The 60948-nt window shown below is 40.0% G+C and overlaps 15 protein-coding genes across 15 annotated transcripts; 8 read left to right on the top strand and 7 right to left on the bottom strand.

Moving 5' to 3' along the window:
• Window positions 1-2070: 2070 nt before the first annotated feature.
• Window positions 2071-2804, top strand: J4E79_006397 (uncharacterized protein; the record flags this gene model as incomplete). The annotated part of the gene is made up of 2 exons (XM_049355268.1): window positions 2071-2625; window positions 2676-2804. The coding sequence occupies 2 exons, from the start codon at window positions 2071-2073 to the stop codon at window positions 2802-2804; spliced, it is 684 nt and encodes a 227-aa protein (XP_049209941.1).
• Window positions 2805-3412: 608 nt separating this feature from the next.
• On the bottom strand, window positions 3413-5894 carry J4E79_006396 (uncharacterized protein; the record flags this gene model as incomplete). Its single annotated transcript, XM_049355267.1, has 3 exons — window positions 3413-4649; window positions 5521-5605; window positions 5660-5894. 3 exons carry the CDS (start codon window positions 5892-5894, stop codon window positions 3413-3415), a joined length of 1557 nt encoding a protein of 518 aa, XP_049209940.1.
• A 1068-nt stretch (window positions 5895-6962) lies between these two features.
• On the bottom strand, window positions 6963-7446 carry J4E79_006395 (uncharacterized protein; the record flags this gene model as incomplete). Its single annotated transcript, XM_049355266.1, has 3 exons — window positions 6963-7030; window positions 7112-7216; window positions 7305-7446. The coding sequence occupies 3 exons, from the start codon at window positions 7444-7446 to the stop codon at window positions 6963-6965; spliced, it is 315 nt and encodes a 104-aa protein (XP_049209939.1).
• Window positions 7447-7989: 543 nt separating this feature from the next.
• J4E79_006394 (uncharacterized protein) lies at window positions 7990-10995 on the bottom strand (the record flags this gene model as incomplete). Its single annotated transcript, XM_049355265.1, has 7 exons — window positions 7990-8373; window positions 8419-9397; window positions 9446-9621; window positions 9668-10164; window positions 10208-10593; window positions 10642-10769; window positions 10819-10995. The coding sequence occupies 7 exons, from the start codon at window positions 10993-10995 to the stop codon at window positions 7990-7992; spliced, it is 2727 nt and encodes a 908-aa protein (XP_049209938.1).
• Window positions 10996-11913: 918 nt separating this feature from the next.
• On the top strand, window positions 11914-13616 carry J4E79_006393 (uncharacterized protein; the record flags this gene model as incomplete). Its single annotated transcript, XM_049355264.1, has 4 exons — window positions 11914-12069; window positions 12361-12618; window positions 12916-12987; window positions 13035-13616. 4 exons carry the CDS (start codon window positions 11914-11916, stop codon window positions 13614-13616), a joined length of 1068 nt encoding a protein of 355 aa, XP_049209937.1.
• A 618-nt stretch (window positions 13617-14234) lies between these two features.
• J4E79_006392 (uncharacterized protein) lies at window positions 14235-15312 on the top strand (the record flags this gene model as incomplete). The annotated part of the gene is made up of 2 exons (XM_049355263.1): window positions 14235-14468; window positions 14569-15312. 2 exons carry the CDS (start codon window positions 14235-14237, stop codon window positions 15310-15312), a joined length of 978 nt encoding a protein of 325 aa, XP_049209936.1.
• A 3559-nt stretch (window positions 15313-18871) lies between these two features.
• J4E79_006391 (uncharacterized protein) lies at window positions 18872-19452 on the bottom strand (the record flags this gene model as incomplete). Its single annotated transcript, XM_049355262.1, has 2 exons — window positions 18872-18877; window positions 18922-19452. The coding sequence occupies 2 exons, from the start codon at window positions 19450-19452 to the stop codon at window positions 18872-18874; spliced, it is 537 nt and encodes a 178-aa protein (XP_049209935.1).
• A 1045-nt stretch (window positions 19453-20497) lies between these two features.
• Window positions 20498-21172, bottom strand: RLP24 (ATPase-activating ribosome biosynthesis protein; the record flags this gene model as incomplete). Its single annotated transcript, XM_049355261.1, has 2 exons — window positions 20498-21060; window positions 21109-21172. 2 exons carry the CDS (start codon window positions 21170-21172, stop codon window positions 20498-20500), a joined length of 627 nt encoding a protein of 208 aa, XP_049209934.1.
• Window positions 21173-21597: 425 nt separating this feature from the next.
• On the top strand, window positions 21598-22078 carry PAM18 (mitochondrial import inner membrane translocase subunit TIM14; the record flags this gene model as incomplete). The annotated part of the gene is made up of 3 exons (XM_049355260.1): window positions 21598-21645; window positions 21748-21875; window positions 21934-22078. 3 exons carry the CDS (start codon window positions 21598-21600, stop codon window positions 22076-22078), a joined length of 321 nt encoding a protein of 106 aa, XP_049209933.1.
• Window positions 22079-22723: 645 nt separating this feature from the next.
• Window positions 22724-23240, top strand: J4E79_006388 (uncharacterized protein; the record flags this gene model as incomplete). The annotated part of the gene is made up of 2 exons (XM_049355259.1): window positions 22724-22860; window positions 22985-23240. 2 exons carry the CDS (start codon window positions 22724-22726, stop codon window positions 23238-23240), a joined length of 393 nt encoding a protein of 130 aa, XP_049209932.1.
• Window positions 23241-23600: 360 nt separating this feature from the next.
• On the bottom strand, window positions 23601-25804 carry J4E79_006387 (uncharacterized protein; the record flags this gene model as incomplete). The annotated part of the gene is made up of 2 exons (XM_049355258.1): window positions 23601-24389; window positions 24449-25804. 2 exons carry the CDS (start codon window positions 25802-25804, stop codon window positions 23601-23603), a joined length of 2145 nt encoding a protein of 714 aa, XP_049209931.1.
• A 987-nt stretch (window positions 25805-26791) lies between these two features.
• J4E79_006386 (uncharacterized protein) lies at window positions 26792-28637 on the top strand (the record flags this gene model as incomplete). The annotated part of the gene is made up of 5 exons (XM_049355257.1): window positions 26792-27030; window positions 27087-27707; window positions 27759-27879; window positions 27940-28439; window positions 28505-28637. 5 exons carry the CDS (start codon window positions 26792-26794, stop codon window positions 28635-28637), a joined length of 1614 nt encoding a protein of 537 aa, XP_049209930.1.
• A 335-nt stretch (window positions 28638-28972) lies between these two features.
• J4E79_006385 (uncharacterized protein) lies at window positions 28973-30160 on the bottom strand (the record flags this gene model as incomplete). The annotated part of the gene is made up of 1 exon (XM_049355256.1): window positions 28973-30160. One exon carries the CDS (start codon window positions 30158-30160, stop codon window positions 28973-28975), a length of 1188 nt encoding a protein of 395 aa, XP_049209929.1.
• Window positions 30161-31110: 950 nt separating this feature from the next.
• Window positions 31111-32740, top strand: J4E79_006384 (uncharacterized protein; the record flags this gene model as incomplete). The annotated part of the gene is made up of 2 exons (XM_049355255.1): window positions 31111-32558; window positions 32650-32740. 2 exons carry the CDS (start codon window positions 31111-31113, stop codon window positions 32738-32740), a joined length of 1539 nt encoding a protein of 512 aa, XP_049209928.1.
• Window positions 32741-35364: 2624 nt separating this feature from the next.
• Window positions 35365-39045, top strand: J4E79_006383 (uncharacterized protein; the record flags this gene model as incomplete). Its single annotated transcript, XM_049355254.1, has 2 exons — window positions 35365-36045; window positions 36217-39045. 2 exons carry the CDS (start codon window positions 35365-35367, stop codon window positions 39043-39045), a joined length of 3510 nt encoding a protein of 1169 aa, XP_049209927.1.
• Window positions 39046-60948: the final 21903 nt, after the last annotated feature.

The following is a 60948-nucleotide window of genomic DNA, read 5'->3' as shown; positions in this document are numbered from 1 at the left end:
TTCGAGCTTTGGCATTTGGGCCGGGAGGCGTATATAAACTGACGTTGCGCGAGCATATCTCCTTCTCTCTCTATATCAGCGCGACCTGGCCAATGTAATCAAAAGTTCTACGAAAAGTTTGATGAGGGAGTAGAGTGGATTTGAGGAGTCTTGTGCTTCTGACTTGTTGCTTAACCGGAATCACCGGGTGATTACGCGATACATCGCGGACTGTCCAAGTGGGGATGTGTGGAGATATGTAGCTGCCAGACTTCTGCAAGAAATCCTGCTCTTCTATTTTACATCTACAAGATACTGATGTTGGGGAAAAAAGCCGTTGAGACTGAAGTGATGAAAGAAGATTGGAACGTATGAAGGCGGCGCGATGTGCCGAAGGACCTCGCAATATCCAGTTACCATTGGATATTCCGCGGAAAATAAGTGCTCGAGACGAGTCGTTGCGATGCAAACAAGTCGGGAATACCTGGAGAGTGAAATGACGGGGAAGAGAAGTGGAACTAGCGTCACACGTGGCGACGTTTTGAGGCAACCTTTTGACACATGGTCTAGCGCAAAGACGTCACTTAGAGTTTCCATGTCACCGTTCGGTCGCTCCCTTCCAAGGTTTGAAATCGCCGTTCCGGCAGTTCCTGTGAAGACCACATTCGATCAGCTGATGCGCTTACGTTGCTGCTCGCTCCCGCGGGGTCACCCCAGATATGATCTGGCGGGGTAAGGCTCAACGACCAGGTACACATCGCATTCCGCTTCCCGATCGTACTCACCTACTACCACCTCGGTCAACATCCAGCCGACATCTCGGTCAAGATGCCATCCTGAAGTCGAAGCTTTCGGAGCTTGGCCAGCCACATCCGGCATAGCACAGCGCTAGAGCCGTTCCTCGGATCAGCGGGACCCGCTAACGATCACCCGTACCATACTGCGAGTAGGAAGATCGGCCCAGGTTTCGGCACACCAATGCAGGACGACTACACCTCTTCTGTCAGTGTCCGCTACTTGCATTGCAGCTCTCTCGACGAACTGTTCGTGCCGCTGTCGCACTTGATTAGCCCGCGCTGCGCTGATTACTCACTTGCTTTTTCGATAATTTCCGACCTCACCTCCACATCCTCACCATCCGTTTGTGGTACTTCCACCGACGCTGCACCTCCCCTTGTTCAATTGCCGTGCCGAGGCTCGATGCCGATCGACGGCAAGGAGTAATAATTGGGGGCTCTCCTTGCGGCAGGCTCCATACCACAAACAGCAGGCAAGTATACCGATCGTGGTAAGGCCAACTATCCGCGGACCCGCATGAGCGACTCAGGACCTGCGCCTAGAGACTGTGAGGCGCACCGGGTGGTCCAGTGTCCACCATGGTGCAGTCGCTACCCCGAGGCACGAGGAATGCGCTTTGCCATGTCATTGGAGGTTTTGAGACTCTACCCCCACTTCCTGGCTGTTTCGAGTAGACGGCATGGGATGGAATGTTCCATGCCGCTTCAGCCACTATCAAGGCTGAGGAGTTTCGAAAGACCTCGCCGCGCCACCTTTCATCATCGGTATCCTGGAATCGAAGATACCTATGACATACATGTTTTACACAACGACGTCAATGCATGAACAGAGACACCGAATACCCGTCACGACACCTCACCCGCAATCCCCGTTCCTGGTCATGAAGTCATCCGAATCGAGAAGGTAGAGAAGATCTCTACCCACTCCAGACGGTGACAGCCGTTAGGCCATGTGTCGATCGAGGCGCCTACGGGATAGACGGCCACGATTATGACTTAGTGCTCCGAAGCAGATGCAGGTTCCGTCCTATTCGGTGTAGAGGTGCAGACTGGGGATCGGCGAGTGAAACGCGCTAAGAATGTCTGCCGAGGTGAGGTGGGATCTATGGATAGCAGAGGGTGCTTTTTCCTATTACACACGGGTTATCTATGGGGGGAAGGTGGATATATAAGGCAGAGAAGATCCGCTGTAATATCGACACCACCCTGACGATAAGATCATCAGCTCTACTTCTCTCACTCTCATACTCCATACATTCATTCAGATACCCATACCCATCTTCACACATCAACCATGCGTTTCTCTACCATCCTCCCCGCAGCCTCGCTGCTCGCTCTCTCCACCGCTGCCCCCGTCGACAACCTCTCGACCCGCGCCGCATGCTCTTCCTACACCATCATCAACACCCGCGGCACCGGCGAGATCCAAGGCGAATCCTCCGGCTTCCGCACCATGAACCGAAACATCCAGTCCGCAGTCTCAGGCGGCAAGATCTACAACACTGTCTACGCCGCCGGCTTCAGCCAGAACAGCGCCGCTGGTACCGCTGATATCGTGAACAAAGTCCAGTCTACACTTCGCACAAACCCGTCTGAGTGCTTCATCCTCGAGGGATACAGTCAGGGTGCTCAGGCGACGGTGAATGCCATGTCTCAGCTCACTGGCGCAAACTTCGATGCTGTCAAGGGTGTTTTCCTCATTGGTAACCCGGCGCATAAGAGTGGACTGAGCTGCAATGTGGATAACAACGGTGGTACTACGACGAAGAACGTGAATGGTCTGTCTGCGGCACTGAGCAGGGGCATTCCGGATAACTGGCAGGGCAAGACGTTGGATGTGTGCATCTTCGTAAGTCTATCCCCTATCTCATTATCAAGGCGTTTACTAACAGTGAATAGGGCGATGGTGTATGCGATACTACACACGGTCAGGGTATCAACGCTCAGCATCTTCAGTACCCCAGGGATACTCCCACCCAGAACTTGGGTACCCAGTATGTCACTAAGCAGCTTGGTGGTAGTGCTTAGATGACGTGTAGCTTATGGCTATGTGCGCATTACATTTCGGCTTTGTTTTCCCGCTTTGTGAGTGGGTGGTACGGCTATGACTTCCATGTATATATATCTATGAGAATGAATTGGTAACAGAAGCGAATCACAACATCTTAGCGTGAGTGTGACTCTGCCTGATATCTGTCTGCCATGGGAGTAGCAGTGTTGCTCATACCAATCATTAATGTACATTCTCAATGTACAGTACAAACAAGCACTCTTACCGGGTAAACTTCGCCTGACAGCAGTAAGCACTAGTCAATTACCGTACACTACATCCACGTTGACCCCCGGCCCACCTACTCTCACGACCGCGAGCAATAGAGTTTTATTTTCTCGGCCGAACCAAGGGTCTACATGGTAAAGTTAGTGTCAGGCAACCCAGACCAGCATCACAACTCTCAATTTGGTTGGACGTTGCTAGAAGAACACTAGAAGCATGAAACCGGGCGCTAGCAACGTTGATGAGAGAAATGTAGGGCTGAAGGCGGGGTTATGCATGTTTGTTTGGATGGGGAAGTCGTACAATATCGGCAGATGGCTTGTTCGTAAGCTACTCTTCTAGACGTTTCTGTACCGGCAGTCTACAACACCCTGAAAACCGGATACTCATCCCCGACCTCCAGCGGAATCTTGTTATAATACACCTGACTTGCCTCTCCCTCTGGTTCCAACAGCGTAAAAGCATATCCAGCGTTCTTTTGCTTGGTATCAACGTAGAAGCCGCCAGCCGATATCGTAACAGCACGCTGCGTCGTATTCGTCGTGACAGTTGTACCTGCGATGCCTTCGAATTTTGTCCCAGCTAGCTCAGCCTTTGTTACTACAAGCGCTTCGACATTTCCGACAAAGTCTTTCTCCAGAACGTCGACGGTGACACCGAGGATGCGGAGACGCTCGGCTACATCGGCCCAGGCGCGTGAGAAGACGTAGGCTTTTGGTCGGGGACGCGAGAGCGTGACGATGGAGGGATCGCTGTTTCGAGAGCGGACGGGTACGGAGACGAGTGAGCCGGTTGATGCGTCGATGAAGGGAACTGTCTTGTTTGTGATGCGCTGTTCGTAGGTCACGACGATCTCGTCTTTGCTGTCGATGAATGCTTTACGTCCGGCTTCGATGGTGCTGTATACATCGTCGAACTCATCGACTGCTTTATTAAGGATAGTCTCCAGAACGATAACATGCGAAGCTACACGTCGCTGGAAGTGCTGATCCGCGATAGCAATACCACGCGTCTCAACGAGGAAGGTAAGGGCCTGGTAGTTACCAGCACCCTTGTGATTTGCCGCAGCAAGCGCATCCGGCTCTTCAATCGTTATCGTGCCGTTTGCAACACTCGTGGTGAAGTATGGGAAGATGCGCAAGTCCTTACTCTCAGCAACTGAAAAGATGTCGTCGACGAATTCCTGGTTCAACGCTCGGATGCTGGGATTGACGTTCTGGTTCTTGTTCGCGGACACTAAGAGATCCTGCGCGCGGATGTACTTTTCCGCTACCAAGTTGCCGCCTGTATACTCGTGGTCGTCGATGAAGATGTGAGGGTCGAATTTAGACTGCAGCTTTCTAATCGCTCGTGTCTGCTGTCGCTCGAGTACTGCATGGTCGCGGTTTGGATCGTAGTTGGAAGCCAGTTGTCGCTGGAGGTATTTGACGCCATCGACGTTGTAACGCGGGATGATCGTAAGGTCGATCTTCTCAAGGACCTTGGCACTCCACTGGGAGTCTTGCGCAAATTTTCCGAGCAGTGCAAGCACGCCCTCGTCGCCCGCGGGCTCATTCCCATGTTGGCCTTCTTGAATCCAGACACGTAATTTCTTACTACTTTTCTTGCCATTAGTTAGTGTAACGTAATACACGTTACACACGCTCTAAACGCTTTATCTACAATATAAATATTTATATGTTCTATTATTTAGCGTCTATCTAATATTTTATATCTTCTTTAGTATTATTATTTAAGCTTATATATCTATTTATAGTAGCACTTTTATATTATATAAAGTAAGTATAGTATTTATTTTATTAAAGTATTTTTTATTACTACTAAAGTAGTTTTAATATATAAGTAGCTACTTCTTATAAGTAAGCTAGTATACTAAGTATTTTATTTAAGTTAATAGTTTATATACTATTACTTACTTATTTTAAATAAAAGTTTAAGCTATTAGTATAAAGTCTAAAATATTAGTATAACTTATAAAAAATATAGTAGTATTACTTACTTAATAAAGTATTTAAGTAGTAGCTATATATTTTTAAGCTATATAACTTTTTAGTATATATACTTATATAAAAGAAATACTAAAGAGCTTATAAAATTACTAAAAGCTTAAAAGCTTATTTTTTAGTTAAAAAAGCTATAGTAATAATATTAGAAAAAATAAAGATAGTAATAGTAATAATAAAGTTATTTAGATTTTATATAAGAGTAATAATAAACTAAAGTAAAAAGTGTACTATATTATATATAAGAGAAAAAGAAGTATTATAAAGATAAAGCTTTTATACTTTTCTTTAACTTATATATATATAAAAATCTTAAACTCTAGTTTTATTTTATTCTATTTTATAGTACTATAATAACTTATTAATAATAAGCTACTTATAACTTTTATAATATACATAAGATATATAATAACTAAATCTGCCTATTAAATATAGAAGGGATGCAAAAGAGGTTAGTGTAACGTACAGTATCGCGCGATCTTCCTCGGATCTCAGGTCGTTATTGTAGGTGATCCATCCGTTTCGCTGAGTGAGGCCTTTCACGAAGGTTTCTGCCAAAAGTCAGCAATCCCATCAATGCAGGTGTTGCGGGCTTCGAAAAGTACCCAGATCACGCTGTGGAGTGGGTCCAGATGTGCCGTTCGCGAATGTCGCAGGTACATTCCCCGGGTTTATGAAAGCAGGCGACAATAGTTCAATGCCATCGACGTCGGGAAAGTTCGCCGCCACTTGTGGTGCATCGACAATTACCGGTCGTATATTACTAGCATATCGATCCGCGATGGCCGTTGTTGCGTAGAGTGGAAGTACAGCTAAGACTGTCTTGTAGGAGGCCCTCATGATGATCGATGCGTTCACAGTTGACGTTCTCTGGAGTTCGAGGCTGATGACCTAGCAGATGGTCCGAGAGTTGCTGCGAGGTACATCTCTCGCTGAGAATGAGGCATTGCATGTTTATACGTCAACCGCGCATGCTGTTTGGGTAGTCGTGATGTGTATGTATAAGCACGTTATCAGGCATGGATTAGGAGCGGATGTCTGCATCCATGGGAACCTCGCAGCCATCTAAACGTCTTTTCAGCTGCTAAGGTCTTGGTAGTATATCGAGCTTCCTGTTATGGGATAACTTCAACATGACGTGAGTGGGGACGAACGGCAGTCGAGAGGGCGGAGAGGAAGAACGCCTGGCGCTTTCCTCCGCTCCCGAGCTGTTGGGGCTTGGCAGATGGCGTCATGCAGATCTATCGGCATCAACCCCACGATGGGATCACGCCTACACAATTCGATCGTAGAACATCGAGCTTCAAACATCGAATTACTTCTGCAGCTTGATAACCACCAAACATCCGACCGTCTCTCCAATCCTCACTCCACATCAAGCGGCGGTGTCCCCAAAACATTAACAAACCTCCCACTCCTCTCCACCTCCATAACCCATTGCCTCCAAGGCTTAAACACAATCCAGCGATTCATCTCACTCGTCGCTTTTCTCTCTTCCGCACTCAAATACTTCACACCACCTCCAATTCCCTCACCGCCACCAACACCAGCCAACAACAGCGCCTTCGTCTGCACCCTCGCATTACTCGTCGCGTAATACGCAAAATCCGTGACCTGCTCTATCCCGTCGCCAACTGTTACGAAGCCATGTCTATACATTAGAAAAAACCGTCAGCAGATGAATCACCATACATTCATCGCCTAGGAGAATACTTACCCGCGCATCAAAACCGTCGTATGTAAAGGACTTGTAACCCTCGTCTCATTCCGCCCAAACATCCCCGCCAGTCCCCTCCCCAACCTCACACTATTCACCAACATATCCCTCGGCTCCCCCTCCTCATACACATCCTCGATATCAAAGTTCGGTACCTCCAGGCCCAGAAACCCAGACATATGGTACACCGGCTATATGCCCAGCATTCCCTTTCCATCTCCATCTCCATCTCCATCTCCCTTCCCATTACCAGCATAATCTAGAACAGTATACGGCAGCACATCCTCACAATGACTATGCACAACACTGTTAACATCAGGATATCTTTTCAGTATCTCACTGTGGATATAGCGTTCCGCATATCCGCCCGTAGTACCGGGTAAGGGCGTGCCGTCGGCGATGTGGTATTCGCCTATGTCGGCGGGGGAGGAGACGGTCGCTGGGCCTGTGTTGTTAATGATGAATCAGCTTCGGAGGTCTTTGATAGTTAGGGGGTCTTTGATATTGAGAGCGTAGGGATGGGGTAAGTATACCAATTTGCAAAGCGATGAAGAAAGTGGTGTTTGTGTTGGAGTTGCGGACGCTGATGTGGCCAAAGGGGTCGAGGACGGTGTGGTGGGAGAGGATGTGGTTTGCGGTTATGAGGGTGGAGAGGAGGGGGGTTATGTTCTTCATTGTTGGATTGGTTCGAAAGGATGTCAGATGAAGGTTGATGGTAGGCAAGGTGGCTCAAGGAGACGGTGTTGAATGAAGCTATGTGATCAGCGCAGGGAGTGTTGGTAGATATACTGATATATCTGGGTGGACATACGTCAAACAGGTAAGCATCATCGTACAGCGAGGATCTCCGGATTATGATCGTTAGCGCGATGTTAGTGGTAGCCTATGGTCGATCTTGCAGATGGCTACCAAGACGTGATTATCGTACATGCGCAACGTTCTCGGGGAGTAGAAAAGATGTACTATTACAAAGATGTATTTGCTTGGAGATGCAACATTATTCTACACAGCTACGAAATTCATAATTAGATGCATGCACAGAGATGCATCCGATGGTGAGAAGTGGTATATAGCAAAGCACGCAAGATCGTGCTGGAGTAGGGCGGTAACATAAATTCGTTGCCGCCGCGAGATGTTACGGGGATCGTAATAGTCGATGTTGTGAAACACCATTGTCGGGACGGCAAGCTCCATCCGATCGGCTGCGAATAAGCTTCATCATCGACCACCATTCATAGCGCCTTGGTTGAACTCGCTTGTTCCGTGGCCGGTGTTATTCGAGAAATCCGGAAGTACACCGTTCATACTGATGCCATCCTCGTATCCCGAGAAGCCACCAGTCATATCCGCCCAATCCCATTCCAGTGTCATTGGCATCTTCCATAGATCCTGTGGAACATTGTTCAGAGTCTGGTCGAACTGGCCCATGCCGGCCATGGCATTAATGTTTGCGTTAACGCCATTTATGTCACCACCTGTTGTCATTGGTAGACTTTGTGATTGCTGAAGCATTTGTGCGGTGATCCCTGGTGAGCCGTATTGGCTCATCTGGATGTTGGGTTGTAAAGAGTCGTGCGTAAAGTTTGGCGAGAAGGGGAATGGCTGGACAAGTTAGCTTTAGTCTAGTACAATGGTGGTGAGGCTTACCTCGTTGAACCCATGGAAATCTGGATTGAAAATCATGCCCTCTTGGGCGGGGGGATTTTGTGGGGTCGTAACTTGCTGAGGTGGGGATTGTGGGTTACGACCTGTCGAAAGAAGCTCAGCCGCGGTCGCTTCGATCTGAGCATCCTGTTCGCTGTCGCCCTGCTTCCTCTTCCGCCGTGACGCATGCTCACGATCTGCTTTCTCCAGCACGATAGTAGCAATGCGCTCAAACTCGGCGCAAACAGTGCACATGCGCTTAACACTGCCACTGCCTTGGTCGTCATTCAGCATGTTCAGAAAGTTGACGACCAGCTTCATCAGCTTGAGATCTGACCGTGATCGTGTGTCTTGTGGATTTTGTAAAATGTTGGCGAAGAGCGTGACCAGAGCGGTGACCGGGAAGTAGATGACTAGCCAGACACATGATAAGTCACCTTTCGGTATGTACTTCAAGAGATGTATCGAAGCTCGGGCGGCTTGCACACATAATTGAGCGGACATGAAGACTCTGGGGTTCAGAGGGCGAGCGTTGAGACCTTGTATCGCGAAGTTGGATAATCGACTAGTCCAGTATCCGTGGTGTACGCTCATGCGGTGGATAGTGGTTAAGCAGTTGTAGTATCCGAGATGCAGTACTGCGACTTGGAGGATGAGTGGGGTGTGCGATGCCTTGATGTCGTGCTCTGGCCTAAACTCCAGTGGTATGTCGTCCTTCCAGGCTTCCAACTCTTTGTCGAGTTCGCCAATAGTATTGAGTAGCTCGCCATCGGTCTGCTTGGATGCCTTTACGGAATAGAGGCCCTTGTAGACTTTGCTTTGAATCACGGAGAAGGTACACATGAGACGGAACAGGTTCATGGTACCCTTTCCATCCGCGAGCGGGATGTTGCCGATGTTGTCCGGTGGAGTCTCGCTCGGTAGCTCGACGTTCATATCGTCATCGTCTTGTACAGGTGGTCTGCCAGACCGTAGACAGATACTTGATGATGTCAGTCTGTGTATACTGGTGCAAGGATATAAGACTCACTCTTTGTCCAGCATATAGGCAATCCAGAAAACACGCCTTCGTTGCTCGACCTCGGCGGCGTTGAGACTGAAGTTGGCACCCTTCTTGTGGAGACCAATGCTATGCGCAAGTCGCATGGCGGTGGCAACGAAGAAGTAGGTAGGTTGTGGATTTGGCGTTCCTAAGAGAAAGAGACCCTGAAATCATTAGATGAGAACATCCTCAAAGTCCGTCATTACATACCACTCCCAGCAAAGCCTGGACACTGAGAAGATCGGTGTTGCGCATGGTGAGCTCTACCATGACACTCATCGCATTCTTCAGGTACTGCCACGCCTTTTCGTCTTCTTCTGCTGGGACTAGATTGCTCATGACGCGCAGTCGATGTGCGAAAGCCAGAGCGACATTCAGACTGGCCCACCAGCCGGATCCTTCGTATGGATCTTTCGAGTAGTGCTTATCTACTAGATGCATGAAGGTCGGTTCGTGGAACAGCGGAAACATGCAGTTGAAGTTCTCAAAGTAGTCCTTGAGTAAAGACAGAGCCTCATGTTTCGGCGGCAGTTGTTTGTAGACGCGGCGCTTGAAGATGTCCTGGAAGACGTCGGGCCGCCATTGGATCCACTTGTTGTCCTCGACGGCGGCTGTGGAGATCATGTCGCGGAAAGAGTTGTCGCCGGTCTTTTCGTTGACCCATTGTATGCCTTTGGGCGAGAAGATGGAGAAACCGGAAGATGAACCTGGGATTATTAGCGGTGAAGACGAGGATTATGGACGACATACCGATATATCTGGTCTCTCCGCAGTTGTTCGTCACCAGGGAACACATCATCTCGGCGAGCGCGTCCTCTTCCTTGTCTTTGTCCTTGGTGGTGTCCATCTCTTCTTGGGGCTCTGGTGAGGCGGTGCCGCTCCTCGGACTGGGGAGAGCTGGCTGGGCCGGTGTGCCATTGGCGGTCGAGTGGCCTGTTGTGGGCGGCGCCATCGAGGCTCGTCGGTCGTCGATGCTATTCCGGGGTGTAGCGGATCGGCCGGCTCGTGCCTCCAGCCGCCGCTCGAGTGTGGCCAGGTCGGTGCTGCCATCGTCGTCTTCGGGCAGGACGCCAGAGAGGCGCATCAGCGACTCCATGCGCGCCAGGCGGTTCTCCAGACCCTCGATGTACTTGGCGCTGTGCACGGTCAGTATGCCATGTGCGCAACACCGCGATCGCACCTACCCCTTTGGCGGTTGCCGCTTCTTCTCGACCTGGGTGAAGATGCACTCGGTCTTGTAGTTCTGGCAGTGGGTGCACGAGGGCATCTTGCCGTCGCACTTGATCTTCTTCTTCCGGCACATGTCGCACGCCTGCATCCTGTCAGCATGCCGTCGTCACCCGCATATCCGCGCGCTGTACCCGTGCGATGCGCCGCCGCTTGGGGTCGCTGTCGTTGTGGTCGTCGTCGTCGAGGTTGAACATGTTGCCCGGGGGCATCTGCGACGGGTCGTAGGTGCCGCTGCCGAACAGACGCGGCGGCGGAGGGTTCATCATGGGCGGGCCGGTGGCATAGAAGCCGTTGGGAGGGGGGTTCATGGTGTCCACGGGTATTAGGAGGCGCTATGTCGTCAGTCGTGAGGTCGTCGGGCAATTGGGCCCTCGCGGATATCCGGGGCGTCGTGGTGTTTTGTGAGGGCGGAGGGGTGTCGTGCTGGGGGTCTGGAGGTCTAGTGCTGAGCAGGGTGAAACGCTGCCGAGGATCGCATCTACAGGGCCCTGGGGGTGGGTGTCGCAGACTCGCCGAGTGTCGAATCGTGGCCGACGGTGAACGGGTGAGGCAGAAAGCTTGTTTGGCCTGTTGCAGATGCGCAACGCCCGCTAAAAACGGCAACACGAGGATGGCGGTAAGGGTGATTAGTCGGCGGGCAGCAGCTGAGACGACACCTGAGGCAGCTCTTCTCCGCGTCTACTACAATAACTACGGCCAGCCTAGAGAGCCGCGTCGTCCGTAGTTCGCGCGTCCAGCCCGCCTTAGTCAGACACGAGTTACGTTAGTTGGGCTGAAAACGGGCTAGTAGACATGACGTTGCGATATTGCTTCTCCCACGCGTTTGGCAGGTGAAGAACTTTATACGCCTAGCAACTTAATCAATACAGCTTATTCCCTTGACATTCACCAGGCCAGTCTAGAGCATACTACTCTGTAAGCCTGGACTTGTTCATTCTACCTCATCTGTAAGCGCCTACAAGAATAGTACGTCAGCATTCCTGGTCCCTTCCGCTTCCAACGCTCGCGTACCTGTCGCTTGCCGGGATGCGCTATGGGCACACCGCTACCAAGAGACACATGCCGAGCGGCAGCCACACGACAACGTAGTCCACCCTGCTGCGCCACCACTCCCGTCGCATCCTCGCATCTCCGCCCCTCCTGACATTCCACCTGCCTGACACTCCACCTGAACCTCTGACTAACTTTCCAGATCGAGGCTTGCAACACTACCCGCCATGGCACCAATGACGGTCGAAGAGCTGCAGCAACATCCCGAATTCAACCACACCATCTGGGATCTCAAACCAGAAAAGAAAGGCAAGGCCGTTGTGGCCAAAGACCGTGGCGGTCCCCTTAACATCGCTTACGAGGTCCACGGCCATGGCGACAGACACCTCGTGGTAAGTCGCCCCACTTTCGGTATTAATATCTGCTCCAACATGATGCGCTGCATATCACGCCAAAGAAAGCTTGTTCTTGACCGGGATGCATTTGTAATGTTCCTCTTCTACCAATCCACGGGTACCGGCACCCTGTCACCGTTTCGTTTCAGTCACAATGACCGTCTCAACTCGTCTGCGTCGTGTCTCAGGTTGTCCAACTCGCACACTTATACATTTCACTCTATAGCCGCTTCCGGCATCTTCCGCACACATTGTTATCGTGAAGAGTCAACGACTGACGCCATGTAGTGGGTCATGGGCCTTGGGGGCATGAAGTATGCATGGCAGCGCCAGACGAAAGACTTCGCCCACAACAAAGGCGATCAGTACTCGTCGCTGGTGACTGACAATCGGGGAATCGGCGACTCTGACAAGCCCACGTCGAGATACTCCACCTCTGCCATGGCTCAGGACCTGGTCGAAGTGCTCGACCACATCGGCTGGACCGGCAAGCGTGAACTGCACGTCATTGGCATAAGCATGGGTGGAATGATAGCTCAGGAGATAGTAAGTCAACCACAGTTTCCTTGTCATGATCATCGACTCGGATGCTACACGTTCCGCGATCGAACACAAATACTCGACATGTAGTCGCCAGAAACATTTCTCTGGACTTCTGATACCCAGCATCATCCTGTAATCTCATCGGCGCTTTCATCTTCCGCTCCGCTCGATTCTACCCCACCCCCACGCGTTCGATAGTAGAGCACATATGATCTCCGGTCGTGTATGTCGATCGTGGGGGATGCGGCGAAATTGCCTATTGTGGACTGTCATCATGCATCATCGCTAACAAATATCTAGGCTATGTTGATACCGGAGCGGATATGCACACTGTCGCTAGTATCAACAGCCGCACAACTGTTCCGGACAACCGTACGTACCGTCATATTAAACACCTCTTTAATCACTAACAACCGCAGGGCTTCCTCGAGAACCTCATCAACCGCGCCAACCTCTTCATCCCGAAATCCCTCGACGCCCAAATCGAAGGCGTGAAAAAGAATCTCTACACTCAGCAATGGCTCGATTCGCCCGACACGCTCGAACCCGTCGTCCAAGCCTTCCCCACAAACGGCGACCGCTTCGCCGCCAACGAACTCTGGAAAAGGCAGCACCCAGAGTACTTTGGCAAGGCGGGTTTCATGCTACAAGCCATTGCCGCGGGATGGCATCACAAGAGTCCCGAACAACTCCAACAGATTGCGACGACGGTTGGCAAGAACAGGATAATGGTCGTTCATGGAACGAAAGATCGCATGTTGACGTTCCCATTGGGCGTCGTGCTGTGGCGTGGACTGGAGAAAGGCGAGGGTGTGACGGGTAAAGAGAATTGGTTAGGTGTTGAAGAGGAGGACGATGTTTGGCAAGAAGGTGAGGTTGAGAAGCATTTTATCAAGGGTCAGGGGCATGTGCTGCCTGCGGAGATGAGGGAAGAGTTTAAGGGATGGATTGAAGGGTTGGTGGAGAGGGGCATTAGGCTGAATCAAGAGGCGGGTATGTAGAAGTGCTACCAAATACTATTGTTGCATCATCTCTCGTCACAGTAAACACGCATATAACTGTCTTCCGCCCTGCAATTGTCTCGTGGGATAAGTGAACCAAGTTACCAATTCCTGCGAAAGAATCGGCATTGCGACCCACAAATAACCGGCAACACCATATACAACAGTTTGAAACATACTCGATTGACATTTGATCGATTACATCGCATGCCGTACGTCCCGACCAGGACCTCGGCACATGAATGGCTGGGCGGGGTATGCCGACATCACCACTCGGCATCACCACTCCATTATATCTCTTCAATCAACATTACAATTTGGAAGCACATGTAGTAAGCAAACTGCTAGAATCTAATCAAGCAAATATGGCTCCTCTGATACATCACCCACCGGTCGTCTTGTTCGGCTATGACTGTGAGCACGCTGCCATCCATCCCATCACATAAACTGACCACAGCACAGCAAGTCCATTTACGAACAAAGTCAAACTGACCCTCCGCATCAAACAAATCCCCTTCTGTAAGCCTCCACCATCCTCCCACCACCATCCCCACCACCACCACCACCCTCCAACTAACCCCACACCACCCGCTTGAAGCATACATCCCCGTCCCCTCCATGCTCCCCCGCCCCCTCATAACCTCCACCTTCGGCCTGCAGTACCGACGCATCCCCATTCTAGCAATCGGGCGACACATCTACTGCGACACCTCGCTCATAATCGAGGCTTTGGAGCATTTCTTCCCTGCAGATCAGGGCTGGGGTACTGTGTATCCGGAAGCACAGGGTTTGGGAGTAGGAGAGTGGAAGTATAGGGCGATGGCGAGGGGGTTTGCGGGGTTTTGGACGGATGTAAGTTGTGAGTTTGCTTTCAGTGGAGAGGGGATAGGAAGGGAAAAGGAGGGGGAAGGGGGAAGGGGAATGTGTGGTGCCCGTATGCTGACTAGAGCAGAAACCGTTATTCAGAACAACCACAGGTTTCATCCCCCCCTCCGTCTGGTCCTCGGATTTCGGTAAAGACCGCGCCCAATTAATCGGGCACCCTATCCAGCCCGAAAAGCTGCAGGCTAAGATTCCGGATAACCTTTCGCTTCTGGACATGCACCTTTCGATGCTGGAACCGATGTTCACGTCTGGAACGTGGGCGATGCCGACGCAGACGCCGAGCTTGGCGGATTTGAGTTTGTACTATCAATTAAGGTGGGGTATGGATATTGGGGCTGGGAGGGGGATTGGGGATTTGAGTGGGGGTGGGGCGAGGGATACGGATGGGGAGGAGGATGTTGTGGGGCTGGTGTTTAATGCGGAGAGGTATCCGGGGTTGATGAGGTGGTTTGAGAGATTTGAGGAGTATATTGATGGGCTGCCTGATACGCAAGTAACGGTGAAGAAAGGCGATGTGCAGTGGAAGGAGGCGCTGCGACGGACGCCTTTGTTGAAAGATGAGGAGCTGTTGGTTCCTACGGCGGTTGCGCCGCATGAGACTCTTGACACGAGGAGAGGGATGGTACCGGGTGTGGGTGTGAGTGTTGTACCAGATGACACTGGGCGCGGTAACCCTACGAAGGGTACGTTGGTGAAGATTGGAAGTGAGGAGGTTGTCATCAAGCCGGATGAGAAGGCCGAGTTGGATATCAGAATCCATTTCCCGCGCCTGGGGTTTATTGTGAAGGTTGCGAAGGGAAGTCGATTGTAAATCGCTGGAGACAGGAAGAGACAAAGCAAGAGACCGGTGTTGATCACGCGATGAGCATGCCTCCGTCTTGTGCTTGCAATCTATCGAACGCCCCAGAGAACTCGTTAGCGGATTGAGCGATGGCTAGTTCCACACCTCTCTCAGCATAAAAACCGGTAGCGGCGTAACGCAAGTCGGGCGATTTGTGAGAGCGTACAGCGCCGAAAGCGTTCAATGAGTCTGGCAGTAGAGCCTCGCCAGCTTGCCAATTTTCGTCCTTCATCTCGAATGCAACAACCTCCTCTTTGCTATGAGACTCTTTGATGTAAGCCGAGCTCAGGAACGAAGTATCGGCAGCTACTGGATTGAACCACCCCACAAGTCTCTTACCACATCGAGCTGCCATGACTACGCCACTGATGCCGCTTTTATCTATAGCCAGGCTCATGTACGGGTGGACACTCCAAATCTCCGTTGGGCCAGCTGCTTGTATCGTGGGGTGGGGCCACAAGTATTCACCAAACCAGGGTTTGAAACGTAGCCCTCCCCCAATTCCTGCCATCAAATCGCCTTCAGTGTTGTCGACCCCTTGATGTCTGATTGGAAGATCGACGACGGCGATTTGTCCTAGTTCCTTTGGATCGTCCGTAGCACGTATGAGAGGTAGCGCTAATACCGAAGTAGAACCGAGAACACCGATTAGTCTATGAGGTGCTGAGCATGTATTGAACATCTTGCGACAGCCGTTGTACATTGCTGCAAGCACGTATATTATGTGAGCACGGCTGACCCTACCATCGCTTCTCAAATAGTGACCAAGCTGGGTGCACAATGCCAGGAGAGTCGTGCAGTCTGTACTCCATATGCTGTGAAATGAAGATCGAGATTCGACCAATTCGAATGACAAGACTTGTTTCAACAATTGATAGTAGAAACCAAGAAGAAAAGCCTGATATTTGAAGAAGATGGTCTCATGAGCTTTATGGGATGACGAGGACCTGCAGTCATCCTGTAGTCGGTGGTCGTTCGCTTGATCAATCGCCGCGGACGAGCTTTCTATCCGCAGTAGGTAGTCGTTTGCAACGTGGCTCTGGAGCCATCGTAAGCTCTCTGTCGACTCTCCTTCAAGGATCCACTCAAGGGTCTTTTGTATTTGGTTGCTGTCTGTGGGAAAGCCTTGGTCGGCAAGCATGCCAATGTGCGGAGCGGACTGAATAGACGCTCGTGCATCAACAGGTACCTCGAGGGTGTAGTATACCTCCATTCCAGCATGATACGGTGCGTCCGCCTTCGCGATCAAAGTCAAACTATCAGCAGCTTCCGAACCGCATTGCCATGCATGAAACATCATGTTCTCCAATGGAGTTCCGACCCCAAGCGAGTGGATCATTGACTGAGGCTTGTCCTGAGGCCAGGATATAAGGTAGGGCTCGGTAGGTGTTTCGTCCGCAGCTAGACCTAGGTCGACTTTTTGTGACCCAATCAAATGACCTTGGGGATGATATGTAATGCAGGCTTGCGATTCATGCGAAGGGTTTCCGTCAGTGCACAAGTCGAGCTTTACCTCTCTCCAAGCCTCAGCCAAGGAAAATGTAATTGGAGACAAGACATTGCATACTGACATGTCCCCATTGAAAAGCCAAACAAGCATGTTCTCCGCGTCTTGTGTTTCCGCGTCATTCAGCTGGGGAACTGGGCTGAGAGGCCCCTGACCGACGGGGTTTTCCGACCAACTCTGACGCATTTTCCGCTTGATTGCGAATGCTATCTCTCTGGTGCACCCGAAAGATCTCCACGACTCGACAAGTTTCTTCAAGTGGAAGCTCATAAAGGGCGACATGTCGACGTGGCGATCTACTATCGTGTTGAACACACGAAAAAGAAGGTCCTGAAGTCCTGAAGAGGGCATACACTCGTCCAATGCCGAAACAATTGCCACCATGACCCAAGTGAAGCTGTCCCACTTGTCCGGCGCCTCCTCATGGGGTTGTTTTTCGATCCGACTATTGTGTTGAACAAATCTCAAGCTTGGCCATCTCTTTTCCATTTCAATTACGTCCACAAGACCGGGCCTTCTGACGAGGGAGTCGTTCCTGTCGTCCTTGTGCTGGAAAAGATCAATATCCCATTCTCCCCTTTGGAATCGATTCCGACTAGTGGCCCTAGCGTGAGCAAAGCTGCCGATTTTCGTGCCTTGATCAATAAGCAAAGCCAGATCTGACATCGATAGATCCAACTGCATCAAGCCATTGGTACCTGCAACGATTGATGCAATGTCGGTTGGTTTGCTAGTGAAAGACATGTCAGTGGACTTAGTCTGCGAAGTTTGAGCAATGGATAAGGTAGGCTCGCGCTGATCTGCAGGCAGCGGGCTAATATTCAACAAAGAGGTGTTCGTGACCCTGTGCCCAGGCTGCACAGCTCGTATTGCGGGCAAAAGGTCATGCAAATCCTCGATAGCTGTGTGAAGACGGTGCACAATCATGGATAGGCCCGAGTTGGGGTCGACCATTGCGTTCTCGGAATTTGGTTCTAACGTTTGCGCCGTAGCATCTTGAACCTCGTGTAGTGAGGATGTATGGCTGATGTTACTCCCGAGGGCTTCGTCCGGTTGGTAAGATGACTTTGTTCCCATTTTGCGGTTGTTTATGAACGCAGCTGCCTCCCTGACAGCGAGCGGCGTAGAGCCAAGGATATCTAAAAGTCGTAAAGCTTGGTCTCTATACGCTAGAGAGCCCAGTTGCTTCCCAACACTAGCCAATGCCTCATCTGTGTTCATTACTGCAACTTCGATAATCGCGTTGCTTGAAAGCAGGTCCTTGAGTCCTTGTGTGACCTCCCGGCCTCGGGATGTAACAAGTATTGACCCATTGGGGACTTGTGGGAGAAAGTTAGAAAGTAGACGCCAGCGTAAGTGCGAGCTGGCTGGGGTATGTTCTTGCAATGGACGGCGAGAGAAGAACACGTCTATATCATCAGCACCATCCACCAACATGGTCCACTGTCTAGTTTTGGAACCATCGCACAGCCAGCTCCGGACGAGTGACATGATGTCAACCCTAGGATTGTCGTAGTGTTTCATTTTTACTACGTTGGCAATCGCGCAGTAATCTTCTTCGAAAGTAGCTCGCGTCGCTGCGTTGATCCAAAAGATCCATCTCGATGGCATCTGCTCACGGACTAGGTAGGCGTATTCGATGGCGATTTGTGTCTTTCTGGACTTCAAATCAGTCATTTGTGACATAATAAAGACAGTAGTATTTACCCAACACCTCGAGGGCCAAGCAGGGTTGCAGAACCAGCAGGCTGAGAGCATCTGTGACACACCTCCGCTAGATAATCGCGGTCGATGAAAGCTCCATTACGCGGAAAGGGAACGGTCCATGGACGCGGCGGACATGGCTTCGTCGACGCTTTACTTTTCAGTGAACGTTCTGCTTTTCTCCGCAACCGTGTCAGTGCCGCCTCACGTCCCTCGCCGTACAGAAGCGACATGTGGATGCCCAATAAACCTAGAAGAGAGTATGCCGCATCCTCCTCTCTTTTCGTTTGACGTCCCTCCATCCATGACATGCGTTCGTCAATGCTATATTGTGACAGCGAACAGCCTTGGAGTGCTGGGACTGGCACCTTTGTCCTAAAGTGGAGAGCCTCCAGCAGTGTGACCTTGTCTCCAAGACGCGCGCCAGTCCCCGAGAAAAACTCGACAAATTTTGGCGCAAGCAGTTCTTGCAGCGTCCATCCCCGCTGGAACCATCTGCTGCTGTGGAACATGTGTGCCCATTGTCTCTGAGTGATATCCTTGACCGGGCCCTCGACGGTTACATCGGATAGGAGGACATAGCATTTCTCCGCCTGCTTGTACCACTTAAACATAGAATTAAGTGCTTCCGTCAATTCGGTGCTACTGTTCTTGTCAATGCAGCATGTGTCAACCCAGAAAAATTCGAGACCGTCTTTCGTAGCCTGTTCTGAGCAAAAGATGAGCTTGCTATATCCAGGAATAATTTTCGCCTGGTGTTCTTGTAATTGCGAGAACGTGACTTCATCCTCGTTGGAACCCCAGGTATGCGAGAGGATGGCGTAAGGCGGGATTTTCTCGCCGAATCGCTCAACCAAGTCGAATTGGTCGGACCCCGGCAGGCGATGGAGTAACCGCATAACAGCAGTAGCCTCGCAACATGCAAAACAAGTGGTACCAACAAAAGAATGAAATGAAATATTGTGGGAGAAGGAGCCGTAGAGCGCTTGCAGTGAAGAGGGTGAGACAGGCGAGATAAGAGTGCAACGAAGCGCGGCGGCCTAGGACTCGCTTCGCTGCAGCGGAACAGGTGTTGGAGTCACGCCTGAAGGCGGCTTGGAGACTCGTTACTCATTGGTGCAGCTGTGGTCCTCTCAACACGGTAAGGCTTCGTGGTGCAAGGCTGTGCAGCGACGATGGCTGGGTAAACGGCCAGCAAGCCTATCAACAGACTTCATCGTAATGTCGGAATTAATGCATATCCACCTAAAGAACACGATGATGAATCTGGCGAGTCAAGTGAAGATGGAGGGTCGGAATGTTGTGATGGCAGATAGTTTTAGGACGAGAACCGGGCCCCGGGGAGTGGTGACCTTGACGCGCACGACGCGCTCGATCTAGCGCACGGACGCTAATCCCACTTCGGCCCACTTGGGACGCACTTTCCGGTGACGCTGGAATCCATCAAGCACAGCCACATCATGTTTGCGTGGGAATGAGCTTACAAGCGATCGTGCCGACTTCAAAGAAGATGTATCACCAGACAATGACTGCAGGCAACATTCCAAACTCCGCCAACGTGATGACCAGTGGAGAAGGAGAGGTGAGGTGAGAGATACTTGAGGATGGCAGCACTGTCACTGTTCATTCATTGTGGGTTGACTCATACGTCTTTTACCACACCCGAAAGTTGAGAGTTTTCAGGATAGTGTTCAACGTGAGGCTGACGACTGTTTGTTGAGAACCCTGGCGCAGGGCGCACAACGAGGCACACACAAAGTACATGCTACATCAATGTACACTCGACCGTGAGCTTTTGGTATGGAAAGATGCTTTTGCTGTGGTATCGAAATCATGTCCGTAATCTACCATAAGTGAGACGCCAAACTCCGTGACCTTGTGGGAAGATCGTCCAAAGAATGCCGAACAGTCCAGTTATATCGCGGGAGATACAAATTGCCAGTCCTACTCGTCAACATCCATAGCCTCAACACCGCCACCGACCTTCCTCTTCAGCATCTTCTTCGTCTTGGTCTTCTGCTTGGGCAGCTCCTCCTCGAGCTCACTGAGCTCGCTCTCCTCAGCCTCAAGCTCCTTCCTCCTAGCCGCGACCTTGTCCTTGACCTTCTGCACATCAACCTCCATCTCCTCCTGCTCAACCTCCTCCTTGGCGAACCTCTCGCTCGGCGGCAGCAAGTGCTGGTTCTCCTCGACCAGCTTCCTGTCCTCCTCACGCTGCCTCTGCTTGTTGCCACGCATGCGCGCCTTGTAGAATGCGCGCTCTCTCCTCTGCCGGATCTCGGATACACGGCCCATGGCCTTGAGGGTGGTCTGGATGAGGTCGCGGTTGTATCGCACGGGCACGTTGCGGCGCTGGGCGAAGGTGAGGGTCGAGTCGACGGTCATTTCCTTGTTGTGCGCGCGGCGGAAGGATTTGGTCCAGGCCAGCTTGCGGGGGTTGCGCTTCATTTTGAAGTTCTTGTGGCATTTGCTCTTGCAGAAGCGGAAGGCCTTTGCATCGTTGCGCACTGATGAGTCAGCAAGGATTTCTTTGAGATGTGATTACTTATGCATACCAAAGGTTATACCCTTGGACGGGTACACCGGCGAAGAGCAGAAGTAGCAAGTCTCGATTCTCATCTTATCGTCGTGGCGCGAATGCGATCGCGCTCGTTCTTATCGTGGGTAGGTATGCGCTATTCCGCGTCGCAGTAGTCGTCAGCACGGGCTGAGATCAAGATATATAAGGATCGACCACGCTTCACTTAGTTGGCGGTGATGAGGCGGGTGTCGTGTAAAGGTGTGGAGGTTGAGGTTCGAGAAGTTCGCCGGCTCGAAATTTTGGGTGGCCTGTGCACGCCAACCCACCTGCCATTCTGGCCCGCCAATTGCGATGCTTGTCGACCGAGGCACCTCCGCAAATTTCCTTCTGACCACCTCGCCGCCGCCATCCACCTAGAGATCTCCATCTGACGTATCCTGCCGCCTACCTCGCATCGCGACTTCACACTACCCGTACACCAAAACACCCAAACCGCATAGTTGAGCCCAGATAGTGTGACGAGATGTCTGCCTGGGTTTGGATCTTGGGCGCCGGTGCCACTGCTTTCTTCGTATGGCCTCCAATCTCCTTAGTCACGCCTCTATGTTGACTGGATCGGCAACTGCTAGAGTATCACAATACACTAGGAACATGTACTGACGTCTATGAATAGGGTCGCGCAGCACTCGTGGCATTACGGAGATCAGGTGGTGGAGCTGGAGCATTAGGACGTGGATACTACAAGGGCGGCTTCGAGCCCAAGATGACACGGAGAGAAGCTGCTCTCATATTAGAGATGCCGTAGGTCTACCGCATATCATACCCTCTACGAAGAGCCTCATGAACTAATCAATCTCAGCGAACGCGGCATCACGAAAGAACTATTACGGAAGAAGCACCGATCGCTCATGCTCCTCAACCATCCCGATCGAGGCGGTAGCCCATACCTTGCGACCAAGGTCAACGAAGCGAAGGAACTACTCGAGAAGGAGGTTAAGGGATAATTTGATGGGCAAGAGGTGGATGATGTGTATACCAAGACTTTGTACTATATCACGGCATGATTCTCAGCATCAGCATGGCGTTGGACTGAATATGATTAGCGATTTACGACTCTCAACATGGTCCATTCCGTTCCTGTTGTATGATCTTGGCTATACCAACTTCCCTGACGGCGATAGCCAGGCATAGACCTCCACAGTTTCTATCGCCCACATCTACAGAATGCTTTCCTAGGTGCATGGAAAACAGTCATTGTTCGCTTATTGGCCGTTCTGGTAGACGGGCAGGAACGCATGCGAACATTAGGACAATTCCGGCGGTTCGACAGGCCGAGGCCGTTGACTATGGCCTTGCCTCATCGGATTGCAACCGGGTGGCTGTGAGGTCGCTTATTATCGCTTCAAAGGCATACATCTCTACCGTGTTCGATGCAGGAGTGCCTCAATTCAGCCTAGTTCGTGGGGATGAGCCCGGCCTGTAAGTTCAGCCTTGTGCCATAGAAGAGGGGTATATAATCGTTGCTCAGCCTTCCGACGTTCTTTTTTCTTTCCATCGACAAGACAGCAACCAGTCAGCGAACTCGAAGAACGCAGAAAACCATACTGATTACGATCACCACCTAGTCAATCAAGTACTAAACACCCATCATGTCCCGCAACGAGGATGACTACAAACAGCATCAAAAGAATTGGGAGGCGAAGCGAGACGAAGGCTATACTGACGAGGAAGAGTGGATGAAGAATGAGCAAGCCAACAATGAAGAGATGCTTGCTGAAATGGAAGCGTAAGCCACCTACCCTCTCATTTACCACGACATCCTTTGATGAGCCACCACCATCTGCCTCTACTATAAAACTGCCTAGTAGACCACAACACTTTCACGAGAACCGAGGCTGACAGCAAAGTAGCGAACGCAGAGGTCGCGAAGAGGCACGCGATGAATACGGCGACGACGCTGACGAGGGACATGACGACCGCATCGAGAAACTCAAAGACACGGAGAAAACGGTGCGAAACAGGATCGCATATCTGAAGGGTGAATACACATATGATCACGAGCAAGAATCGGAATCTAGGCCAGAAGTGGGATCTGGGGATGAGCAAGAACAAGAGCCTGCGGTAGAGGAATCGTCGGATATGGAACTTGATTCGGATAGTGATTAGGATGAGAGGTACTTCGAGTTGATAAACCTACCTTATCCAAGAAAAAGGCTGAACAGGTTTGCAGACTACATCAATTCACAAGCTTACAAGAAAGGTGACCTAATGTCAACGTAGTCTCTAGGGTTTCAAGCGTTTTCCTAGATTGGCATGAATAACTCATTCACGGTACCTTCTCGCATGCGAATCGCATATAATGAGGAAGCCGGGGGTAGCTCGTCATGTGATTGAGTGTTGGAGAATGTGAAGAAGTCTTGATACTTGGGCCAAATTTCGCAAGCACTCATGATAGTCTGCCTTGGCAATGCAACTAAGCAAGCACTGGTGTGGTTTGATAGTATATAAAAAGCGCAAAGGAACACCTCAATCATTACCCTTACACCCATTCGTCCATCCACCCGCCGCCTTGACAATCTTGTTATTCGCCCAACACCTTGCACGTACCCAAATCGGCGTACTAAACGTCGCATACCACTCGTGCCCATCATGATCAGCCGGATTGTCAAAGTACTCGAACTTCCAAAAGGATGTACCAAGACCATAGCAGCCATTCATGTTAGGCCGAAGAGTATCTTTTCCGTAATCCCAGGTCGAGAAGCCAGCACCCTCGACCTTGTAGCGTCCGTGAGTCCCCTTATACCAGCCCTCGCAGCGACCATATGGCGCTTTTGGCGGCGGCCAGGGGCGGTTACTGCGGCGGGGGTTGAGCTCGTACTTGTAGTCTCCGCCGCTGCGAATGTATCTGCCACCACCCTTCCAGTTCATGGGGTTATCGGATGTGTCGCATGAGTTCATGATCTTCTTCATTGAGTCCACGCACTCGTCCTTGTCGAATCCCGAAACACCATTGCTGAGGGTGACGACGTAGTCGTGCTGCTCTGGTGTGCCTTCGTCGTAGGTTTTGGAGTAACTCCAGTTGATCTTGTTTTTGTCGTGCTTATCTTGGACTTCCTTGCAGAACCCCTCGTAGTTCTCATTGGTGCGATTGCCACTGACGTAAAATTTGCTTCCCGTCTTGGAGAAACATGTAAATTCGTCTTTGACGGCGGTGCAGGCGGGTGAGTCGACGCCCAGAACGATGGCGCGCAGGTCCATGAGTTCTGAGATAGCGAAGGAGGCTATAGTCAGGTGGCCGGCTTCGTTGGGATGGAACTGCAAATGTCAGTCAAATAACCTTGGCATAATTGTACCTAAGCGCAGCCAGTACTTACGTTACGGCCAATCGTGTCGGGCATGCCCATACCAAAGGTCATATCAAAGCCACCATCCCCAGGGCAGCCTGGTGGTGAGGGAGCACGGGCGTCAAGCTTGTGCCTGACGGCAGCACGTGGATCAGGTGACTTGTAAAGGATGGAGTCGTAGAGTGTACGTTCAAGGTTTCGATCGCGAGCCTCCATCATAGCCTTGATGCGATTTACCTGGCGTTTCTCCGAGTTGGAGAGCCTCGTTGAGTTCAGTATCTCCTCAAAATCCACGTCGCGCTTGCGTAGCTCCGACCGCTCAAAATCATTTTGCCATTCATCCCAAGGGTGCGTGTCGGGCTTGATGAAGTGCATGTTCGGTTGCTTTGGATCTGGATAGTCGCCATTGCTACTCGGCGAGCACATCCGGGCGTCCACCTCATTCGAGACCCAGTAATCCCAATCAGCGTAGCCAACCTTGTACTTGATCTTATCACTCTTGGCGGCTTTGTCAACGGCGTCGCGAATCGCTTGGTTGATGTCAAGCACCAGCTGATTGAACACGTGGCGACGTTCGATAGTGAGAGCTCGGTACGAGGAACCCAATGGGAGGAACCAGAAGAAGTCCCACGACTGGCGATCGCAGTTGTCTTCCTGTGTGTCGAAGAATTGAGCATAGCTGTTCACGACGACGATGCCGTCGTCGTTCATCTTCTCGTTGAGAGCTTCCAGAATCTGAAAGATGTTGTCGGTGATAATATTCTTGGCATTTTCCTGGGCCTTTGCGATGACGGTCTCACAGGCGGATGTCTTGCCGTAGGGCAGCATGATGCAATCTGCAATCATCTTGGCGAGACAAAGGTCGTTTCCGCCAGAAGTGAAAGTGACGAAGTCGAGCTTGCCCTCTAGGGCCTGCGCCTGCTGGTAGATTTGTTCAGAACGATCGCCGCTGCAGGCGAGGTATTGGAAGCCGCCGTCCTTTTCGACGTGGGCACCAAACTGTGCCTCTATAACCTTGGGGTATGCCATGTCATATCTGGAACACTTCCAGTTGTCTCGAACCTCTTCCAGCCCACTGGGCACTCTGATAGCTACCTCGTCCGCGGTGATTCTGTGGCCGAGAGGTCTTCCAGCACCGATGCCGGCTGTGTAGCTATCGCCGATGGCCGCCCAGCGCTTGATCCACTCCATACTGCTTGGATCATCATCCCGCTTGCGAAGAGTGGGCGGTGTCCGCGAGGAGGACAAGTTGACAGATGAGGCAGCTTCTGAACGTTGATATAGTCTTGCACTTCTGGCATGTCTTCCATGGTGTGCGTGGTGTGGAACGTAGCCATTCGTCGAGCTGATCAGGACCGAGAGGCCCAAGATCAACGTGATAATCATGTCGATTGGTGTTACCGGACTAAACGAGAGACATGAATGAAGAATGAGCGTGAGGCGTAAGGCGAATGACCAACGTTGCGAGCGTGTGAACTAGGCTCATAGACTTTGAACAAGCAAGCAAAGCTTCGGAAGAGACGGGAGAAGAATTAGCCAAAGGCGGTTGATGATCAGGCGTCCAGATGTCGAGATGTCCTCTCGCCGCCTCAACGCAGCACCAGGATTCTCAGCCAAGACCGGACAATGGCCATTGTCAATGAATTCACCCCGGTAGTCTGCAGGGTGACATTTCGGTTGCGAGAACTAGATGAATGTTGCCGTCTGATATGGGGGCGAAAAGTCTAAGTCGGATGAGGCAGGCAACATTGTATGTACGCGATGCTACCCAAGACAAAGTGTCTTTGGTGGAGACCTACCGAGGTACCATCAGCGTATCGGCCTGACAATGGTAGAATCCAATTCAGGTACGTACGAATCCACCACTCACGAGCCAGCTCGTTTGCGTTCATAACCTAGGCGCATGCTGCAGGGCGTACCTGCATCAACGAAATAGTGTCGGGGGTTGCTGATTGTGGTTAAAACGATGGAGGTGCTCGGCGGCTAAATGCAGGGCGGAATTTAGTGGCGTGCCGGCTCGGCAGGGTCCTCGCGTTGACCCACCTTGACAAACTCAACCTCATCCTTCGTTCGTCTTGGCACATACATCGCGCCGGAGCTGACACTCCAGCAAATGAGTTTCTTATTGATTTCGCCTTGCTCGCCTACGGGCCTGGCGGCATGTTTGCCTGGCCACCCCTGATGCCGCAGCTGTGAGCCAGGTACGGGACGGGAATTGGTGCTGCGCGCCGCTCGACCGTCGTCCGGTCGTGAATGCCTCGTCCCACTCGGTATCACTACGCTCTTCGTCAGGCTATCTTTCTCGCTGGGGACATTGATCGCGCTTTTCTCATTCCTTGAAACTTGTTGTACAAACACTCATTCCATATCATCATGACATCCAGAGGTGTCTCATTCAAGGGCCTAGCCCTCAGCCTGGGCCTCCTTCTGACTGCGGAAGCACTTGATCTGGGCTCTTTCGGCGGACAGGCGGAAGTCAGGCTACTCATGGAGAACGTTGCTGGCCAGGAAACCACGCCTGAGGCTAGAGAGATGCTTATCAAAGCAAATGAGAAGCCCGACTACACATGCACTGCAACCAAGTCATGTGACCTTGGATGCTGCGGACCTCTGTAAGTCGTCGATATGAACATGTATAATTGGCCATGATGTTAATGATGGTCATTAGCGATGACACCGGTACCGGTGCCTGTGGCTTTGGTCCCGTCTTCTGCGGCGACAAATGCACCAGCGATTGCAATCGTAAATCTGAATGCGATCCTGGCACCTGGGGTCTCCAGTATGCGAACCTCACTACTTGCCCACTCAACGTGTGCTGTAGCGAGCATGGCTTCTGTGGCACGACGGTTGACTTCTGCGGCCCCAATCCTGTGCCGCATCCTCAGTGCGACCTCTCGCAGCGGAGTGCCGACGCGCGCACCATCGGCTACTACGAGGGCTGGAACTTCCAGCGCCCTTGTGGTAACATGGAGCCTGAGGACATTCCGCTCGGGCAATGGACGCACATCAACTTTGCCTTTGCTCTCATCAACCCCAAAACGTTCCACATCGAGGACATGGATCCAGGTACCGGATCACGATACGGTCGTGTCGCAGCCCTCAAGGAGAGGCAGCCTAACCTCAAAATCTGGATTGCTGTTGGAGGCTGGGCTATGAACGATCCGGGCCCATACCGGACCGCCTTCTCCGACATGGCCGCCAGCGAAGCAAACCAAGACAAGTTCTTCGATTCACTGTTGACTTTCTTGAGGCGATATAACCTAGATGGCGTTGATCTCGACTGGGAGTAGTAAGTAACAAACCCTCATCATTTCTGGCTACGCTGACACACGCGCTTTAGTCCTGTGGCTGAGGATCGAGGCGGCATACCCGAAGACTTCGACAACTACGTCAATCTTCTGCGGAGGCTTCGCGAGCGCTTGAACTCATCAGGCCGGGAATACGGCATCAGCCTGACTCTTGTGAGTAGCAACCAGTCCCTGCTATACTTTTTCTTGTTTCGTCGCGACTGACCCCACTAGCCTGCCTCTTACTGGTATCTCCGCGGCTTCAATCTCCAAGGAATGGAGCCATATCTCGACTGGTTCAACATGATGACGTACGACATCCACGGTGTCTGGGACGCCAGCATCGACAGTCTCGGCCCTATTGCCCAGGCTCATACAAACTTGACCGAAATCAAGATGGGTCTCGAGCTCCTGTGGCGCAACAGCATCAACCCAGAGCGTGTCGTGTTGGGTCTCGGGTTCTATGGCCGCAGCTTCACGATGAAGGACCCTGGATGCATGACGGCTGGCTGTGAGTTTAGCGAAGGCGCTAACGGCGGCGCATGCACGGGTACGCCCGGCGTGCTGTCGGCGGCGGAAATCAACGAAGTCATCGCCAATGGCGCCACTGTCACCCACGATGAAGAGGCGGCTGTCAAGATTGTCACTTGGGACTCGAACCAGTGGGTGTCATTCGACGACACTCAAACGTTGGGAACAAAAGTCGATTTTGCTCATCAGCACTGCTTAGGAGGGTAAGTGCGACGATCTTGTTCTTGATGCATCGCAAATCTGTGACCATTTGCTAACGAGAATGCAGAACAATGGTCTGGGCTATAGATCTCGACGATGGTACGCTTACAAAAGCTCTCGGCGAAAACATCGAGAGACTGCCGATGCCCACGTACAAACCAAGACAGGTCTTTGAATGCGGTGCAAGGCCTGAGTTGTAGCTAGCAACCCGAGCGTGTTCGCATAACAATTTCATTACCCTTTCGTTGTCAGTGACCTTCATAGCCATGAATCAATCGCAGTCGCAAATTATCTTCTGCTCAATAGCAAAGATACTTGCCCGTCCGCGTGAAGTCCGTGACCAGTGCACGGCCTGCGGGAGCCCGCTTGCCTTTATTTATTCCCTCGACAAGATCAACCCCCAGTTTCACGCGGTACTTACACGGATATGGTGACATGTATATGATTGTAGCTAAGAGTGCCCAGTAATTATCACGACGTTCTATTTACATGATCTATAAACGGACTTGGCGGGTACTTGCATACACGGTACTCATCAGCATGCACCATCTTTGGTGTCCCCGGCGCGAGAAAATTCTTTACTGCTCCTCGCCTTCCCGAGTCTGCCATGAAAGCCGCTTGAACCTGAATTGTGCGGCACCTCCAGGGTGGAAGGCGCAGGATCGCCGTAGAGCGCGACTAGCCGGTCGACATCCATGTTGCTGGGGCGGTGACGAATCGGGATGATTTGGTTCGGCATGGAGTCTTTCTTGTATTTCATGATGACACGTCGATTCGCGCCATTGTCGCCACCACCAGCTTGAGAAGGATACAACATGATCGAATCTGGGTCAAACTGCGCGTCTATAACCATGTTCGCAGTGTTGCTAATGGGAAGCCAATCAGCAGCACTGAAACCGTATTTGCTGGCAACGCCGCGCAAGACACAAAGGTTGTTGTACTCTCCCTGCAAGATATCTCGCTTTCTGGCGTCCACTTCCGTATCAATCAGGACCTGTACTGATTTGTGGATCTTATAATGGTCTTCTAGGTTTCCACAATTGAAGTCGTCGGTCTCGAAGTACTTTTTCCCGGTCATTGGAACGCTCCAAGAGGGCCCAGTGATGCTGCTCTGTTCCCAGTAATACGGATTTTGGTGCTCGTGAGCAAGGCCCCAGGCGTGACCTAACTCATGGGCGATATTGGCGGGGGTGTTTTCTTGACCGACACCTTCTTTGTCAGAAAGGTGCATGGTTGGCCCACGGACGGCTGTCGTGGGGTTGTCCGCGATCTCCTGTGCGTCGACCACGGGAATGCCCAGCGTCGTAGAAAACCTGCCGTAGTCGTTGTAATGGATGTGCAACACGGAGTCGCGCTTGTCTTCAGACTTGCATTCTGCATCTGAGACTTCCTCGTACTTGAAGCCATGTCTATTGAGCTGAGCCCACAGTTCTATGGCCGACCTGAAGAGGCCCTCGAGCTTATCATGACCCTGCGAGTTTTCGAAGCAGTATCTGATCGTCTTTTTTGGCCAGATGCGGGGTAATTCTGCTTGACCTGGCCGACTCTCGATGGAAAAAGCGCGCTTGCTGAGTGACGAAGTCGCGTTGATGGTTTCGATGGCTGAGTAGTCAGGGCGAGGGTTTGTACGTTTGTTAGGTGCTTTGGCCTCCCAAAACCTGCTGCCCCCAAAAACCCCTTCGGCGCTAGCGAGCAAGAAGATGAGAATGGAGAAAAGATGCATGTTGAACGAGTGTGTTGGTGAACGAGTGTATGAGTAAATGAGCTAACGAGTGACTTCCGCTCGAGACGGCGAGTTGGTGATATCCAACAACCAAGCAGCGGTAACAAGTATTCAAGGATTGATTGCGCCGAGTGAACAGCACACAACATACCTGGACTCAAGCCCCATCCCACCCTGGTCTCGGCCTTGCGCAAGGCTGCCTACGCAGGTAGATGCCCATCTCTATTGGGACTTTTTGCTTACAGTCTCTTTCGATAGAATGCGCCAATAAATTTTGCCGGTGTGCAGTTCCCGTCCCGATGGTCATCCAGTCAGCATAAAATGTTAGCTTCAATCATACGTCCCCACTTATCCCGGTCGTGGTAATCGAAAAGGGCAGGTCCCGACCCCTATCAATTACGCCCTGCTTGCATCCCATATGAGCTATGCTTGGCAGAATCCTGAGGCTAAGGCATGCAATGTAACGTGGTGAAGAAAGAGGATGATAAAACTTTGTCCGTGGCGGCACGGCGGGTTCCTGCAGGTGAGCTTAGCCGCCTTAGCCCCACTAAGAATCTGCGCCGATAGCCTAAACCTGTGAGGTGCACCATCAAGCACTACGACATGCGGCTGCGAAGCGAGCATCATCGCCGCTCTACCTGAAAGACCCTGCCCAGACATACATCCTTGCATCAGTCAGACGACTGGAATGATGGACGGCTGGCCTTAACAAACTCGGCATGTACCCAATGGGTATTCTAGTATCGCATTCTGGTTTTCGGGCCGCTAGACATCCCCTCACACCTGGGCTTCATGGCGTGTTCATTCGTTTCCGTACATTCATAGCAGAACCAGAGCATTTCGCGATCCTCTTGCGTCAAGCTCCAGTCTTCGAGGACTGGTTGTACACACTGGTCTCTCGACTACTTCGATAGCCAGCCACTCGCCTAGCTGCTGTGTCAAGTTCGACCATGCGTTTACTGAGCCAACAAACGCGTTCCCTGGCTGCGGGCCTACTTCTCACAGTCGTCAGTGCCCAAGACTCCAGTCCTACAGGTCCAGTACACCCGGGCCAGCCCGAGAACTGCAACGGCTGGCATACCGTGGTCAAGGACGAGAATTGTCAGATCGTGTCTCAAGCCTACGGTATATCCACGGAGCAGTTCCTTGAGTGGAACCCCGCGGTTTCCTCCGACTGTCGCGACAACTTTTGGCTCGACTCGGCCTACTGTGTGAGCGTCGGAAAGACCAGTACCAGACCCACCATATCCTCGCGACCTACATCCACGTTCACTTCTGGTTCTAAATCATCGTCCTCCGGAATCACTTCTCAGACGGCCATCACGTCAGCCCCTGCGACGACGAGCACTTCGTACAATTCGACTTACTCTGTCTTGCACCCCGTCACCTCGTGGAACGTGTCGACTACCAGTACCGACAATGCATGGCCACCTACCAAGACGCTCGCGGGGCAGACGCAGATTTGCAACTCATGGTACCGCGTTATGCCCGGCGATACATGTCAGCGAACGGTGGATAAGTTCGGTCTAAAATCCATCGACGAGTTTGTGAGCTGGAATCCCACGACCAAGGACGATTGTGAGATGCTTCTCGCCGATTACTGGGTCTGTGTTGGCGTTCAAAGACAAACAGGTAACACGGATCTGATATGGGAGACGGCCCAGCCAGACTTCACCGCGCCTCCCGAGCCCACCGATTACACGCCTGTTACACTACCCACAGCCGATTCGAGTTTCGCACCGATACCATCGCATGGACCTATGCCCTCCAACTGCAAAGTGTTCCATCAGGCGAAAGCCGACCAGAATTGCAATGACATTGTGAAGTTGTACGGCTACTTCTCGCAACAGCAGTTCTTGTCGTGGAACCCAGCCCTCGATGGCAATTGCCAAGGTCTTTGGCTCGACACTTGGTACTGTGTTGGCGCATACGCGGATGCTGATCTCCCACTACCCGCACATCAGACGGCGAAACCGACGGAGGGCAAAATCCCTCTGGGATACCCCAACGACTGCACGCGATGGTATCAGACAACCTTCGACGACACGTGCGACCTTATCGCGCTCATGTTCGGTAGCTTCAGCGAGGCCGACTTCGTGAAGTGGAATCCCTCCGTTTTCGGCGATTGCGCCGGCGTCGTTCCAGATGCATGGTACTGTATAGGTCGCCCGGGCACGCCGACTACGCGTACTCCAGGCGCGCCCTCGCCGACGCAAATGACAGAGACCATACAACCGACTGCGACGCAGCCGACAACCACTACAACAAAGCCAACTGAGCCTGTGCAGACACCTTCACCTGTCCGCGAAGGCATGGCGGACAATTGTGTGAGCTTTCATCTCCAGCAGCCAGACGAGTTCTGTTACGCGATGGCGACTGGCGCCGGCATCTCTTTGGCGTAAGTGCTTTCCGCGTCCAACCACTTTCCACGGTTCCTTCTCTTGGCCTTAGCTCTATCATCTCGAAGCTCATACTGACATTATCTCCAGCCAATTTTACGAGTGGAATCCCGCCGTGGGCAACGACTGCCAGAACCTGTGGCCTGATTACTACTACTGCGTTGGGGTGCTATCTATTTGATGGCAGTACAGATCTAGGTATAGAACGTGGCGCCTTGGCGCCGTCGAAATGTAATCAAGAGAACTGTCTCAAAGTGCAAATTTGCTTACATGCGGTGATGGTGTCTTGCGGCGCGGTGTTGGACCAGATTGTGGATGGTGGATCCAGACTGGCGGCAAATGGTCTTGGCAAACACGCTAGATAGATTAGACCCGTGGACCTCTCGGGCTGGAGACGGTCCAAACCCCGAATGAGAGAGGCAGTCTTTTCCCCTAGAACGATGCGCGCCGCCAACGATGTGAAGCCCCTTGCATTGTACATCGGATCATTATGGGTAAGATGCCGTTCCTTGGCGGTTGACGCAGGGGTGATTAACGAGAACGGAGGCGCAATCAGCGGCCGCCTTCTTCATCACGCCAGTGCGTCGCCGCATACACGTTCGGGCAGACGGTAGCTACCTATGTATGAGCTTACTGCCTATTGCCTGATCGCTTCCCTGTCCATCAAGGCCATCCTCCTGTCGCATCCCCAACCATGTCCAGGCTCAGCGCATGGCTGAAGAAGTACCTGCGCATCGAATCGAGCCCCAAACCGCCATCCCCGGACGAGCCTCCGTTTCTACCTTCTTCGCGACGACCGATTACACCGACTTCGATCGATACACCAGCATGCCTCTTCTTCCAGCTGCCGTACGACATCCGAAGCATCATCTTGTCCATGGCCTTCGATAGACGCATGCTCCACATGGATCTTGTACAGCAGGCAGGCGCATGGCAATGGAGGGGCATCCCTTGCGGACGTAATCACCCATTATGGAAGCCATCTATGCCATGGCATTGGAGAGGCCCGTGGATCGATGAGTGCATAAAGCAGATGGAGGAGGGCCGGTATAGAAGGAGCGACCCAAACGACCCCGCTGTGCGTTCTGGGGTGCATGATATTGGCGTTATGGGGTTTCTGCTGTCTTGCAGGCAGGCGTACATGGAAGGTGTTGAGTTCTTGTATTCCGCCAACTGCATAAGCATCCAGAGCGAGCCCTTGCTTCTTCATCTTCCAAGACTGATTCCGCATAATCGGTTGGCATCGATCACTTCTCTGGAACTGACGGTTGAGGCACATCGTATTGAGAAAGATGATGGCACACCCTTCTTCAATATGGACCACCTGGAGCCCATTCTCGATAACATCATCAAATACTGCCCCAGTCTCCGCAAATTTTATGTGTCCCTGCTCGTTTACTGGGACCGGCATCGCCACGATCTACTCACTGGTCCAGCCTTACCCTTACTCGATGCCTTCTGGAGGTCAAAACAGTTGCGCAATATGATAGTCGAGCTGCCTGAACCGCACTACAGAGCGATCGAGTGCGCTCGGCCTATAATCCAGCATCCACGTGAAGCACCCGCCAGTGGTTGGCAGAAACGAAGTCAATGGAGAGCTTTGGATAGCAAGGAGCCTCAGGTACAATACAGATCTCTCGAGCGCTACCCGAGTCCGCCCCTGAAGCTACCGGTAGAAGACGGCGGAGATGATGAAGTGGAGAGTGCGGGATACTGGCTCCGCGAAGGTCACCCAAGATTTACCCATCTCACATCGGAATGTGGTGCCCATTAACGGCATTGCGTTACCGAGGTCCTTAGCAGAGATCAAACAAGTCAAAGTTCTGGTATGGGGTTTAGCCTGCTGAGCCTGCACTTGTTTGAGCAATCAACATTCATTTCGCCACAAAGGCCTTTTGCATCACGTTGAACATCTAGTATCTTGTACCTAATAGCTAGCAGACGAGAAACTACTAGAGGTTGGTTCGCAGAGATGCGGAAGTACCCGCTCACACAATGGGGGACTCAGCGGCAGGCCTGTGCGATGCACGATCTGGTGGGGCTGGGAGCTAGGATGCGTTGGGGCTCATCGCAGAGGCGACAGATAGCCGTCGCCGTGCATCTGCAACTCCCGATCCTATACCTATATACTGCGCCAAGCGTAGATTCGCGTTTCCTCGCCCCTCCTGGAATTGACTGGATCAATCAACGCGTTATGCATCCCGAAGTTGATGATAGAACACGTAGCCATTTCAATGCCGGTTGCGCACAGCTCAGCGCGACGCGTCCCGTCTCTTGTCGGGCCGCAAAGCAACGATGCGCTAGCCCCGAGATTCCTAAGGGGTGGCAAACCGTCGCGCTTTGCTTTTGCCGCTACTGACAACCTTCTCGCCCAACACCATACTATCAAATCGCCCCGACGATCACGGGAATACAAGTACCTTCGATCGCGTCGGTAGTCATGCAAGATGCATGCACTGGAGGTGCCTGCCTAGGGCCAGGCCGCACGTGGGAGTCTCGCAAAGCTATTCGCGGCGAAGGCAGGCGCGAGCAGCAATTCTACCGGTACACCCGATCATTCATTAGCTGCTTTTCAACCATGTTTCGACAGGACTGATGTTTCCGTAAAGATACTATGGCCCCTTCCGGCAGATGTCTGATTATGGCCCCCAATATTGCGACGTGCGCAATCCCGAGGCGAGAGAGAGACACAAGGCCGTCTCGTGCCCCGATAAGATCCTCACAGCATTTTGCCAGCTGGGTGCTATGAGATTGAGGGCCCGACGTTGTTTGATCTTCTTCTTCGATGTCAACCATGCCTACATCATGGCCGAGGCGACACAAACGCTATCACTCGTAGATGATGCGATCCACGAACCCGGAGATGAGATGTGGATGGGTCACTCTATCATTCCCCGCGATGTTGCTTGTTGCGAGACGACCGTCAATCTTCCTTCGTTTCCCATCTCTAGTGCTGCAGACGGCGACATCCGGAAGAGCGCCTTCGTAGTAAACGACTTGACCAAGCATCCGGACCTTTCTACCAGGCCGTACGTCACTGGCTTTCCCAACGGCCGCTTCTACGCAGGTGTGCCCATCACAACACCATCTGGGGTCAACATTGGTGCATACTGCATCCTCGACGACAAAGTTCGCAATGGAATCTCGCAAAAAGATCTCAGCTTCTTGGGCGACATGTCGCAAACTGTTATAAACCACCTCGAATCTGTGCGTGCTCTCTCAGAACGGCAACAAACCAATCGCATGGTGGCAGGTCTTGGAGATTTTGTTCGAGGAACGTCGGGTGCCGCTCGCAAAGCGTCGCCCGCAACTAATGTGCCGGTGAAGAACGGCGGCGTCGGAGTCCAGGAAGCTTACTCAGGTCAGTATCGCTCGCCCGAGGCCTTAATGGACCCCACCAGTACTCCCGCTATGACGCCTTCGCAGTCGGTCGGAGTCTCCTTACCCGCTCAGCATGAGAACAGCTCATCTACCGGCAACGCGCAGGTATCTGAGAACCCCACTTTTCATCATCATCAGCGATCGAGCGACTATAGCGGAGCTCCCCGGCTAACCGATCGGAAACATGCGTTGCTCGATTCACATGTGCGGACAAACACCGTGAATACACAGAAACATTTTGCTTCTCCAGCGGAAGGTTTCACAACCCATCCACAGCCTCGTCGACGTGAAGATGCCGACGATCCCAGTAGTACGTATCAACGTGCTGCGGAAATTCTTTGCCAATCACTCGAATTAGACGGTGTCGCCTTCCTCGACGCCTCTGTCCGAGAATTTGGCGGACTGAGCGATTCACAAAATGCGGAGTCCAATGAGGGGAGTAACGCTGATAGCGATGATTCGGCTGTCGTTTTTTCACATTCTGACCTTACAAATGAGTCACGAACCGAACATGCAACCGCCTGCCAGGTGCTAGGCTTTGCACAAACAACGCGAAACCACAGCATGGGAACAAAACATCCGACGGGTCAGCCTCCCACGAAATTGACGGAATCGTTCTTACGCAGGCTCATGCGTCGTAATCCGCTCGGAAGAGTTTGGAAGTTTGACGAAGACTTCAGAATCTATTCCGAAGACGATGTTTCTTCGGACGAGTCTGGAGCCGGTGCCAGTGCTGCGGGAACACGCTCATCAGGCAATGAACAACGCAAAACCCATCGTCAAGATCGACGAAATGATGGAGATATCCTGCAGGGTGTATTTCCCGGATCACGTTGCATAGCCCTCAATGGGATATGGGACTACACCAAAAAACGGTGGGCGGTTGCGGGTCTCTACTGGACGTGTGATCCACTCAGGAATATCGCCAAAGACACGGAGATGCAATTTGTCGATGCTTTCTGTGACATTATCGTTGCCGAAACCAAGCGTCTGGAGGTATTGGGCACCGACAAAGCCAAGTCAGACTTCATTTCGACTATATCTCACGAACTTCGCTCTCCACTACATGGTATATTGGGCTCGTGCGAGTTACTAGCGGAGCAGACGTTGGACGATATAGCTACGTCCTTTGTCGAACAGATCAACTCCTGCGGACGTACCTTGCTCGATATCATCGAACATCTTCTCGATTTCGCAGATCTCAAGAGCCGGCGTTTGAAGAAAGGTGCTGTGAAAAGTTCAAACATCAGCCAGAAGCTTCTTCCACCAACCACGAGCTCTACTACCGACGATCTGAAAGCGCTAGATATGAACATAGCACTTGATGACTTGACCGAGGACGCCGTTGTATCGACCGTATACTCCTTCTATTACGGCCAAAATGCGAAAGATCACACTCATCCACCGGTCATTCTCGACATCGATCGATCCGACGGCAGGCCTTGGCATTGCAGCTTAGCCACAGGCGGCTGGAAGCGCGTTTGCATCAATCTCGTCACCAATGCACTCAAATACACGCCTTCTGGACATATCCGGGTCTTCCTAAAGCAGGAGCCGAAACAGGGATCGCGGCGACGTTTTGACGCTGTGCTTACCGTTTCCGACACCGGAAAGGGCATGTCGAAGAAGTTCCAGAGCGACCGTCTCTTCCATGACTTTGCTCAGGAGGATACATTGTCCGATGGTCTAGGCCTGGGTATGCACATAGTCTCCAGGATAGTGTATGCAATGGGTGGTAGTATCGAAGTCGTAAGCGATCAAGATGGGACAGGTACCTGCTTCACTGTACGGGTGCCGCTCGAGGATCACCCGAATAGCGAGCGTCGCATTGGGGCTTTGAAAGGAAGTAACGTCACGCCAAAGGCCTTCGAAAGCATCAAGGTTGGTCTAGTGACGGGACTGCATCCATCGGCCAGCGTTGGAGTTAATCCAACGGAAGCGGCTTCTGCGTTGGCCATCTCCTCTATCGAAAACGTCCTCACCTCCCTGAGCATACGGTTTGCGCGATGCGAGTGGCAACGCAGCAATTCATACGATTTCATGATCGTTATGGAAGCCGACATCAATGAATGCCTTGCGACCCTCCGAAACGAAGCAACTACAGATGATGGGGCTGAAAAGAGGAAAGACAACATTGCGCCCATCCTCGTCGTGTGCAACAACAGTCCGAGTGCACAGATCCTTCGCGATCAGTGGGCAACGGACGCGTTTCGAACTCATTTGACAATGGAGCATGTCGCATTGCCTTGTAGCAGAAAACAGGTGGCTCGAACGATATCGTCCCTTTTTCGCCTGCACGAGAAGGGTACGATGTCAATCTCAGAGAATTCCAAAGCCCACGAAGAAGTCAGCAATGGTCTTCTAGCGAATGGAGTCACACGACACGACGCTAAGACTGATCATCAACTCCAAATACGATCGCTTGCTCCACTGTCGGCTACAGCAAAGGTCCCTGTCACAGAACAGGTTGGGGCTAAGTCAGCAGAAATAATAGCTGAGGTCGCGAACGTAGTCCCGGTACAGTCGTCGCCGGCAGAAGTCCAGCTGGTACACCCCCCAAGTCATCGAGTCTTCGACCCTCAAGCGCTTCCGTTTTCACCATCTGCCACGACGCGAATGCCGGAACCCCCTCTGATCAAAGTACCACTCGCTTCTGTAGTTGTGTCAGCCACGAAGATGCCGACCCTGCTCCTTGTCGACGACAACAACGTCAATCTCAAGCTTCTCGCTGCCTTTGCCAAGAAGCACAAGTACCCTCATCTTACCGCTCAGGACGGTCAACTTGCTGTCGACGCATTCGTAAGCGCTCACGCAGATGTCGCGTCACAACAAGGCCATGGAGCGCACGCTATCGACAAGGGAGCAATTGGCATACCAAACGTGATTCTTATGGACATCAACATGCCGGTTATGGACGGTTATGAGGCTGTTCAGCGGATCCGATCCTACGAGAAGAAGCATCATATGGCGGCATCGAAGATTATCGCAGTTACTGCGTTGCAGTCAGAGGCTGCACGGGCTGAAGCGTACGGTAGCGGCTTTAATATGTTTCTTAGCAAGCCGATCAAATTGCAAGATCTAGCGAAACTTATCCCGCTTCTCTAAGAAGAGACTAGTTAATCACATAAATGCGCATTAAGAAGACAGCTGTGTTAAATACTTTAGTTTTCTATTAACTACCTTATCTTCTCTTAGTTCTAGGTTTAAACAATCTAAGACATAACTTAGACTATTATCTATAGAAAGTATTAAGTACTATACCTATTATAAAAGATAGCTTTATTTTTCTTTTTAAATATAATACTATTTATATTAGTACTTTATACTATCTATATTATTAATTATAAGAAATATAGAAATATATTTAAGAAATAAAACTTTTAATCTTAACTTAAGACTCTAGTAGTAAGAAATACTAAATTTTAAAAGATAGAATCTATTAGTAGTTTTAAATTAAAGCTTATTTTACTTTTAGTTATAGAGTAATAAGTAGGCTTTAGTTTTAAGACTTAGTATTACTATTCTTTTTATTATATTAAGTTTTATAAGTACTAGTTTATAATCTTAAATAAACTTCTAAAGTAGTTAGAGCTTTTAAATAAAAGCTAGCTAAAAAACTATTTTAATATAAAGTAAATTATTTTAATTATTAAATAATTTTATTTTTTTACTTATTAGCTTATTACTATAGAAGCTATAATTTTTATTATTTTTAGCTAAAAATTATAAAATTTAAGTTCTAGTAAAAAAATAATCTTTAGTAATTATTAATCTTTAAAAAATTAATATAAAATCTATAGAAAATCTAATAGAAGTAGCTTAAACTTTATACTAAATTCTATATAATCTTAATTAATATTAATAAGTTATATTAAATCTTTATTCTATTATAATACTAAGTATTTACTATTAAAATTAGATTCTCTATTTAGATACTTTAATTAAGTAGTATATATTTACTATATTAAGAGTAAAGACTACTAGAAGAACGTTTTTATAAGCTTCTTTAGTAAATAGTATATTAAAGTTAATATTTATAATAAATTACTTATTCTATATTAACTATTCTTTTTTTAAAATTTTTTAAAGATATTATTAGTTTTTATTCTATTATTATTATTACTTTTATTCTTTAAGAAATTATTCTATAAACGTAGATGTTTATTTACTATTTTGTATTTTTCTTATAATATCTATATTAATATAGAATAAAAAAGATAAAGTAAATATAATTATTAATAGAAAATTTTAAGCAAATAGCTATTATAGTAAAGTATTAATATAGAGTAAAGTAATAAAACGTAGAAAGTACCTCTATATAGTAATCTTAATATAGATATATTTTCTTAATATCTTATACTTACTATATATAACTATAAAAAAGTATATAGTTATTAAAGTTTTAAAAAAGACTTTCTATTATTATATATAGTAAGTATAAGATATTAAAAGTAAATATTCTTTTAAGATTACTAAATAGAATTATTAACTTTTTTTTATTATCTTACTTTTTATAAATACGTTACTAGAATAAGATATTAAGCTAAGTATTAAATTTTAAATACTTACTATAAGGTTTATACTAATAAATTAATTAATAGATTAAGAATTAAATAAAAGCTTTTTCTATAAGTTTTCTAGTTATTAACTAAACTCTAGTTATTAAATTATTATTAAATAATAGAGTTAGTTAAATACTAGATATATAATATTAGACTATAATTAAGTATATTATTCTAAAAGAACTAGAGATAAATTACTACTAAGCTATAATAGTAATTCTAAGGTATTTATAGCTAGTACTAAGTTAGCTTAAGCTCTTTAGAGCTAGAATCTAATATTATTTTTTCTTTTAGAGTAGATTACTTTTAATCTACTTCTAAAGTTATTTAATAGGCTAGATAAAGTAACTATAGTCTATAATAAGCTATTTTAGTCTATAATAGCCTACTTTAAGCTAGCGTAAGTATATTATATTTATAAAAAGAGTAAAAATTTATTATAAAAAGTAGTAGCTTTAGAAAATTACGTATAAATACGCGTGTAAAGCTACTACTTATACTAGTAAAGCTAGCGTAGGTCTATATATCTTAGATATTTTTAGCTAGTTAGATTTTTTTTTATTATTCTTTACCTCTTAATTACTTTATAATAGTAAGTATTAGCTCTTTTTACTTATTATTTTTAGAATTCTTAAAAGATTTAAAGTAACTTATTATAGCCTATTTTAAAGTATAATAAAGTAGTTTAGTTTAAATTAAAAGTTTTTAGCGTAAATTATACTAAATTACTACTAACTAGTCTTTAGTACTCTAACTAAAACTATTAATACGTACTTTATACTAATTTATCTTCTTTTTATTTATATTTACTTATTATAATTTATATTACTTTATTCTAAGCTTTAATAGCTTCTTTTATTTTAACTTAACTATAGTTAGTAATAATTAAATTATTTTAAGCTACTTCTATATACTTAAGCTTTTTAAGATTAGTTATATACTATATATTAGTTACTTATAGTTATAAAAGCTTAATAAGCTTTATATATTTAACTACTATAGCTATACTTTTCTAGTTCTTAGTAATAAGAAAAAGCACGCTATCTTTACTAGTATAATTAGAAAAGTTACTAGTATACTATCTAGAGATTTTATTACCTAAACTATTTTATATAGCTAGTATTAAACTATAAATAAGTAGTACTTTACTATAAGTACTTATTTTACTTTTTTTTAGCTACTATTACTTTTTATTAGCTTTTATAAAGCTAATAAATAGTAAATAGCTCTAGAATAAGTAGTTTTAGTTTATTTTAGCTTATTTTAGACTTTTTTATACTAATACTAACTAATATAGTCTCTAGAGAATCTTATTAACTTAGAAGCTATATTTAAGATTATCTACTAATTATTAGCTAACTAAAAGTTCTTTAGTAAGAAGCTTATTATTTTATATTTTTAAGCCTTTAATAATACTTTAATACTTACTTTACTAGCTATAAAGAACTTTAAGTATAGTAACTTACGCTATTTAAAAATAGACTTAGTAGAAAAGTATAAAAAGGTTTATAATAATATTATTAAGTAAGTTTTAATTTATATTAGTTTATTTTAGTCTAATCTAGTATTTTATAAATTTTTCTATTCTTTATAAAGTTAGTAAAGCTTTTATAAAATCTAAAAAAGCTAAATTAGCTTATAATAGTCTATTCTAGACTCTTTTAACTAACTTTAGTAGTAACTACTTCTTTAATTAAAAGTACTTATAATTTTATTCTAGCGTACTCTATAGCTATATTACTACTTAGTTTAGTATATATTATAATAATAAGACTAAAGCTAAAGCTATAGTTACTAGCTTTACTAATAGTACTACTTATATATCTAAGAAAAAAGCTACTAAAATTACTAGTACACTTAACGCTAAATTACTATATAAGTAATTAGTAAGTTCTAAAATACTTTTTTTTAAACTTTTATAACCTAAATTAGCTCTTTATAAGTTATTAGTAGCTACTTTATTTTTTTTTTACTTTTTTTTAGCTTTTTTTAGTCTATTTTAGCTTATACTAACTTTTTTTATAGTATTTAGTTTTAAAGCCTACTAAGTAGACTAGTATTTTTAATATTAATACTTTATAGAATACTATTTAAGACTTTTAGATAAAGCTTATTTTTTAGCTAAAAAGTAATAAAGCTACTACTAAAAAGAGCTAGCTTAAAAAGTAGATTAAGACTAAGAAAGATAAAATTAAGCGTCTTAGAGCTAGTGTTCTCTAAGTTACTCTTAACTAAGTTCTAATAGTTCTTTATAGCTTATTTTAGCCTATACTAGAGTAATATAAAGCTATCTAGTATACTTAGATAGAGTTTAGTAGAGATTATATAAAATTAGTAAGAAATAAGAAATAGTAACTAAAACTAATCTCTATTAGCCTTTTATAGGCTATTAGAGCTTAGTATAGTTCTAAGTAATACTTTCTAAGTAGATTTATTCTTATAATATAAAAAAGTTTATATTTATAATTAAAGTTTTATTTATATAAAATTATCTAAAGTATAATATTTAAATTCTTTAAAACTAATTTATAAGGCCTAAGAACTATTAATTCTTATACTAAAAAGTAAGTTAGAGTTAGATAGTTATAAGCTATTTTAGTCTAAGGTACTATTAAATACTTTAAAAAACTCTATATAGAGAAAAAAAGTAAAGGTATACTCTAGTTTATACTAGAATAGCTTATTATAGCTTAATATAACTTATTCTCTTTTTTTATAAAGCTATTTATAGTATTACTTTATAAGCTATACTTTTAAAAACTTTTTATATTACTAGATACTTTTCTTATTCTAAAACTTTTATAGCGTATTAGCTAAGATATTTAAACTTAGTTTATATAAGTTTTCTTTCTCTAAGTACTTAACTTATTTAATTAGATATTTCTATTAGTTATCTTTATTACGCTATTTTTTAATAATATATGTTACTTTATATATATTATTACTAAATGCTTTTAAAGTATTTTATTTAGGCGCTTTAGAGTATAAAATAGTATCTTTTAAGTTAAAAAGCTCTAAAAGTAATATATAGAATACTAGATAGATACTATTAAGTTATAAAAATTAATCTAAAAAGCTAAAAGGCTAATTTAGTCTATAATCTTTTTAAGTCTAAAAAACTTCTAATCTAGCTTTATCTTTAGATAAGTACTTCTAATATATTAGTTAGAAACTAGAACTTAGTTTTCTACTTTAAAGAGTACTAGCGCGTAGTACTTATTAGTATACTCTTTTTAGTAAGTATTTACTACTTTAATCTTTTTATAGTACTTTTACTATAGTTTAATTACTTATTTAGTAAAACTAGCTTTTATAAAGCTTTCTCTTTTACTAAGAGTAGAATTAGACTAATTTACTTTATAAAAGTACTTTTTATAGTAGACTTAGAAGAGAGTAACTCTAGTAGTAAAGTAAATACTATTATTATATATAAACTCTCTAATAAATATCTAGTATACCTAATTATTTTATTTTAAAAAGTAATAATAGTAAAAGTACTACTCTAAGATCTAGTTTTACTTTTTTATTTAGCTATTAGTCTAAGAATAGAAAGTAAAAGTAAGAACTCTTTTAGTATTAAAGTAGTAAAGAAAAGTATTTTAATACTTAGAGTTTATTAATAAGCTTTAATCTAAGATAATATACTTTAGTATACTATAAAGTTAAATAACTTTACGTATCTAAGCTTATACTAGGTTAGTACTATTCTAATTAGTCTATACTAGTATATAATAGACTATTTTAGTTAATTTATTTATAATAACTAGTATAAAGATATACTTTATACTAGAAACTATACTAAGTAGTAGCTCTATAATAAAGTTTATTATTACTTTTTTTTAAAAGTAGTTAAGTATTAAAAGAAGTTATAATAAACTATAAAGTTTATATTTTATAAAAGTAGACTTTTTATATATAAAGTAATTTTTATAGTATTACTCTATATTCTTATATATACTTTTCTAAAAGTAGCACTTTTATAGCTTTTTTAAAGTATATCTTACTTTAAAGTAGTTTACTAAAAAGTTATTATAATATTCTTAAAAGGCTTATAACTTCTTTTTAGTAGTTACTAGTATTTTTACTATATAATAGCGCGTTTTAGCTCTATCTAAAGTAGATTAGTTATTTTTAGACTTAGACTTATCTAAAGTATTTAAAAATATATAATCTATTTTATTATACTTCTCTAAAGTCTAGAGCTCTAGTATAGTATATCTACTAGCCTAGTTAAAGCTTTCTAAACTTTTAGTAAAGTATATCTATACTATAGCTACTAAAAAAGAAGTTCTATTACTATTAGTTATAAGATCTTTTATAGACTAGATAAAAGCTTTATTATACTTTTAAGTAAGTTTTTAAGCTTCTACTATATAGTTAAAGTAGTTAAAAAACTTATCTATAAAGTTAGTAAACTCTACTTTATAGTAGATATTAAAATTAAATCTAAATAGTATAATATAAGATTTAACTTATTAATAGTTAAGAGTCTTAGTCTTTATAAACTATTTTAAGTTCTAATAGTTAGTTTAGAAATTAAAGTATACGCTTTTTAGATATTAGTACTAATACTCTAAGCTCTTAACTATTATAAGTAGCTTCTAGTTAAATATATTATAATTATACTTTACTATAATAAGCTTACGTAAAAAGAAGTTAACTAAATACTATTAGTACTTTTTAGCTTTATTTAGTATATAGTAGCTTAATATACTTATAATTACACTACCTAAAATATCTATCTTAGCTTTAGTTTTTCTATCTTACTTAAAGTAAGTTAAAATAAAAATACTTAGAAAAGAGTCTTTTAGCTTCTAAAAGGCCTTTTTAGCTTTTTTATTAAAGTTAAGAACTTAACTTTTCTTTCTTTACTAGGTATAGCTACTTTTAGCTACTTCTAGCTTCTTTTAGGTTAGTTTAGTTAATAGTAGAGTAAGTTAAAAAAAATTAGAAATAAACTACTTATAGTAGTTTATAAAGCTAATAAATATCTAAATTTTATATACTATACGTAGTTTAGACTATTTTTAGATTATTTTAATTCTATTTTTATTAATTTATATTCTCTTAAAGAAAACTATATACTTAAGGTACTTAGTATACTAGGTATACTACTTATACTTTAGAAGCTTTAAAACTAGCTTTATATTACGTAATTTATATAAAACTTTCTTAATATAGCTTTTATACTTCTTTTTAGTATTAAAGAAGATAAGAATATTATTTAAGTATATAATATAAGTTATATTAATTAATTCTATAAAAACTTAATAAATATAAGTCTAGAACTATATAAGAGTGTTTATAAAGCTAAAAGATATTACTATATACTTAAAACTACTATATCTTATATAAAAGATAGTCTTTTATTTATTACTTTTCTTAATATATACTCTATAGTAAGCTTTTTTTATATTAAGTTTAGTATAAAATTTAGTACTAGCTAATCTTTCTAAAGACTCTATAATAAGTAGTAAAAAGTACTAATTTTTAATAGTAACTTTATTAAAGCTTTTATAGTTAATATATAAGTATATTCTACTATCTTTTTTTTTAGTAAAGAGTATAAGCGTTTTTACTAAAAACTTACTATACTTAATCTACTTTTATACTAAGTACTTATTTAAATACTTATATAAGAGCTCTAACTTTATTTTAAAGAGATTATATAATAGCTAATAAAGTACTATAGTTCTAAGTAGTAAGTTAATAGCTAAGTCTTATAAACTATAGTTAGTAAGAACTTTTAAGTTATTTTTTAATCTAAAGTATATAAACTTAGTATATTATAGAGATAAACTACTCTTATTAGTTTTTTTTAAGCTAGACTAAAGCGTTAAGATAATAAGATAGCTATATATATCTACTATAGAATTATATATAGTCTTCTTAAACTTCTTAGCTTTTTTTAGTATAATTTTTCTATAAATAGTTCTATTCTTAGACTTAGTACTCTAAAAGAGTAGTCTTTATATAAAGTAGCTAATCTTTAGATAATATATATTTATTTAAAGTAGACTTAAGTATATCTAATACTTATAGACTTCTATAATAATATATAGAATATTTTAAGTCTTTTATTTTTTATAAGAATTTACTACTTTTATAGTTACTATAGTAGTACTATAAATTTTTAATTCTTTACTATTTACTTTATTTACTAATAGCTTAAATAAAGAGTAAACTAGTAAGCTTTACTTTATAGTAAGTAACGCTAAAATAAAATTTAAGTAAGAACTTTTATTTACTAAAGTCTTAATAAGCTCTAATTAGCTAAGTAATATCTTTACTATTAGTAGCTTTACTAGTTTAGAGTAAAGTATATTATAAAAAAGTTTTAAGTTTTAAAATACTAAGTCTAGAGTAATATAAGTAGCTAAAAAAAACTTTAACTTTTCTACTTACTACTTTTTTTTAATCTCTAACTAAATAAGCTCTTAGAATTTTTCTTAGACTTTAAATAGTTTCTTTAGAAGTATCTAGTTTTATTATACTTTTAATAAGCTATATTAAAGTTTTTTAGACTATTTTAGTCTAGTTTAGCTAGTTATAAGTTAGATTTTACTAAACTAAACTTTTTAGCTTTTTTCTAAGTTTATAAAAGCTTTAAAAAAGAGTTTTAGACTTAATAGCTATAAAACTTTTTTATATAAGCTAGATACTTAGAAAGTATAGTAGTACGCTTTATTTTACTTTAATAGTAGTAAGCTAAAGTATTAAGCTTAAAGACTATATTATAGTTTTTCTAGTTTTAAAGTAGAAGTTCTTTTTAAATATTAGAAAAAAGAGTATTTATAAAGTTTATATAGCGCTACTCTTTTAAATAGTTACTTAGTTTACTCTAAAGTATATTAAGATAGACTAAAAGAGAGTTAAAATTCTAATCTAGCTTCTATTTAGTTTACTTAAGTTTATTATAAGCTATAAAGTACTATAATAACTTAAAACTAAGTATATTAAGTATAACTACTTTAAGTTTTTTCTAAATAGGTATCTAAGACGCTTTAAGCCTTATATAGTTTAAGAAGTAAATATTCTAAGTAAAGTAAGTAGTTTTATATAAAAATTTTATAGTAAAGTTTATTTTTTAGATACTTATTAAAAAGATAAAAAGCACTTTTTTAAAGATAGTTTTATAATTATATACTTAGTAGTTATACTATAAGTAGTTATATATAGTAAATATCTTTAAGTTCTTAGAGTATAGAGCCTCTAAATTTAACTAGAACTTACCTTTTATAGTAAAAGTATAGTAAGTAATATCTACTTTAAGAGCTAAGTAGTTATTTATAAGTACTTTATACTTTAATTTTTTAAAATAAGCTATATCTTAATAAGTACGCTTTAATTATTTTTACTTATATAACTTCTTAAGTTTATAGATTAAAGTAGCTTATTTATATTTTACTTTTAGTAGTAGTAGTTTATAAAAGCTTAGTTAGCTCTAAAATAAACTCTAATAGTATATTACTATCTCTAATAATTAAGGCTAAGTTAGTAATACTTAAAAAAGCTTCTAATAAGTTTATAAATTTCTTAGTAAGTAGTATTACTACTTCTAAAGATATAAGAGCTAATTTCTTCTAGTTATTATTTATTACGCGTAAAAATAATATAGCTTACTTACTACTATATTATATTATACTTAAGAGATCTACTTTAGAGCTTATTATATCTAAATAGTATATATAAAAGTATTATAAGATAGAGTAATTTAAATATTAAATAATAGAGTTAGTTAAATACTAGATATATAATATTAAACTATAATTAAGTATATTATTCTAAAAGAACTAGAGATAAATTACTACTAAGCTATAATAGTAATTCTAAGGTATTTATAGCTAGTGCTAAGTTAGCCTAGACTCTTTAGAGCTAGAATCTAATAATTATAAAGTTAGTTAAATACTTAATATATAATATTAATATATAATTAGATATAGTATTCTAAAAAAACTTAAGATAAATTACTACTAAGCTATAATAGTAATTTTATAATATTTATACTTAAAGCTAAGTTAGCCTAGGCTTTTATAGACTAGAGTTTAATATTTTTTTTTTAAAGTAGATTACTCTTAATCTAATCTAAAGAGTATATAATAAGTAGAAAAAAGTAACTATAGTCTAGAATAGTCTATTCTAGTTTATATTAGTTTATACTAAGTATTTATAAGTATAACTTATCTATAAATAGTAAAAAATTTAGTAAAAAGAATCTAGTATATATAGAAAATTACAAAATTATATATAAATATATATTTTACTACTACTTATACTAGTAACACTAGCGTAAGTTTATACGCCTAGAGTATTCTTAGCTAGTTAGATTTCTTTTTTTTTATTCTTTTACTTTATTATACTTTAAGTTTATAAGTATTACTTTATTTTAGACTAAAATCTAGTAATAATAAAGTATCTAAAATACTTTATCTTAGCTATTTAAGAGATAAAATAAAGTAGTATAAGCTAAATAAAAAGCTTTTAGCGTAAATTATACTAAAATAATACTAACTAAACTATAAAAAGTAATTTATATTTATTTTTATATACTTTATACTCTTATGCTACTTACTTACCTATATTTACTTTATATACTTTACTCTAGCCTTTAATAGTCTAATTTAAACTATTTAATACTAACTTTTACTATATTAGATAATAACTATACTTAAATACTAAACTACTATACTAAGAATCTTTTAATAAGAACTTTTACATTTTATATTAGCTATATTACTTCTTAGTTAAAAAATAATACTTATACTTTTAGAACTACTAGCTACTACTTTTTATACTTATAAATAATAATACTTATAATATTTTTTATAGTATAGTTAAGAGTATTACTACTTCTAAAAATACTTTTACTATTTAGATTCTCTAATATAAATAATACTAAGCTTATACTTTAAAGATTTAGTAAAAGTTAAAGAAAAGTAGATTCTCTAAGTAAGCTGTAAGTGCTCTAATAGACTTTATTATACTCTATAATAAGCTATTCTAGTCTTTAGTAAACTTTAATTAGCTTTTTTAGCTTTTTTTACTTTATCTTACTTTATTATAGCTTATACTAATCTATTTAGTAGTATTTAAGTATATAGTCTACTACTATATTTATTAAATATAAAATTATAACTTTTAACTTAAGAATTAGTACTTTAAAGTAATAGTACGCTAAAGTAGCTAAAAACTTTAAGAGATCTAAATGTACTATACTTAGTCTTACTACTAAGATTAATAAGAAAAAAAAAATTAAAAAGCTTAAAGGTAGTATTATCTAAATACTCTTTATATAGCTTCTAGTACTCTCTTTTAAATATTTTTAAACTTTTCTAAAGTAGTAAAGCGTTTACTAGTATATATAAGTAAAAGTTATAGTAGATTAGTCTAGAATAAGTAATACTAGCTTTCTTTAGCTTATTATAAGCTATTAAGGCGTAGTTAGTATCTTTTAAGTAATATTAAAGTAGATTTTATCTATAAATATAAAAGTCTCTTCTAGTAATTAAAGTTATTTAACTATATAAATTTATCTAAAGTATAATATCTTTATTCTTTAAAACTAATTATAAGATTTAAAAACTATAAATTTTATACTAGAAAGAGTTTAGAGTAAAGTAGCCTTTTCTAATCTTCTTTAGATAGTTAGAGACTAGAATAGTCTAAAATACTATTAAATACTCTAAAAAACTCTATATAGAGAAAAAAGCTAAAGTATACTTTAGTTTATACTTAAATAGTTTATTATAGCTTAACTTAATTTTTTTTTTATAAAGCTTTCTATAGTATTACTTTTTAGACTAGGCCTTTAAAGATTTTCTATACTATTAGATACTTTTTTTTATTTTAGAACTTTTATAGTATATTAGCTTAAATATTTAAATCTAGCTTCTATAAGTTTTATTTCTCTAGATACTTAACTTATTAAATTATATATTTTTATTAATTAGTTTTATTAAACTATTTTTTTATAATATATTGTACTTTATATATATTATTACAACATTTTCTTAAAGTATTTAACTTTAATACTTTATAGTAGAGAATAGTAATTTTATAGTTAAAAGGCTCTAAGAGTAATATATAAAATACTAAATAGTTACTATTAAGTTTTAGAAAGTTAATTTTAGAAACTAAAAAACTATTTTAATCTATTATCTTTTTAGGCTCTATAAACTTCTAATCTAGCTTTTTTTTTTAGATAAGTACTTCTAATATATTAAGTATAAACTAATACTTAGCTTTCTATCTTTAAAAGAATTAGCGCGTAATACTTATTAGTATACTTTTTCTAGTAAGTATTTATTACTTTAATTCTTTTATAGTACTTTTAGTATAGTTTAGTTACTTATTTAGTAAAACTAGCTTTTATAAAGCTTTCTTTTTTACTAAAAGCTAAATTAACTAATTTACTTTATAAAAGTACTTTTTATAGTAAGTTTAGAAGAAAGTAATTCTAGTAGTAAAGTAAATACTATTATTATATATAAACTTTTTAAAAAGTATTTAACACGCTTAGTTAGTTTATTCTAAATAGTAATAGTAGTAAAAATACTACTTTAAAGTCTAGTTCTACTTTTTAGTTTAGCTATTAGTTTAAAAATAAAAAGTAGAAGTAAAAACTCTTCTAGTACTAAAGTAATAAAAAAAGATATTTTAATACTTAGAGTTTATTAAAAAGCTTTAGTCTAAGATAATATACTTTAGTATAGTATATATAGTAACATAACTTTATATATCTAGACTTATACTTAGTCTATACTATTCTAAGTAGCTTATTCTAGTACGTAATAAGCTAATTTAGTTAATCTATCTATAATAACTAGTATAGTATTATACTTTATACTAATAACTATACTAAGTAGTAGTTCTATAATAAAGTATATTATTACCTTTTTTTAAAAGTTATTAAGTACTAGAAGAAGCTATAGTAAGGTATAAAATTTATACTTTATAAAAGTAGACTTTTTATATATAAAGTTATTTTTATAGTATTACTTTATATTCTTATATATACTCTTTTAAAAGTAGTATTTTTATAGTATCTTTAAAGTATATTTTACTTTTAAATAGCTTATAAAAAGGTTATTATAGTATTTTTTAGAAAGCTTATAACTTCTCTTTAGTAGTAACTAGTATTCTTACTAGATAATAGCGCGTTTTTACTTTATTTAAACTAGATTAATTATTTCTAAACTTTAACTTATCTAAAGTATCTAAAAAGATATAGTTTTTTTTTTATACTTCTTTAAAGTTTAGAAATTCTAATTAGTATATTTACTAGCTTAGTTATAGCTCTTAAAACCTTTAGTAAAAGCTTTTTATTTTTTAGTATATTTAGTAAAGTAAGTCTATACTATAGCTACTAAAAAAGAAGTTTTATTACTATTTATTATAAAATCTCTTATAAACTAAATAAAAGTTCTATTATACTTTTAAATAAGTTTCTAAGCTTTTTCTATAAAGTTAAAGTAGTAAAAAAACTTATTTCTAGAGTTAGTAAATTTTATTTTATAGTAGATATTAAAATTAAATCTAAATAGTATAATATAAAACCTAACTTATTAATAGTTAAAAGTTTTAGTTCTTGTAAACTATTTAAAATTTTAGTAGTTAGTTTAAAGAGAAAGTATACACTCTTTAAATATTAGTAATAATATTTTAGACTCTTAACTATTATAAGTAGCTTTTAGTTATATATATTATAATTATACTTTATTATAATAAGCTTATATAAAAAATAGTTAACTAGATACTAGTAGTACTTTCTAGCTTTATTTAGTATTTATTAGCTTAAGATACTTATAATTATACTATTTAAAGTAGTTACTTTAGCTTTAGTTTTTTTATTTTACTTAAAGTAAGTTAAAATAAAAATACTTAAGAAAGAGTTTTTTAGCTTTAAATTAGTCTTTTTAGCTTTTTTATTAAAATTAAAAATCTAAATATTTTCTTTCTACTAGATATAGCTACTCTTAGCTACTTTTAGATTTCTTTAAATTAGCTTAGTTAAAAGTAAAGTAAGTTAAAATAATTAAGTAATAAACTATTTATAGTAGTTTATATAGCTAATAAATATCTAAATCTTATATTTTATATATAGTTTAGACTTTTTCTAAGTTATTTTTCTTCTATTCTTATTAATTTAGATTCTTTTAGAGAAAACTATATATCTAAGATACTTAGTATACTAAGTATACTACTTATACTTTAGAAGCTTTAGAAAAAGCTTTATATTATATAATTTATATAAAACTTTCTTAATATAGCTTTTATACTTCTTTTTAGTATTAAAAATATGTAAAATATTATTTAAATATATAATATAGATTATATTAATTAATTTTACTAAAACTAAATAAATATAGATCTAGAACTATATAAAAGCGTTTATTAATTCTAAAAGTATTATAGAATACTTAAAACTACTATATCTTATATAGAAAGTAGTCTTTTACTTATTATTTTTCTTAATATATAATTTATAGTAAGCTGTTCTTATACCTAGTTTAGTATAGAATATAGTACTAGCTAAGTTCTTTAGAAGCTCTATAATAAGTAGTAAAAAATACTAATTTCTTAAAATAAACTTATTAAAGCTCTAATAGTTAATATATAAATATTAACTACTGTTTTTCTTTTTAGTAAAGAGTATAAGCGCTTCTACTAGAGACTTACTATATCTAATTTACTTTTCTACTAAGTATTTATTTAAATACTTATATAAGAGCTTTAACTCTATTTTAAGAAAATAATATAATAGCTAATAAAATACTATAGTTCTAAGTAGTAAGTTAATAGCTAAGGCTTATAAACTATAGTTAGTAAGAACTTTAAAATTATCTTCTAACTCTAAATAGATATACTTAAAATATTATAAAGATAATTAACTTTTTTTAGCCTTTTATAGACTAGACTAAAGTATTAAAGTAATAAAGTAGCTATTTCTATTTACTATAGAATTATATATAGTTTTTTTAAACTTTTTAGCTTTTTTTAGTATAATATTTTTATAAATAGTTTTATTTCTAGACTTTAAACATAAAAAAAATTATTCTTTAAGTAGAGTAGCTAATCTTTAAAAAATATATATTTATCTATAGTAGATCTAAGTCTATTAAATACTTATAGACTTCTATAATAATATATAAAATATTCTAGCTTTCTTATTTTTTAGAAGAATCTACTTATTTTTATAGTTACTATAGTAGTACTAAGAATTTTTAATTTTTTACTATTTACTATATCTACTAATAGCTTAAATAGAAAGTAAACTTATAAGCTTTACTTTATAGTTAGTAATCTTTTTTTTTTTTTTTTTTTTTTTTTTTAGAGTTCTAAGCTTTTACTCTTATAAGTATACTACTATTCTATTTTTACTTTATATATTTAGAGCTATAACTAGTACTTTACTATATACTTTTACTTAATAAATATATAGTAAGAAAAATTAGTTTTTTTATATATAGAAATAGTAGTAATTTAAACTTCTAAGCTAGCCTAAAATAGCTATAAGTTAATAATATTCTTAATATGTAATTCTAGAAGCTCTAGTAAGCTTATAATAGATAGAAAGACTTAAAAAAGTCTTATAGTTTATTTTATTAAGTTCTAAATAGTTCTAAGTAGCTACTTTATATAGTTAATACGTAATTATTTTAAAAGGCTTCTAAGGTATTAAGTAAGAGTAATTATATATTAAACTATTACGTAATTATTATTATATTAGAGTAATACTACTATAAGTAATAGTATAATTAGTATTATACCTTTAAAAGTAAGAAGTAAGAGAAAAAGAGTCTAGTTATCTAAAAACTTAGAGTAATTAGAATATATTATAAAATAGCTAAACCTAATATATAAAGTAATAGTATATAATAGCTTACTAAGTAATAAATATCTATAAGAAAAGGTATTTATATATCTTATACTACTTTCTAAATTTACTATAATTTTATATAATTTATAATACTTATTATAACTACTTATAATATAACTTTTTTAATAAACTAAGAGAATAGATATAAATAACTACTATAATTAATACTAAAAAACGCTTCTCTTAACTTACTTTAAGAACTTTATTTAAAATAATATATATATACTACATACTTAGCTAATAAAGCTTTTTCTTAACTTTAAACTCTATAATAAGCTTATACTTTCTCTTTACTACTTTAGTACTATAAATAAGCTTCTTAAGTTAACTTTAAGCTATATTACTAGTAATAAGCTACTATATATACTATTAATTATTAAGAAGTAAGCTAGTATTTTAGTTTCTAGTAGTTAAGAGTATATAAAACTAGTAGACTTTTAGATTAAAAAGAAGAACTTATATACTATACTTATAAAAGTTAACACTTATAGTAAGCTCTTTTTAAACTAGAAGAAAGACCTTTTTAAGTATATAGCTAATAATAGTTATACTAGTATATAGCTTAGATAGTTTAGCTACCTTTTTACTCTTCTTAGAATAATATAGCTTTCTCTATAAGCTATTTTATATATAAATTAAATTAATTAACTAAAGCGCGCTTTTAATAATACGTAGCTAGAGCTAGAGAAGAATATATTAATAAGTAGAAATTAAGAGTTAGGTATAAGTATTAGGCTTAGATAAGTAAGCTAACTATTAGAGCGTATTAGAAAGAAAGAGAAAGAGATAAGTTATTATTATTATTATTATTATTATTATTATTAGTATTTATATAGTTATACTTATATTATAATAACGTAATAGAATGTAAACCTAAATACTAAGTACTAAGTACTAGGTAATAAGTAAATACTACTACTTCTATATACCTAAATCTATAGTAATAAAGCTATAGTAATAGTTAGTAATATAAAAATAAAATTTAACTCGAAACTTCTATTTACTAAAGTCTTAATAAGCTTTAATTAGCTAAGTAATACTTTTACTATAAATAGCTTTACTAGCTTAGAATAAAGTATGTTATAAGAAAGTTTTAAGTTATAAAATACTAAGTCTAAAGTAATATAAATAGCTTTAAAGAACGCTAGTTTTATAACTTACTACTTTTTTTTTAATCTTAACTAAATAAGCTTTTAGAGTTTCTTTTAGACTTTAGATTATTTTTTTAAAAGTTTTTAGTTTTATTATACTTTTAATAAGTTATCTTAGTATTTTTAAAATTATTTTAGTCTAATTTAGCTTATTATAAGTTAGACTTTACTAAACTAAACTTTTTAGCTTTTTTTTAGATCTAAAAAAGCTTTAAAAAAAGATTTTAAGTTTATTAGCTATAAGATTTCTTTTTATAAGCTAAATACTTAAGACTTATAGTAGTACGCTTTATCTTACTATAATAATAGTAAGCTAAAGAATTTAGCTTAAAAACTATATTATAGTTCTTCTAGCTTTAAAGTAAAAGTTTTATTTAAATAGTAAAATAAAAAGTACTTATAAAGTCTATATAGCGCTACTCTTTTAACTAGTTATTTATTTTACTTAAAAGTATCCTAAAGTAAGCTAAAAGAAAGTTAGAATTTTTATTTAGCTTCTATCTAGTCTACTTAAGTCTATTATAGACAAGAACTAAGTATATTAAGTATAACTATCTTAAGTTATCTAAGTAAGTATTAATAATACTTTAAGCTTTATATAGTTTTAGAAGTAAATATTCTAAGTAAAGTTAGTAAGTTTATTAAGAAAATTTATAGTAAAGTCTACTTTTTAAGTACTTAAAGAAAAGATAAAAAGTAATTCTTAAAAAATAGCTTTATAATTATATACTTAGTAGTTATACTATAAGTAGTTATATATAGAAAATATCTTTAAATTCTTAAAGTATAAAATATACTAAGTTTAAATAGAACTTATCTCTTAATATTAAGGTATAGTAAGTAATATTCTCTTTAAAAGCTAAGTACTTACTTTTAAGTTCTTATACTTTAATTTTTAATTATAAGCTATATTTTAATAAGTATAGTTTAACTATTTCTACTTAAGTAACTTTATAAGTTTATATATTAAAGTAGTTTATTTATTTTTACTTTTAGTAGTAGTTAACTATAAAAGCCTAATAAGCTCTAAAATAAGTTTAATTAGTATATTACTATTTTAAATAATAAAGGCGAAGTTAATAATATCTAAAATAGCTTTTTATAAGTTTATAAGTTCTTAAAAAGTAGTATTACTACCTTTAAAAATAAAGAAGCTAATTTCTTTTAGTTATTATCTACTACATATAAAAATAATATAGCTTACTTACTACTATAGTATATTACGCTATAAATATCTACTTTAGAGCTTATTATATCTAAATAGTGTATATAAAAGTATTATAAAGTATAGTAATATAAATATTATATACTAGATCTAGTTAAATACTAGATATATAATATTAGACTATAATTAGGTATATTATTTTAAAATAACTAGAGATTAATTACTACTAAGCTATAATAGTAATTCTAAGGTATTTATACTTATTACTAAGTTAGCCTAGCCTCTTATAAGCTAAGAGCTAACACTAGTAATATAATTCTATACTTAGATTCTTTTATAAAAATTATAAATACTACTATTTAAATATTTATAATTAATAAATTAAACTATTTTCTTTTAATACTATTACTTAGAGAAGCGTTAAAGCTATACTATAAAGATAACTTTAAGCTTTATACAAAAACTAAGAGTTATTTTATATTTTTTACTAGTAAGAAGATATAATAATAATCTAAATAAGTAATAGCTATAGTAAATTATATTAGTATTAGTTACAAAACTATATATAGTATAAGTAATAGATATTTTCTACTATTCTTAGCTCTTTAATATTTTTATTTATAAATATAAGTATAGCATTAGCCTATAGAATACCTATAATATATTTATAACTTTATAGAATATCTAAAATATCTACAAAAGTTACTTAAAAAAGAAAAGACTAGCTTAAATCTTTTTACAATTCTTTAACCTCTTTATATTATTTTCTAAGTAAAGAAAAATTTTATTATTCTAAAAGTAGTTAGTAGATAGAGGTTCTTAAAATTTTTAAGCTCTTACTAAGTTTATTATAGAGCTACTAGTAATAAGTTAGATTTTAGTAGTATATAAATTCTAGTTTTTTAATAGTTCTATAAATAAAAAAAATTTATATAAAAATACTTTTAAAAACTAAGTTCTAATACTACTAGTTTAGAAAAGATATATAAACAAAGACTTAATTTTATATTCTTAATACAAAAAGATATACAAAAAATAAAGAAAAATAAACTAATAAATCTTTTACGTAAAACTTAAAGACTTTTATATCTATATAGCTTATAACTTTAAAAGATTTATATTTACTTATAGTGTATATTATTATTTACTTATTATATTTAATTCTATATTTAAAATATTATTATCTTATATCTAATCTAATAGACTATAGAATAAATAAAATGTTAAAAGATATCTAGCTTTAATATCATTCTAGTACTATAAGAAAAAGGTAAGCGTAATTATTATAGTTATAATTAGTATAAAAGCGTAAGTATAGTAAGTATAAGTTAAGTAGTTAGAATATAGTAAAACTTAAAATTAATTTAATCTATATACTAAACTATAGTAGCTAAAAAGCTAAGAGAGAAAAGGTTAATTAAAGGTATAGTTATAAAAGTGTAGTAGTAAAAAGTATAACTTAATAAAGCTTTAACTAAGAAAAGATATTCTTAAATCTTTTGTAATTAAGTAAAAACTATATAAGTAAGCTAAAGTATATAAAAAGATTCTAGAAAACTATTATAGAAGGCTAGTAAATATTATAAGTACTTTAAAATATATATATATAGTTACTAATTAAGTATAGCAAAATAGTACTCTATGTAGATACTAGATCTTATATATTATATTACTAAAACTATTAAAAGGTAGAGAAATATAGATATTAACTATAAGAAGTAGTTATATAGTATATTAAATTTAAAGATTATTAAGTTTCTTAGTAAGTTTATTTAAGACTTTAGCGCGTTAGAGATATATATAAAATAGTTTATAGCTAATAGTATATATATAAGAAACAATAATACTTTTATTAAAAAGTAGTATTAAAAGCTAAAAGACTTAAAAGAGTAAGTAATTTTTAGAGTAAATAAAAGAAATAAAAAGTTTAAGAGAAAAAAAGTAAATATAAGATATATATAAGAAACAAATAGTAGTAATAAGAATATAAGATATATTAAAGTTATACCTATATATCTTATAAGCGCTAAACTACGTAGTATAATATATTAGTTAAGTATTATATTTATATAGATATTTCTAAATATATAGTAGAGTAGTATATAGTAATAGTAATCTAGTAAAAACGCGTTTTAGCTAGTAAAAATATTTCGTAAAGTATACTAATAGTATTATAATACTGCTAGAAATAGTGTTTCTATAGAAGTAGCTAAATATAAAATAATATTTAGTATAGAATAATTAATATTTAATATAATATAATACGTATAGTATATATAAGTAATTAAAAACTATATACTATATAAGATAGTATATAAAGTATTAATATAGATAGATATATAGATATAGATAAAGATATATTTTAAATATACTAGCTAGATAGTATAATCTAAGGTAGTAGACGCCTAAGGCGCTATATTGCTCTAGTACACTTAAAAGCTCTAGAGCTATATTAAGTTAGTATACGTTAATAGATTATTCTAATCTATACTAGGTTCTAGGTTAAGAGCCTATTTTTAGTACTATATAGAGTATTAAAAATTATAAAGTTTTAATATCTTTAGTATATATTACTATTAGTATTAAGACTTATATATTAACTAATATTATAATATTTTTATAATATTTATAAAAAAGAAAATCTTATATTAAGTACTATTAATATTATAAATAACGTTCTATATTTAATCTATAGCTATAGTAATTATCTAATACAAGATAATAAAACTAATAACTATATACCTAGAGTATTTATAATAGTATAACACTAATTCTACTATAATTTATTAACTTCTAGCTAAATACTAAGAAAATACTTTAAAAACGTTATTATGTAAAGTTTATTTATATTACATTTAGCTAAAAACTTAAATTATTACTTTGCGCTAGTAGATAACAGATCTCTATAGTTTTAATTTTAATGTTAATTTATAAGTATTATAATTACTTATAACTAATAAATATTTATAAGTAAGAGTAGTACTACTATTAATATAATAGCTATTTATATAATTATTATTAGAAGTGTATAGGTTATGTAAGTTCTTCTTTTATAAATAATAAGTTATTAAAAGGCTTAGTAGTAAAGAAGATCTATTATAAATATTAAGCTACTTAAAAAAGATTATTATAGTAGTAAAGAATAAGTACTAATAATATTAAAATAGAATAGATAGCTGTAAAAGGTAATAAATAAAAATAAAGATTTATATTTTTAAAGTTCTTAAGATAGCTACTATAATAGCTTATACTATAGTAAATAAAGTAATTTCTAAGATTAGCTAACTAATAGTTTCTTTTAATTTATAGTTAATATATACTTTAGTAGAGATCTAGTAGAATTTATAATATTTTAAGAGAATTGCATTTATAATTTTTTTTAAAGTAGAAAAGCTAGTAATAAAATTTAAGTTTAACTTACTTATACTAGAGTAATATAGTAGAAAGTAAGAATATAGTTTAGAGCTTATTTATAATATAGCTTTAGTATTAGACTTAGACTACTATTTCTAGTTCTTGTAAATTTTTAGAATGTTTATTTACTATAAACTAATAGATAAAACAAAAAGATATAGAAAAAAGATAGATAGTGTGTAGAGAGAATAATAAGTAAAAAAGCTAGATTATAGAATTAAATACTTTATTATCTAAAGCTTAGTAAGTAGTAAGCTATAATAAAAATAGAATTACATATAGCTTTCTTAAAGAGTACTTCTAATATTAAAGAATAGTTATCTTATTAGTTACTCTAAGAGTAAGATATAAAAATAAACGATTTTATATATTAGTAAAAAAACTTAACTTCTTTTTATAATAGCTCTTTTTTGTAAAATTATTAATAAATAATAACTCTTTAGAATTAAGTACCTTTAACTTTAAATATAGAATTTAAGTCTTCTAAAATAGATTAAGTTAGCTAAAAGTTCTAATTTAAATTAAATATATAATACAAATAGAATACAAAAGAAAAAAAAAGAATAGATTTACTTCTATAGTAGGTAGTAGAATAAGTAGAAATAAGCTTAAACTCTCTATAAGAACACTTAGTCTTTTTTATATCTAAAAGATTATTTTAAAAAGTATATAAAAGCTTTTTTATTACTAATATAATATTTAGCTAAAAGAGTAAAGTTCTTATTATTGCTTAAAACACAGGATTTATAACAGAATAGTAGTATACTCTAACGAGTAAAAGCTTAAGACTCTAAAAAAAAAAAAAAAAAAAAATTACACTACTCTTCTAGTTTAGAA

Source organism: Alternaria viburni, assembly GCF_023758015.1.
Source record: "Alternaria viburni strain BMP 2772 chromosome Unknown scaffold_13, whole genome shotgun sequence".
NCBI lineage: Eukaryota > Fungi > Ascomycota > Dothideomycetes > Pleosporales > Pleosporaceae > Alternaria > Alternaria viburni.
This window is presented reverse-complemented; position numbering and strand designations above follow the sequence as displayed.